Source organism: Leucoraja erinacea, chromosome 40 (genome assembly GCF_028641065.1).
Source record: "Leucoraja erinacea ecotype New England chromosome 40, Leri_hhj_1, whole genome shotgun sequence".
NCBI classification, from domain to species: Eukaryota; Metazoa; Chordata; class Chondrichthyes; order Rajiformes; family Rajidae; genus Leucoraja; species Leucoraja erinaceus.
This window is the reverse complement of record NC_073416.1, coordinates 3,830,393-3,901,588: the sequence shown is the minus strand read 5'-3', so window position 1 is coordinate 3,901,588 and position 71,196 is coordinate 3,830,393. Positions and strand designations below refer to the sequence as shown.

The window sequence follows — 71,196 nt, the reverse complement described above, 5'->3', positions numbered from 1 at the left end:
TTGAATCTGAATCTATGGGTGGAGGTGAGAAATAGAAAAGGGGATGGTCACCTTGTTGGGAGTGTACTACAGACCCCCAAATAATCAACAGGAATTGGTTCAGCAAATGTACCAGGAGATTGCAGGCAGCTGCAGGCCTCATAAAGTTGTCATAGTCGGGGATTTTAACGTTCCCAATATAGTCTGGGAATGTCATCGTGCAAAAGGCATAGACTGGGTGGAATTTGTCAAATGTGTTGAGGAATGTCCCCTCAGCCAATATGTAGAGGGCCCTACATGGGAGAGGACAAGGCTTGATCTAGTCTGAAGAAATTGGGAAGGGCGAGTGACTGAAGTGTCCATGGGCGAGTCTTTTGGGACCAGCGACCTTTCTTGTGTTAGATTTAAGATGGTTATGGTTAAAGATAGGGGGGTGATGTTAAAATTCTGAATTGGGACAAGGCCAACTTTGATAGGGTTAGACAGGAACTTGTTGTAGGTTGGAGTAGGTTGTTTTCAGGCAAATGAAAGTGCGGAAAGTGGGGTTCTTTTTAAAAGTGCGATGACAAGAGTTCAGGACATGCACGTTCCTGTTCCGATTGAAGGGCAAGGCAGGTGATGCTGAGCCGCTGAGTTACTCCAGCCTTTTGTGTCTATCTTCAGAGTGCAGGGCAAGGCAGGTTGTAGTGAGGAAGCTTGGATGATGAGAGAAATTGAGGTTGTGGGGTCAGGGAAAAGGAGGCAGTGGACAGGTATCGGCAACTGGGATCAAGTGTATCCCTGGAGGAGTTTTATGAACTGGGCATCGCTCTGCAATTGGATCCTCGACTTCCTCATCCACAGACCACAGTCTGTTCGTATTGGTGGAAATGTGTCAGCCTCGATAACAATCAGCACGGGAGCACCTCAAGGCTGCGTGCTCAGCCCCCTGCTGTACTCACTCTATACTCATGACTGCGTAGCCAGTCACAGTGCGAACTCCACCATCAAGTTCGCTGACGACACCACTGTTGTGGGACGTATCACTGATGGGGATGAGTCAGAGTACAGAAGAGAGATTGACCGTTTGACCAAATGGTGCCAGCGCAATAACCTGGCTCTCAACACCAGCAAACCCAAGGAACTGATTATGGACTTTGGAAGGGGTAGGATGGGGACCCATAGTCCCGTTTACATCAACGGAAAGGGTTAAGAGCTTCAAATTCCTGGGCGTGCATATTTCCAAAGATCTTTCCTGGTCCGAGAACACGGATGCAATTATAAAGAAAGCACAACAGCGCCTCTACTTCCTGAGAAGATTACGGAGAGTCGGTTTGTCAAAGAGGACTCTCTCGAACTTCTACAGGTGCACAGTAGAGAGCATGCTGACCGGTTGCATCGTGGCTTGGTTCGGCAACTTGAGCGCCCAGGAGCGGATAAGAATGCAGAAAGTTGTAAACACTGCCCAGTCCGTCATCGGCTCTGATCTCCCTACCATCGAGGGGATTTATCGCAGTCGTTGCCTCAAAAAGGCTGGCAGCATCATCAAGGACCCACACCATCCTGGCCACACACTCATCTCTCCGCTGCCTTCAGGTAGAAGGTACAGGAGCCTGAAATCTGCAACATCCAGGTTCAGGAATAGCTACTTCCCCACAGCCATCAGGCTATTCAACTCAATTCCAACAAAACTCTGGTCGTTAAATGGCCCATTGCACTTTATCTGTTATTTATGTGTGTGTGTGTGTATATATTGAATGGTATATGGACTCACTGATCTGTTCTGTATTTATTTATGCCTACTATATTCTGTGGTGCTGAAGCAAAGCAAGAATTTCATTGAACTATCTGGGACACATGACAATAAACTCTCTTGAATCTTGAGTGTTACAGTGAGGGGTGTATCAGAGCGTTACATAGAAACATAGAAAATAGCTGCAGGAGTAGGCCATTCAGCCCTTCGAGCCTGCACCACCATTCAACATGATCATGGCTGATCATCCCCAATCAGTACCCTGTACCTGCCTTCTCTCCATACCCCCTGGTCCCTTTAGCCACAAGGGCCACACCTAACTCCCTCTTAAATATAGCCAATTAACTGTGGCCTCAACTACCTTCTGTGGCAGAGAATTCCACAGATTTACCACTCTCTGTGTGAAATTTTTTTTTCGCATCTCAGTCCTAAAAGACTTCCCCCTTGTCCTTAAACTGTGACCCCTTGTTCTGGACTTCCCCAACATCGGGAAGAATCTGGAGAAACTCAGCGGGTGCAGCAGCATCTATGGAGCGAAGGAAAAAGGCAACGTTTCGTCCCGAAACGTTGCGTATTTCCTTCGCTCCATAGATGCTGCTGCACCCGCTGAGTTTCTCCAGCTTTTTTGTCTACCTTCGATTTTCCAGCATCTGCAGTTCCTTCTTAAACACATCGGGAAGAATCTTCCTGCATCTAGCCTGTCCAACCCCTTAAGAATGTTGTACAATACAATACAATACAATACAATACAATACAATTTATTTGTCGTTTGGACCCCGTTGAGGTCCAAACGAAATGTCGTTTCTGCAGTCATACATACAAAACGAAAAAGACCCAAGACACAACACAATTTACACAAACGTCCTTCACAGCACATCTTCTCCTCGCTGTGAAGGAAGGCAAAAAAAACATATCTCTCCCCTGCACTCCCCTACTCCCCCCCATGTCAGAGTCAAAGACAGTTGTAACAGTTACAGTGAGGGGTGTATCAGTGAGGGGAGTCTCCAGAGTGTTACAGGGAGGGCAGTATTGTATGCTCGGTTGTGTGTTGGCCAGGCTGCCTCCAGGCCCCACAGTGGAACTGCCTTTCCCCCTGGCTGGAGGTTTGCGTGCGTTGACTGGCTGTCTGCCGCCAGCAATGCAATAAATGCCTGGGCTGGCTTGGAAGCCATAATTGGTGGCGGGCCGGCTTGTGTACATCCTACACAAACACTCCTCAGCCGTCCTTGCCTTATTTTGCAGGAGTTAGGACGCTTGTTGCATCCCACCATTTAAGCAGTGAAGTGGCTACAATGTTTGCATCAGACACCTCCTCTCACAGATGACCTCATATGTTGGGAACACCCTCTCTACTTTTTTTTTTCTCTCTCTCTCGCTCTCTTTCCCCCCTCAGCTGAGTTTGCAGGGGCCGGGATTTTTTTCGCTGCTGGTCCCTACAGTCGTGCATCAAGCAAGGAGCTTTCAGCGAGAGTGGACGAGCCATGAGACTCGTGTGTGGAGCCGGCCGGGGGCCGCTCTCTCTCGGCTCTTTCTGCCGCTTGCTGTGCTTGCTGCCCTCCGCCGCTCTCGCCTTTAACCTGGACTCGCTCAGGCCGGCCGTGTACAGCGGACCCAGCCGCAGCTACTTCGGCTTCTCCGTGGAGTTCTTCAGCCCCCACCCAGAGACGTGAGTTGCCGACCCGGCTCTTTACTCTGCCCAGGCAGGCAGGCAGGAGTTCTCACTGGGAGGGAAAGTTTAGTTTGCTCCCCCCCTTCTCCGTCCCTCTCGAAACTGTGATCAGTGCGGTGCTTTGGAGAGAGAGAGGAGGAGGGGGGGGGGGGGGGGGTATTGTGAGTGGGGGGGAGAGTGAGAAGGGGGGGGGGGAGAGTGAATGAGGAAGAGGGGGGGGGAGTGAGTGAGGGGAGATTGAATGAGTGAGGGGAAGGGGGAGAGTGAATGGGGAGGGAGGTGACTGAGTGAAGGGGGGTTGGGGGAGGTGAGTGAGTGAAGGGGGGAGAGTGAATGTGAGGGGGATGGTGTGAGTGAAGGGGGGAGAGTGAATGAGGGGGAGGAGAATGGATGAGTGAGGGGGAGAGTGAGGGTGTGAGTGAAGGGGGGAGAGTGTGAGTGAAGGGGGGAGAGTGTGAGTGAAGGGGGGAGAGTGAGTGAGTGGGGGGGGAGAATGAGAGAGTGAGGGGGAGGGTGTGAGTGAAGGGGGAGAGTGAGGGGGAGAGTGAATGAGTGAGGGGGAGAGTGAATGAGGGGGGGAGGAGAATGGATGAGTGAGGGGGGAGAGTGAGAGGGGGGGGAGAATGAGGGGGGTGTGAGTGAAGGGGGGAGAGTGAATGAGGGAGAGAGTGAATGAGGGGGAGGAGAATGGATGAGTGAGGGTGTGAGTGAAGGGGGAGAGTGAATGAGTGAGGGGAGAGTGGGGGGGGGATGGGGGAGGTAGTGAGTGAAGGGGAGAGCGAGTGGGAGAGAGGGTATGAGGGAGGGGGAGACTGAGGGAGCGAGTGAGAAGATATTGAGAGGGAGTGAGAGGAGAGAGAGAGAGAGAGAGACAGTGAGTGAGGGGTTGAGGGGAGGGGGAGGTAGTGGGGTGCGTGATGGGAAAGGGGGTGAGGCGCTGGCGGGGGGGGGGGGAGTTTGCTGGCGGCGGGAAGTCCGTGTGTGTCAGTCGGTGTTTGTGGGACAGCCCCCCCCCCCCCCCTCCTCCCCCGGCCCGTGTGTCGGCCACCTCGCTTCCGTTTGTGCAAAATTAGCATTTTTTTATGATCTGTCCAAACTTTTCCCTCAGCCTGGTGAGCAAACCAGCCACCCCCCCCCCAGCCCCAGCCCCCAGCTGCGGAGAGACCCCATCCCCACCCACTCTGCCAACTCCCCCCTTCCTCTCCCCATCCCCCCCCCCCATCCACTCCCTCTATTCCCCTCCCCCCCCCATCCCCTCCCTCTATTCCCCTCCCCCCCCCCAATCCCCCCCCCCCTCTCCCCCCCCCATCCCCCTCCCTCTATTCCCCCCCCCCCCTCCCTCTATTCCCCCCCTCTATCCCCCCCCCCTCCCTCCCCCCCCCCCTCCCTCTATCCCCCCCCCCATCCCCTCCCTCTATTCCCCCCTCTATTTCCCCCCATCCCCTCCCTCTATTCCCCCCCCCCCCAATCCCCTCCCTCTATTCCCTCCCCCCCCCCATCCCTCCCTCTATTTCCCCCCCCTCCCTCTATTCCCCTCCCTCTATCCCCTCCCCCATCCCCCCCCCCCCCCTCTATTCCCCCCATCCCCTCCCTCTATTCCCATCCCCCCCCATCCCCTCCCTCTATCCCCCATCCACTCCCTCTATCCCCCCATCCCCTCCCTATATTCCCCCCATCCCCTCCCTCTATTTCCCTCACTCCTTCGTCCAGCCCCCCCCCCCTTCTTCCCCCCCCCTTCTCTCCCCCTCACCTCCCTCCTCCCCCCCCCCACCACCTCTTCGCTCCCCCCACCACCCTCCCCCCCACCCTCACCTCCCCCCCCCCCCCTCATCTCCACCCCTCATCCCCCCCCCCCCCCCCTCCCCCCCCCTCCACCCCCCCATCCCCACCCTCCCCCTCATCTCCCCTCCCCTCATCTCCCCCCCCCCTCATCTCCCCCCCCCCCCCCCCTTTCCCCAGCCCATCACCCTCCATCTACACCACACCTCTTCCACCCCCACCCCACCTCCTTCCACCACCCCCCCCCCCCCCCCCAACCCATATCTCTGTGTCTCCCTCTCCCCTGACTCTGTTTGAAGAAGGGTCTCGACCCGAAACGTCGCCCATTCCTTCTCTCCAGAGACGCTGCCTGTCCCGCTGAGTTACTCCGGCACTTTGTGTCTTATCTTCGGAGCAAACGAGGCGCCTGCAGTTTCTTCCTACACCCTCGGTGCAAAGCTGTGTGTAACACCAAGCAGCTCCCCCATCCCGCTAAAACCCCAGTGCCCCGTGTCCCGGGATACTTCCTCGCTGTGTTTGCAAAGTTGTGGGTGGACCCCAAGTGCTGTTGCCCTTTGCTGGGGAGCTGCTGTGTTGCCCTTCCCTTGTCTTGCTGCACTGATCAGTCAGCTCCCCTGGGGTGCTTTTAAACGCACCAGATGCTAAATGATGGCTCATTTTCCCCAATTGCTTGTAATGGCTCTCGAACACGCCTGTTTCCACACAGAATTCCCACTAACTCCAGATCCCAGCGGAGGGAGGTGCTTGTAATTAACTCTGCAGTGGGCAATGAAGCATAGAGAAGGTGTTGGGAGCCAGAGAGAGAGAGAAGGGGAGGAGGTAGGAGGGGGTCACCACTGCAAGTTGTGGCTGTGAGGGGGCCCCTTTTTTTGGGCAGCCGTCTTCGGAGCCCTGGCAGAGTGGGCAGGGGCGTGGGGCAGGGGCCACGGGGGCCCCCGCTTGCTCTGTGCTCAGCATGTGAAGATGTTAAAACGTGCCTGGAAAAGAGACTTGAGTGCCAAGTGGTGACATGACTTTTGCGAAAGTAATGCAAGCGCCTGTGTTCAGCCTCGGCCAAGCCCACCAGATGTTGTGTGATTTCCTCAGCGTTTACACTCGTTCCCCAGGGCAAGTCTAATGTGTGCGGCTGGTCTGACGTAATGCCGCAGGATTTCCACTCCCCTCTGCCAGGGAAGGCTAGCGGCAGTTTGCTTTAGGAAACGCTACGTCTCAGTTTAGCCCATTGTCACGTGGACCGACCGAGGTTCAGTGGGGGAAAAAAAGCTTTGAGTTTAGTTTCGAGCTGCAGCACGGAAACAAGGCCCTTCGGCCCACCGAGTCTGTGCCGACCAGCGATCCCCGCACACTGTCATGAACACTCTCTCACACGCACACTCTCTCCCACACTCGCTCTCTCTCTCTCGCACACTCTCACTCTCGCACACTCACTCTCTCTCTCTCGCACACTCACTCTCTCTCTCGCACACTCACTCTCTCTCTCGCACACTCACTCTCTCTCTCGCACACTCACTCTCTCGCACACTCTCTCTCGCACTCTCTCACACACACTCACTCTCTCTCTCGCACACTCTCTCGCACTCTCTCTCGCACACTCACTCTCTCTCGCACACACTCACACACAGAGAGAGAGAGAGATGCACACACATGCACAAACGCGCACACACACCCACACACACGCACAGACACAGAGAGACACAGAGACACTCTCTTTTACCAAGCCAATTAACCTACACACCTGTATGTCTTTGGAGTGTGGGAGGAAACCGGAGCACCCGGAGAAAACCCACGCAAATTTCCGCACAGACAGCACCCGTAGTCGGGATGGAACCCGGGTCTCTGCCGCTGTGAGGCAGCAACTCTACCCATCCACCACTCTGCTGCTCCATGTTATGTCCATAAGTGACAGGAGCAGAAGTATGCACAGTTGCTGCCTCACAGCGCCAGAGACCCGGGTTCCATCCCGACTACAGGTGCCTGTCTATACGGAGTTTGCACGTTCTCCCCGTGACCCGCGTGGGTTTCCTCCTGGATCTCGGGTTTCCTCCCACACTCCAAAGACGTGCGGGTTTGTAGGCCAATTGCCCTGGTATAAATGTAAATTGAACCTAGCGTGTAGGAGCGTGCGGGGATCGTTGGTGTGTGCAGACTCAATGCCTGTTTGCACACTGTATCTATAAACTAGACTGTGCCTGGCCCTTGTAGGACGTGCACAGGAAGAGTAGAGGAAGAGGATGTAATTGGGCCAAAGCCTGGACAATCTCTCTCTCTCTGTCAACAGCCCCACATTTTAGCTTTGGCTTTGGCACTGAGCAGCAGTCTCAGCAAGGCCGCTCGTCTGTCACGACTGTTGGCAGCGGCTGCGCCCGCAGTCTCTCGTCCGCTTCCTGCAGCCGCGCAGCTCAGCTGCTGCAGGGGAGCAAGGCGCGGAGCTCAGGGCGTGTTGGCAGATCGTGGCATAGATGTGCGTGCTGGCAGCCAGAGGCACCAAGCACCACGGCCCATCATGCAAACATGTGTGGTCGCAAGATCAGAGGTGTGTAACACTGGGGTACAGTACCGGTGGGGACGGGTCTGTCGCTGTACAACACTGTAGTTTAATTTGGTTTTCTATGCATTGTGGCCATTTGTTGGTGTTGTCAGTTTTGTCGTGGTTTTGTGTTGTGGCTGTTCTGGCTTCCAGGTTTCAGTACAGAAATGCCGCACTTGTGTGACGAGCTTGTCTTAGTTTAGAGATACAGCGTGGAAACAGGCCCACCGAGTCTGCGCCGACCAGCGATCCCCGTACACCAACACTCTCCTACACACACTATCAACCATGTTACATTTACACGCCAACCCAATTAGCCTCCAAACCCTGCACGTCTTTGGAGCGTGGGAGGAAACCGGAGCACCCGGAGAAAACCCACGGGGAGAACGTGCAAACTCCGTACAGACAGCGCCCGTAGTCCGGATCGAACCCGGGTCTCTAGCGCTGTAAGGCAGCAACTCTACCGCTGTGCCACCATGCCACCCTATCTTGTGAACTTTTCAGCTTTCCATCCGTTTGCCTTCTTGACGTTTGGCCCAACTGAGAGAATGGAGCGGCTGGGCTTGTACACTCTGGGGTTTAGAAGGATGAGAGGGATCTCATTGAGGGAATCTCGTTGCACTGACGTGCAATGACAATAAAAGATATTATTATTATTATTATATAAGATTGTTAAGGGTTTGGACACGGTAGAGGCAGGAAACATGTTCCCGATGTTGGGGGAGTCCAGAACCAGGGGCCACACACACAGTTTAAGAATAAGGGGGTAAGCCATTTAGAACGGAGACGAGGAAACACTTTTTCTCACAGAGAGTGGTGAATCTGTGGAATTCTCTGCCTCAGAGGGCGGTGGAGGCAGGTTCTCTGGATACTTTCAAGAGAGAGCTAGATAGGGCTCTTAAAGATAGCGGAGTCAGGGGATATGGGGAGAAGGCAGGAACGGGGTACCGATTGGGGATGATAAGCCATGATCACATTGAATGGCGGTGCTGGCTCGAAGGGCCGAATGGCCTACTCCTGCACCTGTTGTCTATTGTGACTGTGTGGTATGTTGTAGCTGGGAACTACAGCAAGTGGGGATGGGTGTGTGTGTGTGACACTGGGGTACAGTACCGGTGGGGATGGGTCTGTGTGTAGAACACTGGCTTGCAGTGATTCAGAAGATTACGATGTACAGGATTCACAATGACTTGGTCGTATGGATTCAGAACTGGTCTATTCATAGAAGCCAGAGGTCTGTGCCCAGTGGAGCTCCGCGGGGATCTGTGCTGGGACCTCTGCTGTGTGTGATGTATATAAATGACCCAGACGTAACTGTAGACGGCCCGGTGAGTCAGTTTGCTGACGACAGCAAATTCTGAGGAGTCGCAGACAGTGAGGCAGGCAGTCAGAAGATACAGCGAGATAGCGATCGGCTGGAGAAATAATGGGCGGAGAAAAGGCAGATGGAGTTTAACCTGAGCCAGTGTGAGGTGTTGCACTTGGAGGGGGGGGGGGGGTTTTTTAAATGTAAGGAGAGGGGATACAGTTAACAGCAAGACTCCCAACAGCATTGCTGTGCCGGGGGATCTTGGAGACCCAAGTTCATAGCTCACTCAAGGTGACAGCGCAAGTGGATAGGGCGGTAAAGAAGGACTTCATTGGTAGGAATTCATGGTGTAACTCTGTCAGGCCACATTTGGAGTCTTGCGTGCAGTTCTGGTCGCCCCCATTACAGGATGTGGAGGCTCTGGAGAGGGTGCAGAGGAGGTTTACCAGAAAGATGCCTGGATCAGAGGGTTTCAGCTACTGGGAGAGGTTGGGTAGACTTGGGATTGTTTTCCCGGGAATGCCGGAGGTACATAGGTAGGAAAGATGTCGAAGAATATACCATTCCAGGATGACTCGGTTCTATTGGGCGGTGTCTTATTTTTTAGTACTGTTGGGGACGGGTCTGTCGCTGTATAACACTGGGGTACAGTACCGGTGGGTGTGCGTGTGTGTGTGTGTGTGTGTATAACACTGGGGAGCAGGTTAGTTTTCTATGCATTGTGGCCATTTGTTGGTGTCAGTTTTGTCGTGGTTTTGTGCTGTGGCTGTTCTGGCTTCCAGGTTTCAGTACGGAAATGTCGCACTTGTGTGAAGAGCTTGTCTTAGTTTAGTTGAGAGACACGGCGTGGAAACAGGCCCTTCGGCCCACCGAGTCCTTGCCAGCCAGCGATCCCCGCACACCAACACTATCCTGCACGCACTAGGGCCAATTTTACTGCGTAATTTACAAAAGCGAATTAACCTACAAACCTGTGTGGGAGGAAACCCGAGCACCCGGAGAAAACCCACGTGGTCGCGGGGAGAACGTACAAACACTGTGTGGACAGCACCAGAGGTCAGGATCGAACCGGGGCCTCGGGTGCTGTGAGGCAGCGACCCGACCCGACCACTGACTGCCCCACCGTGCTGCAGCATTTAGTGTCAATGCTTCGATCAGGTCTCCCTGCAGTCTACGACGCTCGCTCACGAGCGTGAGGGGAGGTGGAGGGTGGAATGCAGGAGAGACAAGGTCCTGGTTGGAATCCTGGCCCCGTCTGAGCAAAGGCAGGAAATCGTCCTGGATGTTGTAGGCTGCGTGCAGAAGAGGTGGGGGGGGGGGGGGGGGGTGGGGGGGGGGGGGGGGGAGGGGAATAGCCCGAGGGGGCGAAGGATTCTGGCTAAAACCCACCACCCGATTCGACTTGAGAACAGAAGACAAAATGATTGTAACATAAACACAGTTGATGCTGAGAAAGCTTCGCACAGTGCTCCTGAAAGTAAACAATGTGAATTGTACTGGATATATTTTTTTAGTTTAGAGAAACAAACCCTTCGGCCCCACCGAGTCCGTGCCGACCAGCGATCCCCGTTCACACACTAGATTAGTTTGGAGATACAGCGCGGGCGGAAACAGGCCCTTCGGCCCACCGAGTCCGTGCCGACCAGCGATCCCCGCACACACACTAGTTTACTTTAGAGATACAGCGCGGGCGGAAACAGGCCCTTTGGCCCACCGAGTCCGCGCCGACCAGCGAGCCCCGCACACTTGCACTATCCCCACACACACACACACACACACACACACACACACACACACACACACACACACACACACACACACACACACACACACACCACACACACACACACACACACACCACACACACACCCACCAGGGGCAAGTTACACTTGCATCGAGCCAATTAAGGAGGAAAACTCACGGGGAAAACGTACAAAATGCGTACAGACAGCACCGTTAGTCAGGATTGAACCCGGGTCCCTGGCACTGTGAGGCAGCAACTCTACCGCTGCACCACTGTGCCGTCCTTATTGGATTGTAGCTCCCACAATGTTTTCTCCCGAGCTGTGAGGATGCAAGTCAAATGTCATTCTTCAGCAGCCCCATCCCCAGTTGTTTTCGACGGAATGGCTGCCACACACTGGAGTTTAGAAGGATGAGAGGGAATCCTTATTGAAACATACAAGATTGTTAAGGGATTGAACACGCTAGAGGCAGGAAACATGTTCCCTATGTTGGTGGAGTCCAGAACCAGGGGCCACACACACACACACACACACACACACACACACACACAACACACACACACACACACACACACACACACACACACACACACACACACACACACACACACACACACACACACACACACACACACACACAGTTTACGAATAAGGGGGTAGGCCATTTAGAACGGAGATGAGAAAAAGCTTTTTCACCCAGAGAGTTGTGAATCTGTGGAATTCTCTGCCTCAGAGGACGGTGGAGGCCGATTCACTGGATACTTTCAAGAGAGAGCGAGATAGGGCTCTTAAAGATAGCGGAGTCAGGGGATATGGGGGGAAGGCAGGAACGGGGTACTGATTGGGGATGATCAGCCATGATCATATTGAATGGCGGTGCTGACTCGAAGGGCTGAATGGCCTACTCCTGCACCTATTGTCCATTGTTTGTTGGCACGGAAGCACTAACTAGCTAAATTGTCATCATGTGCTGTGGGGAGAAGAATGTTTCTGAAAATCCCCACTGGGATTTGAAAATGGCGCCATTGTAGTGACTCTGAACACTGTCTGAGATGCTTATCTAAGATGTGTCAACGTGCTTCTGTATAGCGTGGAAAGGAACTGCAGGTGCTGGTTTACACCGAAGATAGGCACAGAGTGCTGGAGTAACTCAGCGGGACAGGCAGCATCTGTGGAGAGAAGGAATGGGTGACGTTTCGGATCGAGGGGGTCTGAGGAAGGGTCTCGACCCGAAACGTCACCCATTCCTCTCCAAAGATGCTGCCTGTCCCGCTGAGTTTCTCCAGCCCTTTATGTCTTATCTTCTGCTTGCGTATGGTGGTAGACACAAAATGCTGGAGTAACTCAGTGGGACAGGCAGCATCTCTGGAGAGAAGGGGTGGGCAAGGTTTCGGGTCGAGACCCTTCTGCACACATGCATGACTTAATCTCGCTGTACCTCGATACATGTGACAAGCATAGTACCATTGATCAATGCTGGGGAGGGTTAATGATGGTGGGGTGGGGGGGGGGGCAGGTAATTGAGCAGCAGATTTTACAAGCCCAGACAGGGAGGGGGAGGTGTGGGCGGGGGGGGGGGGACTGTGGATCAAAGGTTTCACGAGCAGGTTGCCGGAGCCCAGACAGGGAACAATCTCACAGCCCACAATCGGTGCCAGCACTTCAAGCTGCTGCTAATTCCACTTCATCTCCCCCTCCTCTCCCCCCTTCCCTTCCCTTCTTTATGTAGACTTGTTCCGCCTGTGTGGGTGATAGCATCGCTCTGCAGACCATTAGCCCTGGGTGTTAGCAGCCCTGCCAACATCCTGTCCAATAGACGCCCATGGCCTCCCATGAGGACGAGTGCTGGAAGACTCCTTTCCCCCTCCCCCCCCTCTTCATCTCCCCCTCTCTCCCCCCTTCATCTCCCCCTCTCTCCGCCCCCCTTCATCTCCCCCCCTCTCCCCCCCTTCATCTCCCCCTCTCTCCCCCCCCTTCATCTCCCCCTCTCTCCCCCTTCATCTCCCCCGCTCTCCCCCCTTCATCTCTCTCTCTCTCTCTCTCTCTCTCCCCTCCCCCCCCCCCCCCCCCCACACATAGAAGGCCAAGGCAGAATGCTTGCCCACGTTGGGCCTACCCACCTGCACTGGACTGCATTTTCCTCTATGGAGCTGGGGCGGGCACGGTGGCGCAGCGGGTAGAGTTGCCGCCTCACACCCGGGTTAGATCCTGACTACGGGTGCTGTCTGTACGGAGTTTGCACGTTCTCCCCGCGACCTGCCTGGGTTTTCTCCGGATGCGCCGGTTTCCTCCCACACTGCAAAGACGTGCAGGATTGTAGGTTAATTGGCTTGGTATCAATGTAAATTGTCCAGAGTATGTGCGGGGACGTGGTCGGTCGGCGTGGACTCGGTGGGCCGAAGGGCCTGTTTCCGTGCTGTAACTCTAAAGGCCAAAGGGCGAATGGCCTAATTCTGCCCTGCAGACTTCTGGTTTTACGATGGGTTCTAACATTGTTGGTTGTTGTATTTGCAGGCCGTATGTTCTTATCGGAGCTCCCAAGGCCAATACGAGCCAGCCAAACGTAACGGAGAGCGGCGCAGTTTACTCGTGCGCCTGGGGACAGAACGACACCGAATGCCAGCAGGTTCCTTTCGATCTAACAGGTGGAGTTTGTTTGAGTGGGAATGCCGTGCTTGCCATTGAATCCGAGCCTGTGCTTCCAATATCTGGGAAAATCATTGGGAGAGGATAGACATAAAAAGCTGGAGTAACTTGGGCAACCATCTCTGGAGAGAAGGAATGGGTGACGTTGAGGGTCGATTACCAACTACCTTCTTGGTAGTTTGAGTTGGGTTGATTGTCACGTGTACCGAGGTACAGTGAAAAGCTTTTGTTGCGCGCTAACCAGTCAGCGGAAAGACAATACGTGATTACAATCGAGCTGTCCACAGTGTACAGATACAGGATAAAGGGAATAACGTTTAGTGCAAGGTAAAGCCAGCAAAGTCCGATCAAGGATAGTCCGAGGGTCATCAAAAAGAGGTAGATAGTAGTTCAGCATTGCTCTCTGGTTGTGGTAGGATGATTCAGTTGCCTGATAACAGCTGGGAAGAAACTGTCTCTGAATCTGTTTGAGTTTGGTTTATGGTTACTATCATGTGCACTAAAACATGTTGAAAAGCTTTGTCTGCTATCCAGGCAGAAGAAATGGGGTTGAGAGGGAAAGATAGATCAGCCATGATTAAATGGCGGAGCAGATGGGCCGAATGGCCTAATTCTGCTCCTAACACTTATGAACTTATGCCGTACGTGAGCACCGCAGATCGTGCTGAAGAGAAAATAAACAAACAGCAGATTATCATGTTACAGCTACAGAAAAAAGTGTGGGTCAAAAAAAGTGCAAGGGCTACATCAGGGTAGGTTGGGAGATCAGGAAATCTGCAGTTTATGGTATTGGTATCTGTTTATTATTGCCACGTGTCTTGAGATACAGTGAGAAACTTTGCTTTCTATCCAGTCAAATCATACTATAGAAGGGGAAACAAAGTGCTGGAGTAACTCAGCGGGTCAGGCAGCATCTGTGGAGAACATGGATAGGTGACGTTTCACAGAGTGCTGGAGTAACTCAGCGGGTCAGGCAGCATCTGTGGAGAACATGGATAGGTGACGTTTCACAGAGTGCTGGAGTAACTCAGCGGGTCAGGCAGCATCTGTGGAGAACATGGATAGGTGACGTTTCACAGAGTGCTGGAGTAACTCAGCGGGTCAGGCAGCATCTGTGGAGAACATGGATAGGTGACGTTTCACAGAGTGCTGGAGTAACTCAGCGGGTCAGGCAGCATCTGTGGAGAACATGGATAGGTGACGTTTCACAGAGTGCTGGAGTAACTCAGCGGGTCAGGCAGCATCTGTGGAGAACATGGATAGGTGACGTTTCACAGAGTGCTGGAGTAACTCAGCGGGTCAGGCAGCATCTGTGGAGAACATGGATAGGTGACGTTTCACAGAGTGCTGGAGTAACTCAGCGGATCAGGCAGCATCTGTGGAGAACATGGATCGAGGCCCGTCTTCAGAGCCTGAAGAATTGTCTCGATCCGAAACGCGAGTCTGAAGAAGGATCCCCACCCAATATTGTACCCATCTATGTTGTCCAGAGATGCTGCCTGACCTAAATCAACAGTCAAGCCATGCACAACAGGTAGTGCAAAGAGAAAAATACCGGCATGCAGATAAAAAAGTGCAAGGGTGCAATGAGGTAGGTTGGAAGATCAGCGCTACACCCTAGCGTATGGAAGGATTGTCCAGAAGCCTGAATACAGAGGGGAAGAAGCTGTTTCTGAGTCTGGTGGTGCGCGCTTTCAAGCTTCTGTACCTTCTGCCGGACAGGAGTTGGGAGAAGAAGGAATGACCAGGGGTGAAATGGGTACTTGATGTTAACCCACTCATGCCCGGGACCTCCTCTGGGCCCTCTCCGACGCCAGCACACCCTCCTTCCCTCAGCTACGGGGCCCAAAACCGCTCTGCCACACTCCGAACGTGGATCTCAACAGGCGCTGACCGACCGGCTGAGCGTTCTGTTTCAATTTTCAGCTTTCCAAACCATCTGGTTCTGCCTTTTGTCCCGCGGAAGTTTGAGCCAGTAGCATTGAAATTCAACGTTAAAATCCAGTGCTGCCCTGCCCGCCAGCAGCGGGTAGTGCTGATGGGGAAGGGCCCGACAGGGGCTGCCGAGAATGTGAGTGAAAGCAGGCTCCATTTGGATGGCTGAGGGGAGGCCGCTCCTGTTGCTAGGCGACGAGCTGTGGTGAAGAAGTGAATGACTGTGTTCATTTTCTCTTTTTGAAAAAAAAAAACATAAGAACCGGCCTCGGGTCTCTTGTTTGGTCTCAGCTCCTTGTGGACAAACCACTGCACATTTGAATTCCCTTCAGGCTCTGAAAAAAATAAATGATTGCAACATGTGGCAGAGTGATATGGAAACCAAATGGGAATTCTCTTCTAGTGGGCCTTTGTGCTAACTCAGGAAAATATGTGGATCGGAGCCAAGACCATTGAGCACAGTAGTTGTACAGCAAAGCTTTGCCTCCCATGGATAGAGTGTTTTTTTTTTTTTTTTTTTGAGGGGTATTTGCAAGTTTAGCTGCAACTCTAATAATCGGGCGGCACTTCTTGGCGCAGCGGTAGAGTTGCCGCCTCGCAGCACCAGAGACCCGGGTTCGATCCTGACCACGGGTGCTGTCTGTACGGAGTTTGTACCTTCTCCCCGTGACCTGCGTGGGTTTTCTCCGAGTGCTCCGGTTTCCTCCCACACTCCAAATACTTGCAGGTTTGTAGGTTAATTGGCTTGGTGTATGTGTAAAATTGTCCCTGGTGTGTGGTGTGTGTGTGTGTGTAGGGTCGTGTCAATGTGCGGGGATCGCTGGTAGGTGAGGACTCGGTGGGCCGAAAGGCCTTTTTCTGCTTGGTATCTGCCGTGTAATTTGACTGTGCCTTTGGCTGTGTTTCCTGACAGAGCACATTGTTGGCTAGGCCCGGCAGTGGAGGTGTTGGTGCTGTCTTCTGCTCGGCTATCCGGGATAGCGTGCGGTCAGGCCTGGGACTGGGCCTGGGCCTGGGCCTGTGTGTATGGAAGTGTGTGTGTGTGTATTCAGCTGACACTCCTGTGTTGCCCCATTGTTCTCCCTCTCCTGTGAATGAAAGGCAGTGCAGTGCAGTGCAGCCCCACACGTACTCAGTGACCACCCCCCTCCCGACCCTCTCATCAAAAGCCTGCCGTCTGTTCCCGTGGCAGCCGGGTAGGCTCCATTCTTCAGCAAAACCCCCAGTGTGGGTGGGAGTGGGACACATTTAGGCCCGCAGCGGCCGTCCCGCCATCTGTCACGAGCACCGCTCGAAAGCTCGGCGTGTAATCCTGATCTTCCCACCTACCTCGCTGTGCTCCTTGCGCTTTTTTTTCTCTCTCTCTCTCTCTCTTTCGATTTGCAACCATCATGCTGGGACTTCGCGCGCTGGCATTTTACCCGTTGCAGTTCAGTGGGGCGGTGTGCGGCACGGTGGCGCAGCGGGTAGAGTTGCTGCCTCGCCAAGCGCCGGGGACCCGGGTTCGATCCTGACCACGGGTTCCTCTACCGCTGCGCCACCATGCTGCCCCCCTGGGTCCAAATTTATCGTTGACTCCTTTGGCACTAGATAGAAGTTGCTGGAGAAAGTCAGCGGGTGCAGCAGCATCGATGAGCGAAGGATTTAAGAAGGAACTGCAGATGCTGGAAAATCTTTGATTTTCCAGCATCTGCAGTTCCTTCTTAAACATGGTACACTAGAACCTAGACAAAAGTGCTGGAGAAACTCAGTGGGTGCAGCAGCATCTATGGAGCGAAGGAAATAGGCAACGTTTCGGGCCTGAAACCCTTCTTCAGACCTTTGCACACTAGAACTTGTTTTACAATGGCCGCCATTTTATTTGAATCCCAAACAGTGCAAAATGCATAGTTATTTAACGTTATTTAAACTTTGACAAGGCACCACAACTTTGTGTTAAACTTTTGACCCGAGGATTTGCTCGCATAGTTGTGAGGTTTTTTTTTTAAAGAAAAACACATTCTCTGCTCAAACAACTGCAGGAAATGCCTCATTTACTGCCTCTGAACTCGTGCTCTGCTGAAAGGCTTCAGCGGGGACTCTGGAGGAGCGGAGAATTTCTTGACATGGATTCGTCAACAAGAATGCAGATTTTGAGTGTTCCTTCCTGAAGGGGAAGAAGGGCCTGTTCTCGTCCCGAAACCTCGCCCAGTCCCTCTCTCCAGAGATGCCGCCTGTCCCGCCCAGTTAGTTACTCCAGCTTTATTTGTTGTTGTTGTCTATCTTTGGTGTAAACCAGCATCTGCAGTTCCTTCCGACACATCCTGTTATTATCTCCATGTCGGGGAGGGGAGGGGAGGGGAGGGGGGGGGGGGGGGGGGGTTTTTAATGTTGCGTTCCTGCGGTTCGTTATTATCATGTGTCCCATGCCACAGTGAAACTCTTTGTTTCCCGAATGTTATTCCCCCCCCAAACACAAGTACAATTCCAGATGAAGTCCATACGCTCGAGTCACTAGGTTTTGGAGTTTAGACTACAGAGATACAGTGTAGAAACGGGGCCTTCGGCCACTGAGCCCACGCCGACCAGCGCTCATCCCGCACGCTCGCATTATCTTCCACGCCAGGGACAAAATGGAGGAACAGCACCTCGTATTTTGCTTGGGTAGTTTGGCATGAATGTTGACATCGGTGTTGACATGCACCGACATCTGCAGTTCCCTCCCACACAACTTTCACCTCATCTCTCTCCTTCCATGCCCCCTCCCTCTGCCCTGCCCATCCCATAGAAACATAGAAACATAGAAATTAGGTGTAGGAGTAGGCCATTCGGCCCTTCGAGCCTGCACCGCCATTCAATATGATCATGGCTGATCATCCAACTCAGTATCCCGTACCTGCCTTCTCTCCATACCCCCTGATCCCTTTAGCCACAAGGGCCACATCTAATTCCCTCTTAAATATAGCCAATGAACTGGCCTCAACTACCCTCTGTGGCAGAGAGTTCCAGAGATTCACCACTCTCTGCGTGAAAAAAGTTTTTCTCATCTCGGTTTTAAAGGATTTCCCCTTTATCCTTAAGCTGTGACCTCTTGTCCTGGACTTCCCTAACATCGGGAACAATCTTCCTGCATCTAGCCTGTCCAACCCCTTAAGAATTTTGTAAGTTTCTATAAGATCCCCTCTCAATCTTCTAAATTCTAGAGAGTATAAACCAAGTCTATCCAGTCTTTCTTCATAAGACAGTCCTGACATCCCAGGAATCAGTCTGGTGAACCGTCTCTGCACTCCCTCTATGGCAATAATGTCCTTCCTCAGATTTGGAGACCAAAAACTGTACGCAATACTCCAGGTGTGGTCTCACCAAGACCCTGTACAACTGCAGTAGAACCTCTCTGCTCCTATACTCAAATCCTTTTGCCATCATCACTTCATGTTCATAGTTGATCGGAACAGACTGTCTGTCATATGCTGAGAGAATGGAGCAGCTGAGCTAGTACACTCTGGAGTTTAGAAGGATGAGAGGGGATCTCATTGAAACATATAAGATTGTTAAGGGTTTGGACACGCTAGAGGCAGGAAACATGTTCCCGATGTTGGGGGAGTCCAGAACCAGGGGCCACACACACACACACACACAGTTTAAGAATAAGGGGCAAGCCATTTAGAACGGAGACGAGGAAATACTTTTTCTCACAGAGAGTGGTGAATCTGTGGAATTCTCTGCCTCGGAGGGTGGTGGAGGCCAGTTCTCTGGATGATTTCAAGAGAGAGCTAGATAGGGCTCTTATAAATAGTGGAGTCAGGGGATATGGGGAGAAGGCAGGAACGGGGTACTGATTGGGGATGATCAGCCGTGATCACATTGAATGGCGGTGCTGGCTCGAAGGGCCGAATGGCCTACTCCTGCACCTATTGTCTATTGTCTAATTAGGCCATTTGGCCCACCAAGTCTACCCCGCCATTCAAACATGGCTGATCCATCTCAACCCCATTCTCCTGCCTTCTCCCCATAACCCCTGACATCTGTTGTAATCAAGAATCTATCTATCTCTGCCTTAAAAATATCCACTGACTTGGCCTCCACAGCCGTCTGTGGCAATGAATTTCCGCGGAGTTACTCCAGCATTTTGTGTCTATCTTTCTGTACTCAATACTGCCGGATGCCTTTTTGACCTGGGGATGAATGCAGGAAACCTCTCCATTAGAATGAATCGATCCCAAATGATTCCCGACCTGGTTTACACCAAAGATAGACGCAAAATGCTGGGGCAACTCAGCGGGACAGGCAGTATCTCTGGAGAGAAGGAATGGGTGACGTCTCGGGTCGAGACCCTCCTTCAGACTGAAGAGTCGGGGGGGGGGGGGGGGGAGGGGGGAAGAGAGAGAGAGAGACAAGAGATGTGGAAGGGTAAGGCATGAAAATGAGAGATCAAAGGGGGACGGGAACCGAACATCAAGGAAAATAAGTAATAGCCCTGTCCCACAGTGTGAGTTCATTCCAAGAGCTCTCCCCGAGTTCTGATTCGAACTCGGAGATTTACGGTAATGGCCCCTCGTCGGTACTCCGGGCTTTCGTGGACATTTTTCAACATGTTGAAAAATCTTCACGAGCCTTCCCGTGCTTACCTGCCGTTAGCGAGTCTTCCCGAGTACCTGCCGTTAGCGCTAAGAGACGTCCCCGAGCTCCGACGTACCCGCTGCGTTCATTCTCCGTGCTTACCACGAGTTAGATTTTTTTAAAACTCGGGAGAGCTCCTGGAATGAACTCGTACCGTGGGACAGGGTTATTTGTAAGGTTATTGGCCAAGTATTCACATACAAGGAATTTGCCTTGGTGCTCCGCCCACAAGTAACAACATGACACACAGTGACAGTTACGAATGACTCCGAAAACACTAAACATTAATAATAATAAAACATTAATGATAAAACATCATTGATCAAGCATGTGAACCAACAAAATACCAGATCAAAGGGAGGCTACAGATTTTTGGCTGTTGAGTAGAGCAACTATTTGTGGATAAAAGCTGTTTTTATGTCTGGCTGTGGCAGCTTTGACAGTCCGGAGTCGCCTTCCAGAGGGAAGTGATTCAAAGAGTTTGTGGCCAGGATGAGAGGGGTCAGAGATGATCTTGCCCGCTCGCTTCCATGTTGCACAGATCACTGTTCGCTGCGCACGCTGACAGCTCTATACTAACCCGTGGGTGTGCTTTTTGCCTGTAGGTAACCGGTTATATAACGAGACTGAAGCCATGGAGCTGAAATCGAACCAGTGGTTCGGCGCGACAATCCGATCCCACAACCACACGATCCTGGTGAGTGGCGTTTCTCTGGGAATATATTGTCCTTCCTTCCCATAATCCCAGTGGATTTGGCATCCCAGTGGATCCGTTTGCAAACTTGCGGATGGACTTCGAGCCAGATCTGACCGTGCAGCTGTGTGTGGAAACGGAGTATCTTTTTTTTTTTTTTTTTTTTAAACCAAAATTATTTCAGAATCATAATCAGACTTTATTCGGCAAGTATGTTTTGCAACATACGAGGAATAACATTGGCCAGGTCAGTCATACAATTAAAAGCAACAGATCACTTCAAGAACACATTTTAACACGAACATCCACCACAGTGACTCCTCCACATTCCTCACTGTGGTGGAAGGTGAAATAAAGTTCAAGTCCTTCCCCTTAGTTCTTCCCCGGTTGTGGGCCTTGAGCCCCCGTTGACGGGACGATCTTGACTCCCGTATCCATCAGCGTTCGGGCCCTCCGCGTCGAGGCGATCCACTCCTGCATCGTGGGGGGGGGGGGGGGATGTCAGCTCCCCCGCGCCGAGCCATCGAACCTCGCGACGTTGGAGCTCCCGACTCGGCCTCACCCGAGCCTGCGAGCCCTTGGTGTTGGTTCCACGGTGGGAGCGATTGATCCCAGGCAAGGGATCAGCTCCGATGTTAAGTCCGCGCCCCACGGTGGGGCTCACGACAGTACGAGGCGGTTTCCAGCTCCATCGATGGTAGGCCGCAGAGCGCGGAGAATGTGATCCGAAAAATGGATCACATCTCCGGGAAGGTAAGAACCTGAAAAAAAGTTTCCCCCGATCCCCTCCCCCGCTCCCCCCACATAAAAACCCTAACGCTAACCCTCCCCCCCACATAAAACAAACCGAAGAACATTAAAACAAACTTTTAACCAGCTAAAAAATAACAAAAAGAGTGAAAAGACCAACAGACTGCCGGCAGGGCAGCCATCTCCCTGGTTAATTTATTTAATTATTTACAATAATATGTACATTGCGAAAAGATTCATAACAAAGCTCACCGCCATCGTGCAAGTAAAACAAATATCCTTTACCCTTCCTTATTGAGGGTACATTCTATCCCCAGCGGTCCCAGGAATCCCCCAGGGCGCCCGTGAACAGCGCTTGTTCCCTCTCCAACACCACCCGGGCACGGACGTAACCCCGGAAAAGGGGGCGGGCAGCCGGCTCGGGCAGAGGCCTCTTGCGCTTGGATTCTCTGGAGCGCCGGAAGTTTATAAAACTATGGGAGGCATAGATAGGGTAGAGAGTCAGAACCTGCCGCTGCGTAACACTGTGCTGCATGCAGGAGTGCGTGAATGGGCGCAGTATTGACATGCACGCACGGTGGTTGTGGGCCATCTTGACAGTGTTGCCTGCGCACACGGCCGGCTGCTGGGTTTCTGCATGGAATGGATTCAATTTGCGCGCTGCAGTCACAGGCTGCAGAAGTCTTCATCTGCTTTGTATTAGCCATCGGTAACAAGAGACCCTGTCGATCTGCTCTGCACCAGTGAGTTCACTGGGCCCAGTGTTGTGAGGGAGGCTCCAGTGCTGTGACTGTCTCCCTCTGTGTCTCCCTCTGTGTCTCCCTCTGTGTCTCCCTCTGTGTCTGTGTGTGAGTCTCTATGTGAGTCTGTGTGTGTGTGTGACTCTCTCTGTGCGTCTCTCTCTGTGCATCTGTGTGTGTGTGTACGTGTGTTTGTACCCCTCTCTGCCCCCCCCCTCCCCTTCTTCAGTTCTGACCCAAAACGTCACCCATCCTTTTCCTCCACAGAGGCTGCCTGACCTGCTGAGTAACTCCAGCACTTTTTTTTTCTATCTTGCTCTAAACGTTATTCCCTCATCATTTTATCTGTACACTGTGGACGGCTCGGTTGTAATCGTGTACTGTCTTTCCGCTGACTGGTTAGCGCGCAACAAAAAGCTTTTCACTGTACCTCGGTACACGTGACAATAGACTCAATGGCACGGTGGCGCAGCGGTAGAGTTGCCGCCTCACAGCGCCAGAGACCCGGTTCGATCCTGACCACGGGAGCTGCCTGTACGGAGTTTGCACGTTTTCTCCCCGTAACCTGCGTCAGTTTTCTCCGGGAGCTCCGGTTTCCCCCCCACACTCCAAAGACGTGCGGGTTTGTAGGATAATTGGCTTGGGTGGGTGTGTGTGTGTGTAAATTGTCCCTAGAGTGTGTGTGGGATAGTGTTAGTGTGCGGGGATCGCTGGTCGGCATGGACTCATAGAAACATAGAAATTAGGTGCAGGAGTGGGCCATTCGGCCCTTTGAGCCTGCACCGCCATTCAATATGATCATGGCTGATCATCCAACTCAGTATCCCGTACCTGCCTTCTCTCCACACCCCCTGATTCCCTTTAGCCACAAGGGCCACATCTAACTCCCTCTTAAATATAGCCAATGAACTGGCCTCAACTACCCTCTGTGGCAGAGAGTTCCAGGCCGAAGGGCCTGTTTCCGCGCTGTACCTCTAAACTAGTGTGTGAACGGGCGATCGCTGGTCGGCACGGACTTGGTGGGCCGAAGGGCCTGTTTCCATGCTGTACCTCTAAACTAAAGTGGGCTGAGCGTCTCGGTAAAGTTCAGCCGTCAGCGGGCCTTGCTTGTGGCTGATTCTCCACCAGGAGGCGTTGTTGGGGGAGGGTGGGATTTCACTGCGTCCGTCCTCTGAACGGCTGTGTGTGTTTTGCAGGCCTGCGCCCCTCGCTACACGTGGAGAGAGAACATGGAGAACAACGAGCTGGTGGGGACCTGCTACCTGTCCATGGGCAACTTCAGCCACGTGGTGGAGTACGCGCCATGTCGAACGAGTAGGTGCTGCCTTGCGTCGCCATGTTTAACACGGTGGCGCAGCGGGTAGAGTTGCTGCCTCAACGCGCCAGGGACCCGGGTTATAGACAATAGACATAGACAATAGATGCAGGAGGAGGCCATTCGGCCCTTCGAGCCAGCACCATTCGCCATTCAATGTGATCATGGCTGATCATCCCCAATCAGTACCCCGTTCCTGCCTTCTCCCCATATCCCCTGACTCCGCTATCTTTAAGAGCCCCATCTAGCTCTCTCTTGAAAGTATCCAGGAGAACCGGCCTCCACCGCCCTCTGAGGCCGAGAATTCCACAGACAGCCGGGTTCCATCCCGACTACGGACGCTGTCTGTACGGAGTTTGCACGTTCTCCCCGTGACCTGCGTGGGTTTTCTCCGGTTTCCGGGCGCTCCGGTTTCCTCCCACACTTCCAAAGACTTGCGGGTTTGTCGGCTAATTGGCTTCTGTAAATTAATTGTAAATGAATTTGTCATGAAGTCTTAAGTTAATTGCAGGATGAGTCTTAAGTTAATTTTAGGTTAATTGGCTTCTGTTAATTGGTGTGTGTGTGTGTGTGTGTGTGTGTGTAGGATAGTGCTAGTGTGCGGGGATCGCTGGTCGGCACGGACTCGGTGGGCCGAAGGGCCACTGTCTCTCTAAACAAAAATGAATTGGGCTCTTCATGTTTTTGACAGATTGGCATTCTCCCTCAGGCCATGGCTTCTGCCAGGCTGGCTTCAGCGCGGACCTGACAGAGGTAAGTGAGTGTTGGCTTCTGCCAGCCGACTGGCATTGGGGCCTGTGCCACACTGTGAGGGTGAAACTGTTGTGCCGACACGTGGGCAGGGAGGTAAGGCACAAAATGGTGGAGCAACTCAGCGGGGCAGGCCGCATCTCTGGAGAGAAGGAATGGGTGACGTTTCGGTTCCCGAAACGTCACCCATTCCTTCTCTCCAGAGATGCGGCCTGCCCCGCTGAGTTGCTCCACCATTTTGTGTAAATCTGCGGTTTGAACCAGCTTCTGCAGTTCCTTCCTACACATCTGGATAGGATGAGTTCAGAGGGCATAATCATTCCAGGGCATAGGTGCTTCGGAGGAGAGAGAGAGGGGGGGGGGGGGTGGGTGTACTTGCTTTACTGATCAGATTCAGATTCAGATTCAGATTCAATTTTAATTGTCATTGTCAGTGTACAGTACAGAGACAACGAAATGCATTTAGCATCTCCCTGGAAGAGCGACATAGCAAACGATTTGAATAAATAATAATAAGTGTCCGGGGGGGGGGGGGGTGGTGGTGGTGAAGATCACGGCAGTGATCGGAGACTGTGTTACTGATGTAAGATTATTAAGGGTTTGGACACACTAGAGGCAGTATACATGCTCCCGATGTTGGGGGAGTCCAGAACCAGGGGCCACACACACACACACACAGTTTAAGAATAAGAGGTCGGCCATTTAGAACGGAGACGAGGACAAACCTTTTCACCCTGAGAATTGTGAGTCTGGAATCCTCTGCCTCAGAAGGCAGTGGAGGCCAATTCGCTGGAGAGAGAATTTCAAGAGATAAATATAGCCCTGTCCCACAGTGTGCGAATTCATTCCAAGAGTTCTCCCGAGATTGCCCCCGATTCGAACTCGGAGATTTACGGCAATGGCCACTCGTCGGTACTCGGGGCTCTCGTGGACATTTTTCAACATGTTACGAGCCGCTAAGAGACGTCCCCAAGCTCCGACGTACCCGCTACAACGTTCATTCTCCGCACTAACTACATGTTTGACTTTTTTTTTAAACTCGGGAGAGCTCTTGGAATGAACTCGTACCGTGGGACAGGGCTTTCAGATAGAGCTCTTAAAGATAAGAGAGTCAGGGGAGAAGGCAGGAACGGGGTACTGATTGGGGATGATCAGCCGTGATCACAGTGAATGGCTGGCTCAAAGGGCCGAATGGCCTACTCCTGCACCTAGTGTCTATTGGTTGCTTGCCCAGTGAGGCTGTATGGGTGGAGGTGAGATATAGAAAAGGGGATGGTCACCTTGTTGGGTGTGTACTACAGACCCCCAAATAATCAACAGGAATTGGTTCAGCAAATGTACCAGGAGATTGCAGGCAGCTGCTGGCCTCATAAAGTTGTCATAGTCGGGGATTTTAACGTTCCCAATATAGTCTGGGAATGTCATCTTGCAAAAGGTGGAATTTGTCAAATGTGTTGAGGAATGTATCCTCAGCCAATATGTAGAGGGCCCTATATGGGAGAGGACAAGGCTTGATCTAGTCTGAAGAAATTGGGAAGGGCAAGTGACTGAAGTGGCCACGGGCGAGTCTTTTGGGACCAGCGACCGTTGTTCCATTGGCTTTACGATAGTTTGAATGTCTGGGAACTATAGACCAGGGCCTGCCCCAGTCGGCGAATCTGCCGGCCTCGTATCAGTGTCGCCGAAAAGATTTTGAACATTTCAAAACCCAGCGGCAACGAAGAAAAATGTTTTGTCACTTGGAAAAGCATCGTGCGTCAATACTTCATCGCGCCGCGCCAGGCGCCGTCACCGCCGCGTCACGCCGCGTATTTCTCGGTAACCTGATCAAGTCGAGTCGAGTTTGTTTTGTCCCATACGCATACGAGATGTGCAGTGAAATGAAAAGTGGCAATTCCTGCGGAGTGTGCAAAAAAACAAAACCCACTAAACAGAATAGAACAGGATCAGTATTTATATATTGGTGAGAAAAAAACAGCAATTTTAAAAAGACACCACACAACAATAAATTGGTACAGTTGGTGAGATAAGAGTTTACAGTTCTATGGTCTCTGGGAAGAAACTCCGTCTCATCCTCTCCGTTTTCACAGCATGGCAACGGAGGCGTTTGCCTGACCGTAGCAGCTTGAACAGTCTGTTGCTGGGGGGGAAGGGGTCCCCCATAATGTTGCTGGCTACGGACACTTATACACCTCCTGGTGTATAAGTCCTGCAGGGGGGGGCGAGTGTAGTTCCTATAGTCCGTTCGGCCGAACGCACTACTCCCTGCAGAGCCTTCTTGTCCTGGGCAGAGCAGTTCCCAAACCAAATCGTGATGTTTCCGGACAAGATGCTTTCTTGATACGTCAGTCAATGATGCCGGCAGTCGTCGAAAAAAAACCGCCATGTGGGACAGGCCCCTAACATCTGTGTAGGAAGGAACTGCAGAAGGGTCTCGACCCGAAACAGCACCTGTAGTGGCCATTTAGTTGAACTCAGTGTGTTGTTATTACAACTAGTTAGCGCTATTTTATCAGCCTGTAATTATGTGGGTGGGATTTATACGTAGTCTGGGGCGTGTCTGCGGCTGGGATTCTGGCGCAGACGCCCAACGACTTTAGTTTAGTTTGATGAGTGTGAAGCTTCACTAATGGCAGCTCTGTCTCTCTGCAGAGTGGTCGCGTGGTGCTTGGTGGGCCTGGCAGTTTCTACTGGCAAGGTAAGGCCTGACCCACACACAGAGCTCCATAGTCTAGCTCTCTACCCTACGTCTGGCTGTCTGTGTCTGTGTCCGGCTGTCTGTGTCCGGCTGTCTGTGTCCGGCTGTCTGTGTCCGGCTGTCTGTGTCCGGCTGTCTGTGTCCGGCTGTCTGTGTCCGGCTGTCTGTGTCCGGCTGTCTGTGTCCGGCTGTCTGTGTCCGGCTGTCTGTGTCCGGCTGTCTGTGTCCGGCTGTCTGTGTCCGGCTGTCTGTGTCCGGCTGTCTGTGTCCGGCTGTCTGTGTCCGGCTGTCTGTGTCCGGCTGTCTGTGTCCGGCTGTCTGTGTCCGGCTGTCTGTGTCCGGCTGTCTGTGTCCGGCTGTGTGTCTCTCTGTCTGTGTGTCTCTCTGTCTGTGTGTCTCTCTGTCTGTGTGTCTCTCTGTCTGTGTGTCTCTCTGTCTGTGTGTCTCTCTGTCTGTGTGTCTCTCTGTCTGTGTGTCTCTCTGTCTGTGTGTCTCTCTGTCTGTGTGTCTCTCTGTCTGTGTGTCTCTCTGTCTGTGTGTCTCTCTGTCTGTGTGTCTCTCTGTCTGTGTGTCTCTCTGTCTGTGTGTCTCTCTGTCTGTGTGTCTCTCTGTCTGTGTGTCTCTCTCTGTCTGTGTGTGTGTCTCTCTCTCTGTGTGTCTCTCCGTCTGTCTCTCTCTCTGTCTTGTGTCTCTCTCTCTGTCTGTGTGTCTCTCTCTGTCTGTGTGTCTCTCCGTCTGTGTGTCTCTCTGTCTGTGTCCGGCTCTCTGTCTCTCTGTCTGTGTGTCTCTCTCTGTCTGTGTGTGTCTCTGTCTATGTGTGTCTCCCTCTCTGTCTCTGTGTCTGTCTCTGTCTGTGTGTCTCTCTGTCTGTGTGTCTCTCTGTCTCTCTCTCTCTGTCTGTGTCTCTCTGTCTCTGTGTCTCTCTGTCTGTGTGTCTCTCTGTCTGTGTGTCTCTCTGTCTGTGTGTCTCTCTGTCTGTGTGTCTGCGTCTCTCTGTCTGTGTGTGTCTCTCTGTCTGTGTCTCTCTCTGTCTGTGTCTCTCTGTGTGTCTCTCTGTCTGTGTGTCTCTCTGTCTGTGTGTCTCTCTGTCTGTGTGTCTCTCTGTCTGTGTGTCTCTCTGTCTGTGTGTCTCTCTGTCTGTGTGTCTCTCTGTCTGTGTGTCTCTCTGTCTGTGTGTCTCTCTGTCTGTGTGTCTCTCTGTCTGTGTGTCTCTCTGTCTGTGTGTCTGTGTGTCTCTCTGTCTGTGTGTCTCTCTGTCTGTGTGTCTCTCTGTCTGTGTGTCTCTCTGTCTGTGTGTCTCTCCGTCTGTGTGTCTCTCCGTCTGTGTGTCTCTCCGTCTGTGTGTCTCTCCGTCTGTGTGTCTCTCCGTCTGTGTCCGGCTCTCTGTCTCTCTGTCTGTGTGTCTCTCTCTGTCTGTGTGTCTCTCTGTCTGTGTCCGGCTCTCTGTCTCTCTGTCTGTGTGTCTCTCTGTCTGTGTGTCTCTCTGTCTGTGTGTCTCTCTGTCTGTGTCTCTCTGTCTGTGTGTCTCTCTGTCTGTGTGTCTCTCTGTCTGTGTGTCTCTCTGTCTGTGTGTCTCTCTGTCTGTGTGTCTCTCTGTCTGTGTGTCTCTCTGTCTGTGTGTCTCTCTGTCTGTGTGTCGCTCTGTCTGTGTGTCGCTCTGTCTGTGTGTCTCTCTGTCTGTGTGTCTCTGTCTGTGTGTCTCTCTGTCTGTGTGTCTCTCTGTCTGTGTGTCTCTCTGTCTGTGTGTCTCTCTGTCTGTGTGTCTCTCTGTCTGTGTGTCTCTCTGTCTGTGTGTCTCTCTGTCTGTGTGTCTCTCTGTGTGTGTGTGTGTGTGTCTCTCTCTCTCTCTGTGTGTCTCTCTCTCTCTGTGTCTCTCTCCCTGTGTGTCTCTGTGTGTGTGTGTGCGTTTGTCTCTGTGTGTGTGTGTGTGTGTGCGTGTGTCTGTGTCTCTCCGTGACTGAGCCTCCACCTCCCCCTCCTCTCCCCCCTCCGTCCCTCTCTCACCAGCCAGTGTGTGTGTGTCTCTCTATGTGTGTCTCTCTATGTGTGTCTCTCTATGTGTGTCTCTCTATGTGTGTCTCTCTATGTGTGTCTGTGTGTGTGTGTGTATCTGTGTCTCTCCGTGACTGAGCCTCCACCTCCCCCTCCCCTCCCCTCCGTCCCTCTCTCACCAGCCAGTGTGTGTGTGTGTGTGTGTGTTTTTCAGGCCAGTTGGTTTCTGCGTTTGTCAAGGACATTGTTCAGCCGAGTGAAGAGTTCAACTTCATCCAGTACACCACGGGGGAGGTCCACACGCCAGTGTCGCCCGGCTCCCTGGACGACAGCTACATGGGTGAGTGAGTGGTCCATGCCCCTGCTCCCGTGCCACCCCTCGCATTGCCCAGTCACACGCACAGCGGGCACCGACCTCCGGTACCTACTGGATACGGCCTACCCTAGGCGGCACGGTGGCGCAGCGGTAGAGTTGCTGCCTCGCAGTGCCAGATGACCCGGGTTCCATCCTGACCACAGGCGCTGTCTGTGTGGAGTTTGCACGTTTTCTCCGGGAGCTCCGGTTTCCTCCCGCTCTCCATAGACGTTGATCAGCCATGATCACATTGAATGGCGGTGCAGGCTCGAAGGGCCGAATGGCCTCTACTCCTGCACCTATTGTGTATTGTACAGGTTCGTATGCCAATTGGCTTCTGTAAACTGTCCCTGGTGTGTGGAGGATAGTGGAGTATGCTGGGATCGCTGGTCGGCACGGACGTGTTGGGCCGAATGGCCTAAGTCTGCTCCTATCACTGCTGAACTTGGACACTGCTGATCTGCTTTTTCTCTCTCTCCCCCCCCAAAGGTTACTCTCTGGCCGTGGGGGAGTTCAGTGGCGATTCCATTGAAGGTAAGACTTGCGTGTGCTGTGTTCGGCTCCATGCCTTGCTTCACTGATCTCATCCTGAGCCTGCATTGGGGGCAGGGAACAGGCTGGGCACTTGAGCGGGATTGAAGCAGTTTGCCGATGCATGCCGGTCCGTGCAAGAAACCTTCCCCTTGCACTGACTTGACTAGCACGGGTGTCAGTAGGACTTGATGGGCCGAATGGACCAATTCTGCTCCTAGTACGTTTGACTGCTGCAACAGTTAATGCGTTTACCTCACAGCACCAGAGGCGCGTGTGTGTGCGTGCGCGTGTGCGTGTGTGTGCGTGTGTGCGTGTGTGTGTATGTACGTGTGTGTGTCTCTCTCTCTCTCTCTCTCTGGAGTTTGCACGTTCTCCCTGTGACCCTTGATGTCTGGCACGGGCTTGGTGGGCCGAAGGGGGGGGTGGGGGGCAGGTGGGGGGTGGGAGGGGGGGGGGGGGAGGGTGATGTGGGTAGGGGGAGGGGGTGACGGTGAGATGGGGGGGGGAGGGTGAAATGTGGGTGAGTATGAGGGAGGTGAGGGGGGGATGTGAGAGAGTGAGGTGGGGGGGGTGAGGGGGGGGGGTGAGGGGAGGGGTGATGTGTGGGGGGGGGGGGGTGAGGTGGGGGGGGTGAGGGGGAGGGGTGAGGTGGGGTGATGTTGGGAGGGGGAGGGGGTGAGGTGGGGGGAGGGGTGATGGGGGTGGGGGGGTGAGTTGGCAGGGGGTGGGGGGGTGATGTTGTGGGGGGGGGTGAGTGGGTGGGGAGGGGTGAGGTGGGGTGATGTTGGGAGGGGGAGGGGGTGAGGTGGGGGGGGGGGTGAGGTGGGGGGGAGGGGGTGAAGTGCGGGGACTGACGCTGTGCTTGTCGGCAGACTATGTGACGGGAGTGCCTCGCGGGACTGAATCAGTCGGATACGTAAGCATCAAACCTCACCCTGGGGGGGGGGGGGTGCCTGCATCTTGTCCCCACCCTCCCCCCGGCGCGCCCACCGCCCTCGCTTCAGCTGCCGTGCACGGTCTCTCCACGCCGGCGCCTCTGTGACCCTCGCCGGCCCGGCCCGGCCCTTCACCACGCCCCACCCTCGGCAACGGCCTGTACCAGCGGCTCCACTGCTGCAAACATGGCGGCACGCTGGCTCAGCGGTAGAGTCGCTGCCTCGCAGCGCCAGAGATCCGCGTCCCATCCCGACCACGGGTGCTGTCTATACGGAGTTTGCACGTTCTCCCCATGGCCCGCGTGGGTTTTCTCCGGGCGCTCCGGTTTCCTCCCACACTCCCAAAGCCGTGCGGGTTTGTCGGCTAATTGGCTTCGGTAAATTAATTGTAAAGTGATTTGTAATGAAGTCTAAGTTAATTGCAGGATAAGTCTTAAGTTAATTGTAGGCTTGGTATCAATGTAAATTGTCCCTAGTGTGTGTGTAGGAGAGTGTTAGTGTGCGGGGATCGCTGGTCGGCACGGACTCGGTGGGCCGAAGAGCCTGTTTCCGCGCTGTATCTCTAAACTGAACTAAGAACCACCTCTGATCTGATCTCTCCAAACAGGTGACCATTTTAAATGGAACTAATATGAAGGCCTTGTATAACTTCTCTGGTGACCAGGTACGTTTGTCTATCCTCCGGTGGTTTCCCTCGCTGATTGCCCATCCTTTTGTGATCTTGGAGACTTCAGTCATCGGTAGTTTGGGGCTGTCAGGGATTATAGGGGGGGATGGAAGTAGGGAGGTCAGAGCCTGTGGGCTGCAGGGCCCGTTTCCCTCCAAAACATGGCCGCCCCTCTTGCATGCTGGATCCTTGGACACTCTTGGCACAATTGCGATTCGGGAATAGTTATGGCAATACACTGTTTGCAAGAAAATAAACAGTGTGATAACAAGAGGATGTTTCCACTAGTGGGAGAGTCTAGGACCAGAGGGCACAGCCTCAGAATTAAAGGATGTTCCTTTAGAAAGGAGATGAGGTGGAATTTCTTTAGTCAGAGGGTGGTGAATCTGTGAAATTCATTGCCACAGACGGCTGTGGAGGCCACAAGTCAGTGGATATTTTTAAGGCAGAGATTGATAGATTCTTGATTAGTACGGGTGTCTGGGGTTATGGGGAGAAGGCAGGAGAATGGGGTTAGGAGGGAGAGATAGATCAGCCATGATTGAATGGTGGAGTAGACTTGATGGGCCGAATGGTTTAATTCTGCTTCTGTGAACTGAAGTACACAGTAACTGAAGAAGGGCCTCGACCCGAAATGTCACCTATCCATGTTCTCCACACAGATGCTGCCTGACCCGCTGAGTTACTCCAGCACTCTGTGAAACGTCACCTATCCATGTTCTCCACAGATGCTGCCTGACCCGCTGAGTTACTCCAGCGCTCTGTGAAACGTCACCTATCCATGTTCTCCACAGATGCTGCCTGACCCGCTGAGTTACTCCAGCACTCTGTGTCTGGTCTTTGGTGAATCGGAGTGCATTCAACTGGAGCAATTTCCCCCGATCATTAGTCAAGTCGAGAGTTGGGGATCTTATAGAAACTTCTTAAGGGGTTGGACAGGCTAGATGCAGGAAGATTGTTCCCGATGTTGGGGAAGTCCAGAACAAGGGGTCACACAGTTTAAGGATAAGGGGGAAATCTTTTAAGACCGAGATGAGGAAAACATTTTTCACACAGAGAGTGGTGAATCTGTGGAATTCTCTGCCACACACATAAGGTAGTTGAGGCCACACAGTTCATTGGCTATATTTAAGAGGGAGTTAGATGTGGCCCTTGTGGCTAAAGGGATCAGGGAGTATGGAGAGAAGGCAGGTATGGGATACTGAGTTGGATGATCAGCCATGATCATATTGAATTGCGGTGCAGGCTCGAAGGGCCGAATGGCCTCTACTCCTGCACCGATTGTTTCTATGTAAAGGGTGTGCGGGAAGGGACTTTCAGACGCGGGTTTGCACCAAAGCTGGACACAGAATGGCATCACGTGTGAAGTGCTGACGAGGCGTTCCCGTCTCCTGTTTTGCAGATGGCCTCCTACTTTGGATACACAGTGGCAGTGACGGACATCAACAGCGACGGGTATGTAGGCCCGGACAGCCGAGTGGAGCCTGCCTCCCAGCTCAGCCACCTCGCCTCCCCCAGCCACGCGCCTTTTTTTGCAGGAAGCGAGTGTTGCCGCATCTGCCAACTGTGATTTCCTCTTCTAATCACTTGCGCATGTGTGTCACCCTGTTCTGGGGATTCGATCAGGAACCAAGATGCTCACAGGCCTTTTCAATTAAGGCAAAACTCCCACATTTCTCAGCCAACAAGTAGGCCCCTTGTAGTCACTGGCAGCCCTCACTCTCACTCTCTCCCCCCCTCCCTCCCCCCTCCTCTCTCTCTCTCTCTCTCTTCAATTTCAATTCAATTTAAAAAACGTTATTGGCTTGATAAAATACATCGTTATATTGCCAAAGTATAAAACATGACATACATATTTAAAATGCATAAATATAAATACAAGTATACAGTGCATGGATAGATATCTTCCTCTCATAAACTCTCTCAATAGGACTCTCTCTCCCCTTCTCTCTCTCTCTCTCTCTTTCTCTCTTTCCCCCCCCCCCCCCCCCCCCCCTTCTTTCCCCCCCCCCCGCTGCTAAATACTGCACGGGGGGGGCTGTTAAATGCGCTCCCCCCCCGGCTCCCCCTCCCTGTCTTCCTAGATGAAGCCTGGCCTGGTGCGCAGATCTTCAGCGTCCCCAGAGTCGGTTTGTTGGGCCAGCTCATCTATTCCAGCCCAGCTGGCTGTGACCTAGTCGGTGACGTTATTGGCCAGCGTCTTGAGGGTGGGGGCGGTTTGTGCTCTGGCCTCGGAGGGGAGGGGTGGTGGCCGGTGAGGGTTTGCTGTGGGGGGGGGTGGGGGGGTAGGTTAGTTTCCGAGCCACTAACTCCGTTAACTAACACTACCCCACACACACACACACACACACACACACACACACACACACACACACACACACAGCCATTACACACACACACACACACACACACACACACACACACACACACACACACACACACACACACCCACACACACACCCACACACACACACACAAACACCGTACACACACACACACGTAATTTACTGTTTTTATAAGGAGCAGCTTAACCTACAAACCCCACGTGTGAGTAGTGTGGGAGGAAACCGGAGCACCTCCCACAAAACCCACGCAGGTTTGTTGGGAATTGGTGTGTGCAAACTGTACAGACAGCACCCGTGTGTCTCTGTGTGTGTCTGTCTGTCAGCAGCTCTACCCGCTGCGCCTCTGTGTCTGTGTCTTGCGGGTGTCTATGTTCCCTCCCACATCCCAAAGTCGTACAGGTTTGTTGGTTAATTGGTGTGTGTGTGTGTGTGGCTGTCTGTGTGTGTGTGTCTCTGTGTGTGTGTGTGCGTGTGTGTGTATGTGTGTGTGTGCGTCTGTGTGTGTGTGTGTGTGTGTGTGTGTGTGTCTCTGTGTGTGTGTGTCTCTCTGTGTGTCTCTGTGTGCGCGTCTGACTGTGTGTGTGTGTCTGTGTCTCTGTGTGTGTGTGCGCACGTGCGTGTCTGGTGATGGCTGGTGGTCAGAGCGGACTCTACAGTGCTGCCCCTAAACCAAGTGCAAATGCGAGCGCCGAGTGTAGGCTGGCACAACTGCAGGATGGTCTACAGCGGGCAGCCAGCACTGCTGCTGACAGCGGACGCTATGCGGCCGGCTGGGCGTGCAAGTGCGGCTACAATGGTACGTAGCTCGCTCGCTCGGTCTACATCCACAGCACTGGTGCACGGGGACGCTGGCCCACAAATGCACCTCTTGCCCCCTCCATGCCCGCGCGGTTGCCCTCAAGGCCTACCATGCTGTAGTGCAGTGTGTTTCAGTGCCATGCTGGGTTGGCGCGCCCGATGTTCAGTGCAGCGGGAGGCATCTCGGACGTGCAGGCAGGCTGCAGGAGGTCCATAGTGGCAGAGTCTACGTACTACCTTCAGACCAGGGGGCTGAAGGGCCTGGTCCAGTGTATCAACGTCACGCAAAACTGTACCTGACCGGCAGCCACGTGTACACGTACGGACGCTATTGGAACCAACCGTCGCTGTGACAACACGATTACTGGATCAAGACGGCTACAATGGTACGTAGCCAGCTCGATCGCTAGTCCGAGGGTCACCAATGAGGTATAGTATCCAGGACCGCTCTCTATTGTGGTAGGGGTTCACCCTGGGCCACAAATGCACCTCTTTTTCCCCCTTCCCTCTTGCCCGCAGAGTTTGCCCTCAATTGTTCCTACCATGCTGTAGTGGAGCAGTGGAAAAATATAAGTTTTAGTGAGTCATGCAGTCGACGCAGGAAACAGTGTGTCCTGCAGTGTTTTAGGGAGTCCAGATGCAGGGGCTCGCATCACACAGACGTTTAGGTATAAGTGGTCGGCCATTGTAAATTGTCCATAGTGACGTAGGATAGTGCTAGTGTACTCCTGGTCAGTGCGGACTCAGTGGGCTGGAATTCCCTGTGTCCACGAGGTATCGGTGGAAGACTCAGTGGGTTGGATTCTTTACAAGTAGAGAGCTGGAGTAGGGCTCTAAAGATACGGAGTCAGGGGTACAGTGAAAAGCTTCGGGGTGCTGATTGGGATGATCGGCGGAAAGACACACTGATTATAGACAATAGGTGCACAGTGTAAGCCATTCGGCCCTTCCATCCAGTGCAAGGTAATGCCAGCAAGGGCCGATCAAAGATAGTCCTGGGTCACCAATGAGTAGATTGTCTATTGAAACTGTCTCTGGTGGACGGGACAGGCATAACAGGACAACACAGAAGGGCGGGGGATAGCCAATGGGCCTGGCGTGGTTGGCACGGTCTGACTCTGCCCTTGTGCCCACAGACGTGGCAGTGGGGGCACCGTATGCTGGCGACCTGCACCAGGGCCTGGTCTACATCTACAACGGGCGACCCGAGGGGCTGAACAGTACCCCGTCCCAAATCCTGACTGGACAGTGGGCAGCCAGTGCCAAGATGCCCGCCAGCTTTGGCTTTGCAGTGCGCGGGGCAACAGACCTCGACATGAACGGATACCCAGGTACTTTTTCTCCAAAGGGGGAGTCTGGGGAATTCTCTGCCTCAGGGGGGGGGGCATTTAAAGAGAGAGATGCCCCTTCCGGATGGGAGATGACGGGGGAATGGGGATCCCCTCAGCGGGGACAAAAGCAGCGTGATCAGCCATCACCACCAGCTGACAATAGGTCACGCCCGCACAGGAGTAAGAAATTTGGCCCTTCGGCCCCATCTGGTCCATGCTGGACCAACATGGCCCGTCCCCACTATTTCGATCCTGCCTGCATTTTGGCCGACTTTCAGAGGTCGTCCAGCACGGAAGCAGGCCCTTCGGCCCATCTCGTCCATGCTGACCGACATGCCCCGTCCACACTAGTTCAACCTGCCTGCGCTTGACCCCCATACCCCTCCGCGGGGGCAAACCTGTCCCTGGCTGAATGTCTCTCAAATGTAGTTCTAGTCCCAGCCTCAACTACCTCCTCCGGCAGCTCGTTCCATACACACACCAAAAGCAGCGTGACCTCTCACTCTTTGTGGACAAAGTTATGCTGCCCGACAGTTCCTATTAGTTCAACCTCTTTCCCCCCATACCCTCTCACCTGGCTGAATGTCTCATTCTAGCCCCAGCCTCAACTCCTCCTCCGGCAGCTCGTTTCCACACCCACCAACCTCTTTGGGCACAAGACCCTGTGTGTATTAAATGTGTGTGTGTGTGTGTGTCTGTGTGTGGCTGTGTGTGTGTGTCTGTGTGTGTGTGAGAGGGGGCGGTGGGGGGGGTGGGAGGGGGGGGGGGGGATCGGAGGGCCTGTGTGTGAGAGGGGGGTGAAGGGGGGAGGGGGGGAGGGGCGCACTGTGCCATGGTGAGGAGCAAAAGGGGGGGGGAAAGGGAATGGGGAACGGGAGTGAAGTGGAGATTGCTGCATGGTTTCCATGTTCAGCCTGTTTCCTGGAATGGTGCAGACTGGCTCCCGAGGGGACCATGGAATGACACTCGGCACTGAGCGCCGGAACCGGCCATGTGGGCCCATGTTTAACAGCTGGCCTTCCTTAAAGACACATCCTCGTATTCATTCTTCCCTGCCAAGCATTGTTCCAGACTTCCCATTCACATTTCTGCATCCTTCATCCCACCCCCCCCCCCCCCCCCCCCCCCTCTTGCTTCCCAAACCCCCCTCCCATGTGGGCCTGACTCAACTTGGTAGGCCGAGAATTTTGCCTGCCATTCCTCATTCTATTTATTACTGGCAACGTTTGTTTAGTTTCGCGATACAGCGCGGAAACAGGCGCTCCGCGCAGACCAGCGCCCCCCCCTCCCCCCCCCCCCCCCCCCCCCCCCCCCCCCCCCTGCACACTAACACTACCCTACACACGCCAAGGGCCGAATTACAATCTTTACCGAAGCCAATTAACCCACAAACCCGCACGTCTTTGGAGCATGGAAGGAAACACAGAAAATAGGTGCAGGAGGAGGCCATTCAGCCCTTCGAGCCAGCACCGCCATTCATTGTGATCATGGCTGATCATCCCCTATCAATAACCCGTGCCTGCCTTCTCCCCATATCCCTTGATTCCACTAGCCCCTAGAGCTCTATCTAACTCTCTCTATAATCCATCCAGTGATTTGACCTCCACTGCCCTCTGTGGCGAGGATTTCCACAAATTCACAACTCTCTACGTGAAAACGTTTTTTCTCACCTCGGTCTTAAATGGCCTCCCCCCTTTATTCTAAGACTGTGTGTGGCCCCCTGGTTCTGGACTCGCCCAACATTGGGAACATTTTTCCTGCATCTAGCTTTTATATTTTTATATGTTTCTATAAGATTCCGACCCCTAATCCTTCTAAACTCCAGTGAATACAAGCCTAGTCTTTTCAGCACCCGGAGAAAACCCACGCAGGTCACGGGGAGAACGTACGAACTCCGTACAGACAGCACCCGTGGTCAGGATGGAACCCGGGACCCTGGCGCTGTGAGGCAGCAACTCTACCCGCTGCCCCACCGCGCAGCCCTGAGTTTTCAACGTCCTTACAAAGGAATACCTCACAAAGTCCCCCAATGAGGGCAGCCTTATCTAGCCCCCCTTACTCTCCCCATTTTAAGTTTAGATTCGGTTTCAGTTGAGTTTATTGTCACGTGTACCGAGGTACAGTGAAAAGCTTCTGTTGCGTGCTAACCAGTCAGCGGAAAGACAACACATGATTACAATCGAGCCGTCCACAGTGTACAGATACGTGATTTGGGAATTGGAGATTTCAGAGTGCGGAACGATTGTGATATGTGATTTTCGATCTGCTTCTCTGGGCGGCACGCAATGAGTCGCCTGGGCTGGCCGCCATCTTGAAAGGCGCCATTTTCCACGACTGCTTGCTCGCGTATTCCTGGTGGAGGTGACTCCAGTTCGGGGGAATATTTTGGCGCCTTCTCCACTCTTGCCCACTTTCAGAGAGTTGTACGCCACGGAAACTGGCCCTTCGGCCCAACTCGTCCATGCTGACCAACACGCCCCATCGACACTAGCCCCACCTGCCCCGCGCTTGGCCCACATCCCTCGAAACCTGTCCTATCCATGTCCCTGTCTAAGTAACTTTAAAATGTTGGGGTAGTCCCAGCTCGTTCCATACACCCACCACCTATAGTGTGCCAAAATTTGCCCCAGTCGGGACCTGCCCCGATCTTTCAGAGCTGTGGGCCATGACATGCTCTCCCATCTGTCCACCCCCGTCCTAGGCTCTCCGCGGAACCTCAGCAGTGAATTCCTGATTCCACTTATTATTAAGTGATGTTCGTTGATTTGCGCGTGGAGATGCAGCGCGGAAACAGGCCCTTCGGCCCTTCCCGACCTGGCCTTGCTCAGTCCCCGTTCTGTTTTTCAGATGTCGTTGTGGGTGCGTTTGGCGTGGATCGTGCTGTGGTTTACAGGTACGACGCACGTGCGGGTGGTCCGGCCGACTTTATACGCTACCTCTGCCCTGGGCTCGCCTGGTGCCAGTCTCCGCGGGTGCCCGCTGCTGCCGTGCCCCCCCCCCCACCCGATCATCTCTCCAAGTACCGGGCACGGTGGCACAGCGGTGGAGTCGCTGCCTCACGGCGCCACACACCCGGGTTCCATCCTGATCACGGGAGCTGTCTGTACAGAGTTTGCACGTTTTCTCCCCGTGACCTGCGTGGGTTTTCTCCGAGATCTCCCGTTTCCTCCCACACTCCAAAGACGTGCGGGTTTGTAGGTCAATTGGCTTCAGTAAAATTGTAAATTGTCCCCAGTGTGTGTGTGTGTGTAGGACAGTGTTAGTGTGCGGGGGTCAGCACGAACTCGGTGGGCTGAAGGGCCTGTTTCTGCGCTGTACCTCTAAACTAAACTCTGCCAGCTGTAAGCCGCTAACAGGCGCCCTCATCAACTAGTCCGACACAAAATGGAGAGATATGGACAATGATGTGGATATTTCATTCATTGTTCTATCTATTTGTGTCTATCTTTGGATTAAACCAGCATCTGCAGTTCCTTCTTATGAAGTAAATGCTAACCCCCCCCTCTGGGCGTTGATAGAGGGGGGCTGGGGGGGGGGGATAAAGTTCACATCCTGACCTGCCCGAGTCCTCCCCCAACATGGAGATGGGACTTTGACTTATGATTAGCGCTCGGGTTGACTGCGGGATGGAGCTCGTGAACCAGCGCGCGTGGGCCCCTCGTTGCCATGGCGATTGCCTCAGTAACCTCCACTTTGCCCCTCGATCCAGGGCCAGGCCTATTGTGCGGGCAAGCGCCACGCTGAAGGTGACCCCCTCGGTCTTCAACCCTGAAGAAAGGGGCTGCACGGTGAACAACACTGACGTTGCGTGGTACGTATGAGGGGGGGCGAGGCGGGGCGGCGCAGCGGTAGAGTTGCCACGTCACAGCGACGGAGACCCGGGTTCCATCCCGACCACGGGCGCTGTCTGTACGGAGTTTGTACGTTGACCCGCGTGGGTTTTCTCCGGGTGCTCCGGTTTCCTCCCACAGTCCAAAGACGTGCGGGTTTGTAGGTTAATTGGCTTTGGTGAATTGTAAATTGTCCCTTGTGTGTGCGGGGATCGCTGGTCTGGGACATGTGACAGTGAAACACTTTGACTCTTGCCTTCCTTTCTCTCTCACACAGCATCAATGTCAGCTTCTGCCTGAGCGCTGCCGGGAACCACGTGCCGGACTCCATCGGTGAGTGCGAGGGGCTCGTCGCGCTGAGATACCAAGATGGCCGCCGACGAGCAGGCCAGCTGGGGGGGAGGGGGCGGTCGTGGGCAGCAAAGAACCCAGCGGGTCAGGCAGCATCTCTGGTGAACCCAGATAGAAACATAGGCAGTAGGTGCAGGAGTAGACCATTCGGCCCTTCGAGCTAGCACCGCCATTCAATATGATCATGGCTGATCATCCCCAATCAGTACCCCGTTCCTGCCTTCTCCCCACATCCCTTGATTCCTTTAGCCCCAAGAGCTAAATGTAACTCTCCTTTGAAAACATCCAGTGAATAGGCCTCCACTGCCTTCTGTGGCAGAGAATTCCACAGATTCACAACTCTCTGGGTGAAAACGTTTTTCCTCATCTCAGTCCAAAATGTGCATTTAAACTGTGTGACCCTTGGTTCTGGACTCCCCGAGGGGATTTAGATAGGTTACTAAAAATGACACAAAGCGCTGGAGTAACTTAGCGGGTCAGGGAGGTCCTCCCAAGGCCGATGAGGTCCTCCCAAGGCGGGTGAGGTCCTCCCAAGGCGGGTGAGGTCCTCCCAAGGCGGGTGAGGTCCTCCCAAGGCGGGTGAGGTCTTCCCAAGGCGGGTGCGGTCCTCCCAAGGTCGGGTCAGCGGGTGACGGGTGCTGCCGCTGGGCTGCACGGCAGGGAATTTGTTGCAACATCCATCAGCATGCAGCGGGGCGAGGCTGCTGACTCAGAGGCAGGGTGGTCTGACTGAGGTCCCGTGGAAGTCGCTGACTCACTGGCGTCCGAGCGTGTCTAAAAATAGAACCAACTGCAGATGGGAGCGTGGAACAATCACTGCCTGTTCCTTCACAAGGCCACCGGGAAACAGGGGTGGGGGGGGGGGGGGGGGGAGGCCACTCGACCCCTCTAGCCTGTACTATCCACTGTCATCATGGCTGATCTACTCTGGCCTCAACAACTTTACACTTTAGAGATACAGAGCGGAAACAGGCCCTTCGGCCCACCGGGTCCTGCCGACCCGCGATCCCCGCACGTGAACACTATCCTACACACCCCGACTAACCCGCACATCTTCGGACTGTGGGAGGAAACCGGAGCACCCGGAGAAAACCCACGCCGGCCTGTTTCAGTGCTGTGTCCCTGAAGTCCAAAGAATAAAGTCCGAGCCAGCCCAACCTCTCCCTGTAGCTCAGGCCCCTTGAAATCTGGCAACTTCTTCTCTGCACCCTTTCTGATGAAGAGGAATTTCTTTAGTCAGAAGGTGGTGAATCTGTGGAATTCATTGCCACAGACGGCTGTGGAGGCCAAGTCAGTGGATATTTTTACGGCAGAGATTGACAGATTCTTGATTAGGTGTCTGGGAGAAGGCAGGAGAATGGGGTTAGGAGGGAGAAATAGATGAGCCATGATTAAATGGCAGAGTAGACTTAATGGGCCGAATGGCCTCATTCTACTCCTCTATCACATGAACTTTTGGACATCCTCCATTTCACTTCCACACTTACCTTGACCTCTGTTGACCACTGATTGTGCTCCTCTCCTGTGGTTTTGATCCCGTGGCGGTTACCCACAAACAACGTCTGAAACTCTCTCGTCCTGTGGCCGCTGCTTCCTCGCAGTTTTTCGACCACAACCTCTGCCATTTATCCGTTCTTGTCACCAATGACCCAACCTAGAGTGGCCTGCTCTTGTAGATTGTGTGATACGTTGGTCGTAAACTCAATCCCTGCCTCCCTGTGCAAGTTCTTCTCCTACGATACAGACTGCCATCTTGGTGTTACCTGCAAACTTGCATCTCCAGTCTGGATATTGTGCTTCCTCTGTCTTAACTTTCAACTTTGAACTGATCATTGATCTGAACTTGACGTAACTCTGAACTTGACGTAACTCTGAACTTGACGTAACTCTGAACTTGACGTAACTCTGAACTTGACGTAACTCTGAACTGGACGTAACTCTGAACTGGACGTAACTCTGAACTGGACGTAACTCTGAACTGGACGTAACTCTGAACTTGACGTAACTCTGAACTTGACGTAACTCTGAACTTGACGTAACTCTGAACTTGACGTAACTCTGAACTTCGCGTAACTCTGTAACTCTGAACTTGACGTAACTCTGAACTTGACGTAACTCTGAACTTGACGTAACTCTGAACTTGACGTAACTCTGAACTTGACGTAACTCTGAACTTGACGTAACTCTGAACTTGACGTAACTCTGAACCGAACGTCAAGTCACATTTATTTCTATAGCGCATTTAAAAAACAACTCTCGTTGGCCAAAGTGCTTTACATTTGTTATAAGAATAGTATAAACAAACAAACTACATACATATATACATATAGCCCTCGCTCAGTGGACGTCAGGAAAGGCTTGGGAGTAGAGATGAGTGTTTAGTCTTGACTTAAAGGAGTCGATGGAGGGGGCAGTTCTGATGGGAAGGGGGATGCTGTTCCACAGTCTAGGAGCTGCAACCGCAAAGGCACGGTCGCCCCTGAGCTTATGCCTAGACCGCGGGATATTCAGCAGCCCTAAGTCGGCCGATCTGAGGGACCTGGAGGTGGAGTGGTGGGTGAGAAGACTTTTAATGTAGGAGGGGGCAAGCCCAATGAGGGCTTTGTAGACATAGAGGAGGGTCTTGAAATGTATACGGAGCCGCACAGGGAGCCAGTGGAGAGAGTTTTGCCAGGATCGGGGTGATGTGGTCCCTTTTTCGGTTGCCCGTCAGGAGTCTCGCTGCGGCGTTTTGGACCAGTTGCAGGCGGGACAGGGAAGATTGGCTGATGCCAGTGTAAAGGGAGTTGCAGTAATCTAGGCGGGAGGAGATAAATGTGTGGATGATCTTTTCGAGGTCACCAAACTGGAGGAACGTAACGTTGACCCGAACATAACGTTGAACTGAACTGATTTTCTCTCTTGAAGGTTTCAAGGTGGAGATACACCTGGACAAACTGAAGCAGAAGGGTGCAATTAAGCGCATGCTATTCCTGCACTCTCAGGAGCCTTTGTATCAGGATAACGTCACCATTACGAATGGGCAAGGAGGGTTATGTCGAGAGCTGAAGATCTATCTCCTCGTAAGTGTTGCTCTCTGCTGTCTCAGTGGGCTGAAGGGCCTGTCTCTACATTGGATGCCTCTGAGTAGCAATGTTACAAAATTTTGAGATTTAAAAAATCAAGTCTGCAATTTATCCCATCAGATAAAGCATAACAATAAGTTTAATTTGACACCTAAATCACTTTCATATCTCAAGTAATAAAAAAGTTATGGCCATTTTCATACTAACAAAAAAGCTGTGATCATGGACAGTCAAAAGCCCATACATAACCTTCTTAAAAATTAAGAAAACTGAATGAAATTTTCAGTTATCGTAGATTGAACCATTCTGAAACAAATATAAAATAATGTTACTTGGATGACCTGAAATTAAAGCATATAATTAGTTAGTTACCCAATTGTAGCTAATTTCAAACTTCAATTACTAGATCTAAACATCTATCCATTTCTTAATAAATGATTAACATTTTTTCAATAGCCTAAGTGTCCAAATAATATTCACAAATAATTCACAATAAAACATGATTTTTAAATCTCATTTACATTAATTTATAGGCCAAATGGAAGGAATTTAGTGTTCAATTGCTGTAAATTAAAGTCCATTTTAAATCAGCTTTTTAGTGGGATCCTGTGATCGCGCTGGTTTAGAACGTTCACATTGCGCTGGATTTTTGCCCCCAAATGCCCAGAAAAATACTGCGGGATATAAAGAGCCCAAAATGAACTACTCGCGATAGTAAACTTTGTATAAAGGGGTCTTAAGAAGCCCCTTTTAATGTAAAAATAAGGTACATACCTTTAATTGTTTGCTTTATAAAACCCTGGGGCTGCGAGAGGTCGCGGGTTGAGAGAGTGATTTTAAAACTATTATAACTATTATTCGAGGCCTATAAAACTAACAATACCTTTTGCGACGGGGTCTTTCAGTGATTTTTCGTTAATGATTTACTAGGCTGAACATCTTCGATTGGAACAGCCTAGTAAAAATCGCGTTTTAAACCCGCCCCCTCTAAACAGCGCCAAAATCGCGCACACAGGGTGGGGCAGATTCTCAGCGACGATTCAGGTAGGTTTTGCAACATACCTACTCTGAGAGTCGATGGTTATAATGTTTGTGTATTATGCATGCCACGGTGAAGCTCTTTAGCACAACCACTAAACACACTCCACTATTTTGGGACCGGGTTTAAAAATAGGAATTTTTTTTTTAAAATGAAAGCACAACCAGTCCAAAGTGCAAAGTGCAGTCCAGATGTGGACGTGGTGGAGAGCCCCCACGGGTCCATGTAACCCCGACCCAGTGACCCTCTCCTCTGCCGATGGGCACCTCCTGCAGCCCACCTCGGTAACAGCCGGCCCCTGTACTACCGAGCCCCTCTCCTTGCGTCCGTCGCCACCGCCAGCGGCCCCCTCCTCCTCGACTCGCTGGTCTTGGGATCTCCGAGCTCCCCCCCCCCCCTTCCTCATGGGTCCTCGTTCTCAGCGGCTGACGGATCTGTCCTTGTCCTCGGTGGTCTGTGTCCGTCCCTCACTCTGGGGGGTCCGTGTCTATGTCCGTCGTTCTCGGTGGTAAACTCCGCCCAGCCGTGCCACGGTTCGCGGTGGCTGCTTTGGCCGCTTGGCCAGCTCCCGCTTGTCCCGGTGGCCGGCCCCCCCCTCCACCACGATGGCGCAACCCTCGCCGCGGGGTGTGGGGGGGGGGCAGCTCCCCCTCTCCACCAGCGCAGCAGCGGCGGTCACCGGCTGGCGGTTGTGGTATGGAATCCCGCCGATTTAAAAAACCTCCGCCTTGTTCGCCCCCTGCAGGAGGAGCAGAAGTTTCGTGACAAACTGTCGCTGATCCACATTGCGTTGAACTTCAGCTTGGACCCCGGCAGCCCCAGTGACGACCACGGCCTGCAGCCCATGCTCAGCTACTCCACCAGCGACTACCTGGTGCAGAAGGTGCGTCCCATATCCTGTCTGTCTGCCTGTATGTTGCCTGACCCGCTGAGTTACCCCAGCACTCTGTGAAACGTCACCTATCCATGTTCTCCACAGATGCTGCCTGACCCGCTGAGTTACTCCAGCACTCTGTGAAACGTCACCTATCCATGTTCTCCACAGATGCTGCCTGACCCGCTGAGTTACTCCAGCACTCTGTGAAACGTCACCTATCCATGTTCTCCACAGATGCTGCCTGACCACCAATACCTCCACTTAGAAAGCTTAAGATGTTCGGCATGTCCCCAACGACTCTCCCCAACTTCTACAGATGCGCCGTAGACAGCATTTGATCGGGATGCATCACTATACTCCCAAGCCCGTCACACTAACCAACCTCCCTTCCATTAACTCCGTCTACACCTCACGCTGCCTCGGCAAGGCCAGCAGCATCATCATGGACCAGTCTCACTCCCGGTCACTCCCTCTTCTCCCCTCCCCAAGAGGTACAGAAGTGTGAAAACAAATGCACACCTCCAGATTTAGGGACAGTTTCTTCCCAGATGATATCAGGCAACTGAACCATCCTACCACAACCAGAGAGCGGTCCTGAACTACTATCTACCTCATTGGTGACCCTTGGACTATCCTTGATCAGACTTGACCTTGCACTAAACGTTATTCCTTTATCCTGTATCTGTACACTGTGCACGGATCGATTGTAATCGTGTATTGTCTTTCCACTGACTGGTTAGCACGCAACAAAAGCTTTTCACTGTACCTCGGTACACGTGACATTAATCTAAACTCAACTACTCCAGCCTGTTGTGTCGAATGATTTCTGTTTTGTGGATTTATATCAGGCCCAGATCCAGCTCGACTGTGGAGATGACAACATCTGTGTCCCAGACCTACACCTCACTGTTCAAGGGTAAGCCATCTTGCGCGGGGGGGAACACGTTTAAGGGCCTGTCCTACTGCGCCGACCTTATCCGCGAGTACTGGCGAGTTTCCCCACGACTCATACTCGCAGCACCAGGTCGTAGGAGGTCTTGGCAACTCTCCTTCGTGCTCGAGAGTGGTCTCCGCGTACTCGCGGCCTCAGCTAGGTCGCGGCGTTTATTTCAACTTGTTATAAAAAATGCCCGCGTGTAAACAAAAAAAGGTCGCCATTGAAAAAAATCGATACTTTTTTTTTACTCGTAGGTTTAGTCGTAGTAGGTTGTCATGTTAGTCGTAGGTAATGGAGGGTAGTCGTGGCTAGTCGAAGCTTGTTTTCAACATCGTCGAAGGAGGTGAAAGGAGGTCTTCAACATAGTTGAAGGAGGTCTTCAACATAGTTGAAGGAGGTCTTCAACATGACATTTTTTTTTTCAACCTCTTCTAAACGTGCCAATTAGGTCGCCCAAGTGGGACAGGACCTGTGGACTCATGGAATCTTACAGCCTGGATACAGGCCCATCTTGCCCACACGCACCAACCCGCCCCATCTTACACTAGCGCCACCTGCCTGCACTTGGTCCATATCCCTCCAGACCTGTCCTATCCATGTACCTGTCCAACTGTTTCTTAAACGATGGGGACAGTCCCAGCCTCAACTACCTCCTCCGGCAGCTCGTTCCATACACCCACCGCCTTTGGTGTGGAAAAAAGTTACACCTCAGATTCCTTTTGAAATCTATTCCCCCTTCACCTGAATTCCTCGATTCACCTACTCTGGGCAAGAGACTGATCTATTGTCCACCTGATCTATTCCTCGATTCCCGATTAGTACGGGTATCAGGGGTTTTGGGGAGAAGGCAGGAGAATGGGGTTGAGAGGGAGAGATAGATCAGCCCTGATTGAATGGCGGGGTAGACTTGATGGGGCCGAATGGCCAAATTCTGCTTCTCAAGCGCACTGAGTCAGCGCCAACCAACACCTGTACATAGAAACATAGAAAACAGGTGCAGGAGTAGGCCATTCGGCCCTTCGAGCCTGCACTTCAATATGATCATGGCTGATCATCCAACTCGGTATCCTGTACCTGCCTTCTCTCCATACCCCCTGATCCCTTTAGCCACAAGGGCCACATCTAACTCCCTCTTAAATCTAGCCAATGAACTGTGGCCTCAACTACCTTCTGTGGCAGAGAATTCCACAGATTCACCACTCTCTGTGTGAAAAATGTTTTCCTCATCTCGGTCCTAAATGATTTCCCCCTTATCCTTAAACTGTGACCCCTTGTTCTGGACATTAGTGTTTAAGGAGGAACTGCAGATGCTGGAAAATCGAAGGTAGACAAAAGTGCTGGAGGAACTCAGCGGGTGCAGCAGCATCTATGGAGCGAAGGAAATAGGCAACGTTTCGGGACGAAACCCTGAAGGAAATAGACAACGTTTCGGGCCGAAACCCGGAAGGAAATAGACAACGTTTCGGGCCGAAACCCGGAAGGAAATAGACAACGTTTCGGGCCGAAACCCGGAAGGGTTTCGTCCCGAAACGTTGCCTATTTCCTTCGCTCCATAGATGCTGCTGCACCCGCTGAGTTTCTCCAGCACTTTTGTCTACCTTGTCCACTAGTCCCATCCCACACACCAGTGAGAATTTACGATTCGCGTGCAAAGCCTCTGTAAAGTCTTTTTGGAGCGTGGGAGGAAACCGGAGCGCCCGGAGAAAACCCCACGCGGTCACGGGGAGAGAACGTGCAAACTCCGCGCAGACAGTGCACCGGGCAGTCACGACACTAACGTCAAACTCCTTGCAGGGATCGCAACACGGTGTACCTGGGCGACGAGAACCGCCTGGCGCTGAACTTCGAGGCGAAGAACCAGGGCGAGGGCGGGGCGTACGAGGCAGAGCTGTACGTCTTCCTTCCCCCGGAGGCCCACTTCAGCGGGATCGTGCGGGACGAGGTAACTATCCGACGGGATCCAGTTATAACAAGAGGAGTCGAGTATACGAGGAAAGAGGTCCTTCTGCAGTTGTACAGGGCCCTAGTGAGACCACACCTGGAGTATTGTTGGATATTTATATGGACGAGAAAGGAATGGAGGGTTATGGTCTGAGCGCAGGTGTATGGGACTAGGGGAGAATACGTGTTCGGCACGGGCTAGAAGGGTCGAGATGGTCTGTTTCCGTGCTGTAATTGTTATATGGTTATATGTTATATAGTATTGTGTGCAGTTTTGGTCCCCTAATTTGAGGAAGGACATTCTTGCTATGGAGGGAGCCCAGCGTAGGTTTACCAGGTTAATTCCCGGGATGGTGGGACTGTCATATGCTGAGAGAATGGAGCAGCTGGGCTTGTACACTCTGGAGTTTAGAAGGATGAGAGGGGATCTCATTGAAACATATAAGATTGTTAAGGGCTTGGACACACACTAGAGGCAGAAAACATGTTCCTGATGTTGGGGGAGTCCAGAACCAGGGGCCACACACACACAGTTTAAGAATAAGGAGTAAGCCATTTGGAACGGACACGAGGAAACACTTTTTCCTCACAGGGAGTGGTGAGTCTGTGGAATTCTCTGCCTCAGAGGGCGGTGGAGGCCGGTTCTTTGGATGCTCTATTGTCAGAGATAGATACTCTTAAAGATAGCGGAGTCAGGGGATATGGGGAGAAGGCAGGAACGAGGTACTGATTGGGGATGACAGGAACAGAAGTGTGAAGTCGAATGCACACCTCCAGATTTAGGGACAGTTTCTTCCTGGCTGTTATCAGGCAACTGAACCACCCTACCACCAACTAGAGAGCAGTCCTGACCTCCCAGCCACCTCATTGGAGACCCTCGGACTATCTTTAATTGGTCTTTACCTTGCACCAAGCATTATTCCATTGATCTTGTGTTAGACAATAGACAATAGGTGCAGGAGTAGGCCATTTGGCCCTTTGAACAGAGACGAGGAAACGCTTTTTATCACAGCGAGTGGTGAGTCTGTGGAATTCTCTGCCTCAGAGGGCGGTGGAGGCCGGTTCTCTGGATGCTTTCAAGAGAGAGCTGGATAGGGCTCTTAAAGATAGCGGAGTCAGGGGATATGGGGAGAAGGCAGGGACGGGGTACTGATTGGGGATGATCAGCCATGAGCGCATTGAATGGCGGTGCTGGCTAGAAGGGCCGAAGGGCCTCTCCTCCTGCACCTATTGTCTATTGAGCCAACACCGCCATTCAATGCACCACGAGAGGCCCTGGCACCGTCTCACCTTGCCCTCCCCCCCCCATCCTATCTGATTGCAGGGCCTGGCAATGCTGAGCTGTACCTGTGACAACCAAACCGTGGTCTGCATCCTGGGCAACCCCATGAAGCCGGGCACCAACGTAAGTTGCGGGGCAGGGGTTGGGCAAAGGAGCGGTGGGCAGGAGGCCTGCATCTGTTGTCTGCGCTGCGATGCTGGTGGGGAAGGAGGGGGCGGGGGGGAAGGGTGTGTACACAGGGTCGGACCAATGGTGCTGGATACCAGGGCTCGGGATCAGGGGCAAGCGGGAAGGGGGAGATAAAGGGGCATTGGTCTCGGCAGTTCTGTGCACGTCTGCTATTCGGGCAGTCAGCTGGCATTGGCATCTTCTGGGCACGACCTTACCATGCTCTCTCTGTGGGTGGTTAACTGAAAGGGAGGGGCAGTGGGAGGGAAGAGGGGGTGTTCCAGTCTAACGTGCACCCCTCTCTCTCCCTCCCCCCGCTCTCCCCCCCACAGCTATCCGGCGGCCTCCGCTTCACGGCCCACCAACTGCGCGATGACAAGAAGTTCATTGAGTTTGAGCTCCAGATACGCAGGTACGTACGTTCCTGTCCTGGGAACGTGGTCAGCGGTTGAGAGGAAAAGATGGCGGCGTTGCCGGACGCGGCGCTCCGACCCGACAGTCCCCTCGACCCGAGTGGCAGCCGTCAAATACGGGACGAGGGGCGTTCCCGTACGGGGGGGGGGGGGGGGACAAACCAATTTAGCCCAAAATACACGGGATGTCCCGGCTAATACGGGACAGTTGGTGACCTTACGCCCCCTCGCGCGGCCGGGGTTCATCAGCGTCCCGCGGCAAGTCGGGGCTGTCCACTGCTGCACGGTGGGGGGGAGGGAGGCCACCCTTCGCTGATGGCTGTATTTTGTGTGTGTGCCCCCCCTCCCACTCACAGCAAGAACCTGAACAACTCAAGGAGCGAGGTTGTCCCCTACAGGCTGAACATGGAGGTCCGGGCGCAAGTCAGCATTCGCGGGTAAGCGTAGGCCCACTCCCGCCACGACCGGCCTGGAGCTTGGACGGGATGGGGGGGGGGGGGGGGGGGGGGGGGGGGGTTGGAGGTTCGAGGTGGGGTGTTGGGAGTTTGAGGGGGGTGAGTGTACGTGCTCCAGGCCTCAGGGGGCCGCTCCTTGTATTGTATTGTATTATATTCAAATTTATTGTCATTGTCTCCATTTGAGACAACGAAATGAATTTCCCTTACAGGCAGTATCATAAAAAAAAAAAAAAAAAAAAAAAAAAAACAAAAAAAAAATAAATAAATAAATAAATAAAAAATAAATAATAAAACATATTAAAGATAAAATTGAAATTGAATTTAAAAAAAGCACAAACACAGAAAGTCCACGACACAACAACACAGTGGCACCAAGGTGAGGATGGCACCATAGTCCAGCCAGCCTCCCCTCCATGTTCATCCGTGGTCGGGGCCTTCCGAGCACCTGCAGTCTCCTCGGCCAGCCTTCCCCTCTATGACCAGGGGACATAAGTTTAAGGGGGGGGGGGGGGGGGGGAAGATTTAATAGGAACCTGGGGGGGGGGGGGGGGGGGGGGGGGGGGGGGGGGCAACCTTTTCCCTACACAGAGTGTGGTGGGGTGTGTGGAACGAGCTGACAGAGGAGTTAGTTGAGGCTGGGACTAGAACAACATTGAAGACATTAAAGGGCCTGTCCCACTTGGCCGTCATTTACGTGTCATCATTTACGCGTCACGGCGCACGTGATGTGCGCATGGTGCGCGGTGACATCGGGCGTGACACGCAAATGTTGCACAAGTGGGACAGGCCTTTTGGACAGGTACATGGATAGGGCGGGTTTGGAGGGATATGGACCAAACGCGGGCAGGTGGGACTAGTGTCGCTGGCTGGCGTGGGCAAGTTGGGCTGGTGGGCCTGTTTCCGTGCTGGATGACTCTCTGACTGTAATAACTGCTCCCCCCCCCCTCCTGTTTCTCCCCTCGGACAGGGTGTCTATCCAGGACAAGATCCTCTTCCCCATCCCAAACTGGAAGCCCAGCCGGAAGCCGCTGAGTGAAATGGACATCGGGCCGTCGGTCAAGCACGTGTTTGAGGTTCGTGGGCTGGGCGGGAGCGGCTGGAGTAACTGGGCGAGGCGGGCAGCATCCCCGGAGAGAAAGAATGGCTGACGTTTCCTGGTCGCGGGCATTGCCCACCCAGTTTCCCACACGTCATCCTGAGGTGGCACACGCTGGCGCAGCGGGTAGAGTTGCCGCCTCACTGTGTCAGAGACCCGGGTTCCATCCCGACCACGGGCGCTGTCTGCGCGGACGGAGTTCTACGTTTTTCCCCGTGACCTGCGTGGGTTTTCTCCAGGTGCTCCGGTTTCCTCCCACACTCCAAAGACGTGCGGGTTTGTAGGTGAATTGGCGTTGATAAAATTGTAAATTGTCCCCATTGTGTGTAGGGTAGTGTTAGTGTGCGGGGATCGCTGGCCGGCGTGGACTCGGTGGGCCGAAGGGCCTGTTTCCGCGCTGTATCTCTTAAGCCTAAAGCCTGTCGTATCCCCCACCCAACCCAACCAATCTTAGAAACAAAGAACTGCAGATGCTGGTTTACGCCAAAGATAGGCACAAAGTGCTGGAGTAACTCGGTGGGTCAGGCAGCATCTGTGGAGAAAAACGATGGGACGTTTCGGGTTTGGACCCTTCTTCAGTCTGGTGAAGTCCCGATCTGAAGAGTCACCCATGCCTTTTCATAAGATTTCTTTCCTAAGTGATAGGAGTAGAATTAGGCCATTCGGCCCTTCAAGTCTACTCCACCATTCAATCACGGCTGATCTATCTCTCCCTCCCAACCCCATTCTCCTGCCTTATCCCCATAACCCCTGACACCCGTACCGATCAAGAATTATCTATCACTGCCTTAAAAATATCCACTGACTTGTGGCCTCCACAGCCGTCTGTGGCAAAGAATTCCACAGATTCACCACCCTCTGGCTAAACAAATTCCTCCTCATCTCCTTCCTAAAAGAATGCTGAATCCTTTAATTCTGAGGCTGTGCCCTCTGGTCCTAGGTTCTCCCACGAGTGGAAACATCCTCTCCACATCCACTCTATCCAGGCCAGATGCTATCCATGTTTCTATAGAAAAAGGGAGGTTCACTCTGTGTCTGCGCCTGGCAGTGTATGCGGGGGGGGCTTCACTATGTGTATGTTTGAAAGGATGCCAGTGTCTGCGCTTCAGCGTGAGGGTGGTGGTGGTGGAGGGGGGTGGGACACATGCCCCCTGCTGTTGTAACTCTGCGCCTCCCCTGCAGCTCTCCAACATGGGCCCCAGCTCCATCAGCTCCAGCGTGCTGCAGGTCAGCTGCCCCGTCGCGCTGCAGACCGACGGCCTGCTCTACATCACCGGCTACGAGAGCACGGGGGCCCTGCTCAACTGCTCCGCCAGCTCGCCGCTCAACCCGCTGCAGCTCAAGGTAAGGCCCCTCATCTTGGACAACCCCCTGTGCATCGGGGAGAGGGTAGGGGTGAAGATGTCCTGGTCGGGTTGCTCCTGGGCCTGGCTACGCTGGCCATCGGCGAGTCATGGCGCCAGGCGGAACAGGGCTCTGCCCGCCCCCCTTCCTGGGGTTACGTCCGCGCCCAGCTGGCACTAGCGAGGGAACACGCGCTGTCCACGGGCGCCCTGGGGTTTCTTAGAAAGATAGAAAACAGGTGCAGGAAGAGGCCATTCGGCCCTTCGAGCCAGCACCGCCAGAGCTCTAGGGGATAGTGGATTCAAGGGATATGGGGAGAAGGCAGGCACGGATGTTATATTAAAAAAAAAGTGTTCGGCACGGACTAGAAGGGCCGAGATGGCCTGTTTCCGTGCTGTAATTGGTTATATGGTTATTGATTGGGGACGATCAGCCATGATCAGAATGAATGGCGGTGCTGGCTCGAAGGGCCGAATGGCCTCCTCCTGCACCTATTTTCTATAAAGAGAATAACGTTTAGTGCATGGCAAAGTCCGATCAAGGATAGTCTGAGTGTCCCTGATGAGGTAGATAGTCGTTCTGGGTGCGGTAGAATGATTCAGTCGCGGTGTAGGCTAGTTCCCCTTCACTGTTTATTAACGCTGTCAGATGAGCTATTTTGAAAGAGTTTCTCTGAATCAATATTTATTTAAAGCTGGCAGTGTCGAGTGGATGTTGCAACTGTGACTCACTGAGACGAGCTGTATGTTGGCTCCAAGCTCAATCAGTTCAGCCATGACTCTGGTGAATGAATCGTTCCGTTTACAAGTTCACTCGGTCATTAGGGTATAAAGAGTCCCAAGAATCTTAAGAGTTTAAGATTCCCAAATTTTGTGCCTCCGGTCTAACGATCCCCCGCGTGCGTCTCTCCGCAGCTGCACAGTCCCCCGGGAGAGCCAGCGCTGGTGCTGAGCGCCGCTACGCAGAGGCTGCAGCGCTCCGCGGGCCATCGAGATGCTGCATGGGACGAACTGAAGGAGCCCGAGAACCTGGTGAGTGGCTGCAGGGGTGAAGCTTGCCTTTATATCCTCTCTCCTCGCCTCCCTTACACAGTGCAGAAACAGGCCCACCGAGTCTGCACCGACCATTCACACACACACGCACACACGCACACGCACGCACACACACACGCACACACACACACACACGCACACACGCACACACACACACACACACACACACACACACACACGGGACAAATTATACAAAGCAAATTAACCTACAAACACGCATGTCTTTGCTGTGTGGACAAAAACCGGAGCACCCGGAGCAAACCCACACGCAGGTCACGGGTAGAACGTGCAAACTCCGCACAGACAGCACCCGTAGTCAGGATTGAACCCGGGTCTCTGGCGCTGTGAGGCAGCAGCTCTACCCGCTGCGCCACCGTGTTCAAAACCTTAGTAGCACACAGGCAGCAGTTTGGAAAAGGGAGGTGTTCTTAGCACAGATGCACGGGCCCTTTGGCCCACCGCGCCCGTGCCGACCAGCGATCCCCGCACACCAGCACTATCCTACACACACTGCAGTCCAAAGTCGACCATCTCGCGTGTTTTCCCGACAAAATGTCCATATTTCCAACGGGAGCACATGGCCTCTGGCCGGAAATAGGCACAAAGTGCCGGAGTAACTCAGCGGGACAGGCGGCATCTCTGGAGAGAAGGAATGGGTGACGTTTCGGGCCGAGACCCTTCTTCAGACGGAGAGGGAGAGGACTCTAAAGTTGCTGCCCGACCCTTGTCACCTTTTAGACTTTAGAGATACAGCATGGAAACAGGCCCTTCGGCCCACCGGGTCCATACTGACCAGTGATCACCCATGATCTTCAGACTGCGGGTTTGGGGAGAAGCAACATTAATGAACATTGACTGTCCTATGTTCCTATCTCTCTCCCCTGAGTCTCAGCGGCCTCACCGCCCCAGAGACCTGGGTGCGATCCTGACTACGGGTGCTGCCTGCACGGAGTTTGCACGTTCTCCCCGTGACCCGAGTGGGTTTTCTCCAAAATCTCCGGTTTCCTCCCACACTCCAAAAGATACACGGGTTTATAGGTTCATTGCCTTGGTGTGAATTTAAAATTTCCCTCGTGTGTGTGTGTGTGCGCGCACAGGGATCGCTGGCCGGCGCGGACTCGGTGGGCCGAAGCGCCCGTTTTCGCGCTGCATCTCTAAACTAAGCTAAGCCTGTCCCGTTGAGTTACAGCCCTGTCCCACGGTACGAGTTCATTCCAAGAGCTCCCCCGAGTTTTAAAAAACAAAAAAAACAAACTCGTGGTAAGCACGGAGAATAAACGTAGCGGGTACGTCGGAGCTCGGGGACGTCTCTTCGCGGCTCGTAACGCTAACGGCAGGTACTCGGGAAGACTCGCTAACGGCAGGTAAGCACGGGAAGACTGGTGAAGATTTTTCAACATGTTGAAAAATGTCCACGAGAGCCCCGAGTACCGACGAGTGGCCATTACCGTAAATCTCCGAGTTCGAATCAGGGCAATCTCGGGGAGAACTCTTGGAATGAACTCGTACAGTGGGACGGGCTTGACTCCAACGTGTAAACCAGCATCTGCAGTTCCTTCCCACACATTTTGTTATCTCCCCCCCCCCCCCCATGAGGTTTGGTGTCGAGGCAGCCCCAGAGAAGCGGAGACTAAAGACCGAGACGGGACAGAGCTCCGGAATTGTTGTTGTGTATAAACGGTCTCATTGTTGGCTCAACAGAAATGTTAGCTTGCAGGGCGACAAGGAGGAGGTGGCGGTGGAGGAGAGAGGAGCAGTGATGAGGACCTCTCGGCTGCAGAGTGGGGCACTGGGACTGGACGGCCAGTCAGCACCAAGTAAGCAGCAACTAACCAAATGCAGCGGCACTAGCAGCGGCAGCAGCAGCAGCAACCAATAGCAGGCAACCATGCAGCAGCAGCAGCAACAACCAATAGCAGGCAACCACGCAGCAGCAGCAACCAATATCATTGAAACCTGTAGCAGCCAACCAATCATGGCCGGCGCACAGTCGGAAGCTAACCCAATGGCAGGCAGCCAAGCAGCAGCCAGCCAATCGGCTCTCTCCATCTCTCGGGACAATGGCGCAAGTCGACCAATAGCCGTGGGCCTCTAAGCTGCCAGCCGACCAATCATGGCCAGCCCGCAGCGGGAAGCCAACCAATGGCAGGCGACCAGGCGGCAGCGAGCCAATCGATTCTCTCCAACCAGTTGTGCGAGTCGACCAATAGCGGTGAAACCTGTAGCGGGCCAGCCAATGGTGGCCGGCGAACCACAGGAAGCTCACCCAATAGCAGGCAACCAAGCAGCAACCCGACCAATCGCAGGCTACGTGTAGAAGCAAGCCAGCCGATAGCAGGCAACCAAGCAGCCAGAGCAACCAATAGCAGACAACCAAGCAGCCAGAGCAACCAATAGCGGGCAACCAAGCAGCCAGAGCAACCAATAGCAGACAACCAAGCAGCCAGAGCAACCAATAGGAGGCAACGAAGCAGCAAGAGCAAGCCAATGGGAGAGGGATTTGAAGGCTGATGGCCCGCGGAGTTCATGGTGGTCTTGGTGAAGCTGTGGCGAGATAGAGAAACGTACTGTAAATGCCGGCCCCCTGCCCCCTGCTGCTGCTGCTAGCGCCCCGGGGCATGCTCAACACCGCCCCCTGCCAACCCCGACCCTGGCCACGCTGGCAGTGCAGCGGGCCAAGGGGCAGGAGAGGACCCGGCATTTCCAGTGCGTTTCTCCAGCGCGGAGTGCACCCGCGCTCTCTCGCCAGTGAAGACCCTCGACCCGTCGTCACATTCAAAATCCTGCGTCGGATGCATGGTGTGAGGATTGCGAGGCTGCGGGGCCCTACCTACCTCTGCAGCCAGGCATGAACCTTGCCTTCACTATTCCCTGCAGACTACAGACTGGGTCTTACTGTCAATCCTTCCACCGCCTCTGCTCAGAGTTTTTCACCAGTTTGGAGAAGCAGGCCCTTCAGCCCATCGAGTCCGTGCCGACCAGCGATCACCTCGCACACACTGTTTACAATTTGTACCAAAGCCAATTCGCCTCCAAACCTGTACGTCTTTGGAGCGTGGGAGGAAACGGGAGCTCCCGGAGAAAATCCACGGGGAGAACGTGCAAACTCCGTACAGACAGCAGCCATTGTCGGGATGGAACCCGGGTCTCTGGCGCCGCGAGGCGGCAACTCTACCGCTGCACCACCGTGCCGCAGTGTAGCCCGTGTGCCGTGTGGTACCTTGTTGGATCATCATCCCACAGCTGTGTCTGTTTCCAGGCTCTCTCTTTGAGAGAGTGAGTCTGCGTCACGACCTGCTTAATATTGATGCACATTAAACAGCATTTGCCAGCGGTTGGCCCAACTAACGCAACGTCTTGAAGCCCACAGTGCCTTTGCAAAGTTGCTGACGTCGTTCTGAAGTTCAATGCTTCTGTTTGTATCGCTTGGACATCATCTACACATGTTGAGATATTATATTTTAAGCTCGTTTTCCAGATACAGGGTGGGAGAGTGGAAACCGGAGCATCCGGAGAAAAGCCACGCAGGCCACGGGGAGAATGTGCAAAACTCCGTACAGACAGTGGCCGTGGTCCGGGTCTCTGGCGCTGTGCCACCGCGCCACCCTCTATTCTGCCACCTGGAGCACAGTGTGTACATCGGCCCAACTGCGTTTGGTCCCAGAACCACTGCCCCCCCCCCCCCCCCCCCCCCTAGCCCCCCCCCCCCCCCCACCCCCCCCCCCCCCCCCCCCCCCCCCCCCCCTGTAACCCACCTCCACGCTGTAACCGGTTTGCGTGTAACCCTACACCGCGCTCTCCCGTGCCCCGTATTGGCGCGTGCCAATTGTTTTGGCAACCTGGGGTGGTCCGTGTGTGCCAGCACCTCCCCATCCCCCTGGGGAACGAGGGCAGGGGGCACCCTGTTGAGGATACAGACTGACGTGACTGGTACCCGGGCATCCATTCGGCTTCAAGCACCCACTGATGGCGCAAGCTGGCACTCGATGGGAATCGAAACGGGTGGGTGGCAAGCTGGGCGGAGGCACGAGCTGGCATGAGACGGGGTGGGCCGTTTGGATGCGGCGCGGCGGGTAAGTATTTGCCGGGTGTACCCGCACCCCTACCCGTGCCTGCGGGAAGCGGCGGGCAAGCACGCGCGTTGGGCGCTAACGGGGGCCACCCCCGGCTGACTCAGCATGTGGAACTTTCCTGTCTCGACAGAACTGCCAGCAGGTGGAGTGTCTGAACCTGGTGTGTACCGTGGGCCTGGTGCCGCAAGGGGGCAACGTGGTACTGATGGTCCGCTCTCGTGTGTGGGCACGCACCTTCCTACAGGTACCCTGCCAGCCCGCCCGCCTGCCCATGCTCCTGTGTTGTGCATGTTGCATGTCACGCGTGTTCCTGTGTCAGTGCATGCCCCTGTGTGCGTTCCCGTGTGCGTGCATGTTCTCGTGTTCATTTCTGTGCCGCCACGTGTCCCTGCGTCAATGGTGCGCGTTGCCATGCCTGCGCATGTTCCGCTGCCACGCATGTTCCCGTGTCGCGCGTGTTCCTGTATCCGTTGTGTGATCCTGTGTCCTTGCCCGCGTACTGTTCCGGCGCCCGTGCATGCGTGCGTGGGACCTGCGCGGGTGCAGTTCACCCTGAGTCGCATGCTTTGCCGTTGTGTCTTACAGTGGGAAAACCGCCCGTACACGCTGCACTGTAATGCATCGTTCCAGGTGCATTCCATGCCGTATCGCATCCTCCCCGCCGACTATCCCAGAGGCTCCATCCAGGTAAGATGCCACCCAGTCCGTCCCTTCACCCCCCCCCCCCAGTCCCAACCTTCCCTCAAACACTCTAGTCCTGGCAACATCCTCGTAAATCCTCTCCGCGCCCTTTCCAGCTTGACGACATCCCTCTCATAACAGGGTGACCAAAACAGGCCCACACCGACCAGAACCAGGGGCCACACACACACAGTTTAAGAATAAGGGGTAAGCCATTTAGAACGGAGACAAGGAAACACTTTTTCTCACAGAGAGTTGTGAGTCTGTGGAATTCTCTGCCTCAGAGGGCGGTGGAGGCCGGTTCTCTGGATGGTTTCAAGAGAGAGCTAGATAGGGCTCTTAAAGATAGCGGAGTCAGGGGATAGGGGGAGAAGGCAGGAACGGGGTACTGATTGGGGATGATCAGCCATGATCACAATGAATGGCGGTGCTGGTGCTGGCTCGAAGGGCCGAATGGCCTCTGCTCCTGCACCTATTGTCTATTGTCTAATATAGAGTCACACAGTGTGGAAAGAGGCCCAACTTGCCCACACCGACCAACACGCCCCATCCCCACTACCCACGTTTGGCCCATGTCCTTCCAAACCCGTCCTATCCGTGTAGTGTGGGGGTGGTGTGCGTGGCGTTGGGCAAAGGGCGTGATGCTTGGTGTAATGGCGTGCTGTCTACATCTGCCAGGTGTCGACCTCGGTGGTGTGGGCCAAGTCGGAGAGCTCGTCTGCTGCTCCTCTCTGGATCATCATCCTGGCCGTGCTCATCGGCCTGCTCCTGCTCGCTCTTCTCATCTTCATCTTGTACAAAGTAAGTCCTGTTTGTCTTCACACAGTGTGTTGAGTTTCGAGACGCAGCACGGAAACTTGCCTCGTATCCCTCGTAGAGTGACACAGCGCGGAAACAGGCCCTTCGGCCCAACTTGCCCACACCGGCCAACATGCCCCATCTACCCTAGTCCCTCCTGCCCGCGTTTGGCCCATATCCCTCCAAACCTGTCATAGAAACATAGAAATTAGGTGCAGGAGTAGGCCATTCGGCCCTTCGAGCCTGCACCGCCATTCAATATGATCATGGCTGATCATCCAACTCAGTATCCCGTACCTGCCTTCTCTCCATACCCCCTGATCCCCTTAGCCACAAGGGCCACATCTAACTCCCTCTTAAATATAGCCAATGAACTGGCCTCAACTACCCTCTGTGGCAGAGAGTTCCAGAGATTCACCACTCTCTGTGTGAAAAAAGTTCTTCTCATCTCGGTTTTAAAAGATTTCCCCCTGATCCTTAAGCTGTGACCCCTTGTCCTGGACTTCGCTAACATCGGGAACAATCTTCCTGCATCTAGCCTGTCCAACCCCTTAAGAATTTTGTAAGTTTCTATAAGATCCCCTCTCAATCTTCTAAATTCTAGAGAGTATAAACCAAGTCTATCCAGTCTTTCTTCATAAGACAGTCCTGACATCCCAGGAATCAGTCTGGTGAACCGTCTCTGCACTCCCTCTATGGCAATAATGTCCTTCCATGTACCTGTCTAACTGTTTCTTGAACATTGATAAGATCCCAGCCTCAACTACCTCCTGTGGCAGCTCGTTCCACACACCCACCACCCTGTGTGTGTAAAAAAAAAAAAAAAAAGTTACCCCTCTGGTTCCTATTCATTGCTCTAAACCTTTCCTATCCATGTATTTGTCCAGATATCTTTTAAAGTTATAGTTTTAGTTTAAATTAGAGATACAGCGTGGAAAGAGGCCCTTCGGCCCACCGAGTCCGCGCCGACCAGCGATCCCCGCACACTAACACACTCCTACACACACTAAGAGACAATTTACATTTATACCCAAGCCAATTAGCCTACAAACCTGTACGTCTTTGGAGTGTGGGAGGAAACCGGAGCACCCGGAGAAAACCTGCGCAGGTCACGGGGAGAACGTACAAACTCCGTACAGACAGCGCCCGTGGTCAGGATCGAACCGGGGATTCTGGCGCTGTGAGGCAGCAACTCTACCGCCCTCGAGGTGTTCCAGTCCCTGCCTCAACTACCAGCTCGTTCCATACACCCACCACACCACGTGGCCTCAGGCCCCCAGAGTCATTGCTCAGTCACGGCGGCACAGCGGTAGAGTTGCTGCCTCACAGCGCCAGAGACCCGGGTTCCATCCTGACTACGGGTGCTGTCTGTACGGAGTTTGCACGTGTTCTCCGTGACCTTGTGGGTTGTCTCTGGGTGCTCTGGTTTCCTCCCACACTCCAAAGACGTGCAAGTTTTCAGGTTAATTGGCTCGGTGTACTCCCGACTTTTCCCCTTGGTTCGAACTCGGAGAATTACGGTCATAGCCGTTCGTAGGTACTCGGGGGGTTTTTTTTTTGACTCGGGGACATTTTCCAACATGTTGAAAAAACGTCCCGACTTACCTGATGCCCCGAGTTCCTACGGCTGGCAATACGAGCCGCTACGAAACATCTATGGACTCCCACGAGCTCGCTGCCGACATTCCGCGAGTTCGAATCAAGGGGAAAACTCGGAAGAGTTCGTGAGTAACTCGGGGAAAGTGGGACGGGGCCTATAATTGTCCCTAGTGTTTGTGTGTGTGTAGTGTATGTGTGTGTGCTTGGGCCTGTTGGTCGGCGTGGGTACAACTGCGCGACTCTCTCCGGTAAACGTCTGTGAGATTCCCCCCTCTCATCCGCCGCTTGTCCGTGTGTGTCTTACAGCTCGACTTCTTCAAGCGGTCCAAGTTGCCGTACGGGACGGCCATGGAGAAGGCCCAGCTGAAACCACAGGCCGCGTCAGAGGCGTAGCGCCGGGCCTGGCGTTGGCGGGACACTAGACGCGGGTAGAGGTGCCAGGCCGGCACTCCCGCTGCACTGCTCCATCTCAGAACCGGGGGGGGGGGGGGGGGGAGGGGCGCGGCACCCGGCGCTCCGGCTCCTCCGTGCTCCAGTGCAGCGACGGAGCGGGCCGGGAAGCTGCGGGGGGGGGGGTGCACGGGGGCAGCGGCCGGGCTTCTGCAAGACAAACGTTATTTAAGGAAATTTATTCAGAAGCACTGATTGTGACTATTTTAATGTTATATTTTTAACTGTTGGTTGGTTCGAGCTCCGTCTGTGCCGACATCGAGACGCCATCGGTCTGGGTGTACAGTTTTACAAACTTCACGAGAGTGCAATATATTTTATATTTTCCGGTGATCTACAGAAACCAGCGTTGGTCGGGGGTCGAATCTTGGAGGGGAGGGTCAACTGGGGGGGGAGCAGGAGGGGGGTGGTCACCGTGCCAGCTTTGCCCGCTGCCCTCTCCCTGGCACAGAGATGGGGGGCTCCGCAGGGGGTCTGGGCTGAGGGGGGGGTATTTCTTCCCCCCCTCCTTATTTTTCTTGGTGCTCGTGTGCTCAGGAGACCAAGGCTCGGCTCCACATCCCACACCATGGTGCTAATCTACGTGTACAAGCACAACACAACCCCCCCTCCCCAGCTCCTTCCCCCCCCCCCCCCCCTCCCCCCTCCCCCATCAAATCCCCCACTGTCCCCGGAAGGAGCCCCCCGCGCGTCCCACCCACGTGACTGACCGCGCGTTTCCACTGACTGTTCCGCGCGGTTTCCACTGCTTTTCCTCCCCCTCTTTCCCCACCCCCCCCACCCCCCACCACCCCCCCCCCCCCCCCCAAAGACATGGCCCTTCTTGAAACTGCCCCTTGTGCGCAGGGAGAGGGTGAGAAGGTGGGATGGGTGAAAAACAGGTGATCGCTGGACGAAACGACTCCGCGGGCCGAAGGGCCTGTTTTCGTGCTGTATCTCTGAACGGAACTCCCCAAACCCTGGGAACAATTTTGGAGGGGGGGGGGGAGGGTTTGGGAGAGGGGAGTTGTCAGTGTGGGAGGGTCACCTGGCTGGGAGGTAGTCTTGAGCAAACCCGGGGGAGGGGGGGGGGGGGGGGGGGGGGTTCGGTGAGGAGTGAAGCAACTTCTGGAGGCAGTTTTGAGGGGATGTTAAAGGGGGCGCGGACTCTAATTGGGTCGGGCCCCACACACACACACACACACACACACACACACACACACACACACACACACACACACACACACACACACACACACACACACACACACACACACACACACACACACACACACACACACACACACACACACACACACACACCACACACACCCCACTAGCTAGGGAGCTGCACTCCCCTTTAATCCCATCCCACCAGCGGCCATCTTGCCCCGACCCCCTCCCCTCGCTCCCTGCTAGACACTAAAAGCCTCACAAATGTCCACCCCACACACACACTCTCTGCGTTTCACCGCGCGCGCGTGTGCTCTGATTTTTACCTTTTTTAAAAATCTTTGATTTTTTTTTTTTTTGCTAATGTTGTAAATGAATTAAAGTTGAATGATAATATACCTTTGTAAAACACGGCCCACTGTGTCTTCTCTCTGCCTTGAATTCCACCCGCTTCCTGCCGCCCATTGTAAGGAGAGTCCAAACAGTCGGAGTCGGCTCAGCATCTGTCATATGCTGAGAGCATGGAGCGGCTGGGCTTGTACACTCTGGAGTTTAGAAGGATGAGAGGGCATCTCATTGAAACATATAAGATTGTTAAGGGCTTGGACACGCTAGAGGCAGGAAACATGTTCCCGATGTTGGGGGAGTCCAGAACCAGGGGCCACACAGTTTAAGAATAAGGTGTAAGCCATTTAGAACGGAGACGAGGAAACACTTTTTCTCACAGAGAGTTGTGAGAATTCTCTGCCTCGGAGGGCGGTGGAGGCAGGTTCTCTGGATGCTTTCAAGAGAGAGCTAGATAGGGCTCTTAAAGATAGCGGAGTCAGGGGACATGGGGAGAAGGCAGGAACGGGGTACTGATTGGGGATGATCACATTGAAAGGGCTCGAAGGGCCGAATGGCCTACTCCTGCACCTATTGTCTATTGTCCTACTGTACGAGTTCTCCCGAATTTTCCCCTGATCCGAACTCGGGAGAATGTCCATAGCAGGTCCGCAGGAGTTCGTGGATGTCTCGTAGCGGCTCGTACGAGGTACTTGCGGCATCCCGTAAACTCGTGAAGTTTTTTCACCCCTGCAAAAAAAAGTCGACGAGTCGAAAAAATATTTGTGATGGAAAAAAAAGGTTACTTTTTTATACCGACCGTTAGCGTTACGAGCCGCTACGAGACATCCACGAGTTCCTGCGGACCCGCTACGGGCAATCTCCGAGTTCGGATAGCGGAAAACTTGGGAGAACCCTTGAATTACCTCGTACAGTGGGACAGGGGCTTTACGGAGTCTGGGGATATGGGGAGAAAGCAGGAACGGGGTACTGATTCTGGATGAGCAGCCACACTGGCTCGAAGGGCCAAATGGCCGACTCCTGCACCTATGTTTCTATGTTCAATGGTCACGCACGCCCGCAACTGAACGACGGTGAAATTCTTACTTGGTTGGTTTTTTTTTTTTTTAGCTTCTCAGTTGAGTTTATTGTCACGTGTACCGAGGTACAGTGAAAAGCTTTTGTTGCGTGCTAACCAGTCAGCAGAAAGACAACACATGATTACAATTGAGCCATCCACTGTAGTAGAGCCCCCCTCTCGGTCATGACTGACCATGGGTGATGCATCCTGGTGGTCGGATGCAATGTTGAAGAAGGAACCACAGATGCTGGAAAATCGAAGGTCGACAAAAATGCTGGAGAAACTCAGCGGGTGAGGCAGCATCTATGGAGCGAAGGAAATAGGCAACGTTTCGGGACGAAACGTTGCCTATTTCCTTCGCTCCATAGATGCTGCCTCACCCGCTGAGTTTCTCCAGCATTTTTGTCTACTCTGGTTGCCGATGCATGTGGAGGACAGGGCGGTGTCATGTGGAGGACAGGCTGTTGCCCATGCACTTTGGCACCAGCGCCGTCGCAGGAGCTGCCAGAGCGAGGTTGTACTCCACGAGCCTTTTCCACGACTGGATGCGGCCACAAGGCAGTGGAGGTTTTAAATCAGAGTTTCCCCCTCTCCGAGATGGACCGCCTACCCAGGCTGACGAGCCCCATCTGCACGAGACTGGTGGAGGCCGGGAGCGTCTACCTTCCCGTGCAGGCCTACAGCACCCGCCCACTGCCCAGATCTGTGTACAGATACAGCTAATGATATTTAGTGCAAGGTAAAGCCAACTTTGATAGTATTAAGACTATATTAGTGTACACAATCATGAGAGGAATAGATCGGGCAGATGCACAGAGTCTCTTGCCCAGAGTTGGGGAATCGAGGACCAGAGGACGCAGGTTCAAGATAGAAACATGATCATCCAACTCGGTATCCTGTACCTGCCTTCTCTCCATACCCCCTGATCCCTTTAGCCACAAGGGCCACATCTAACTCCCTCTTAAATATAGCCAATGAACTGTGGCCTCAACTACCTTCTGTGGCAGGGAATTCCACAGATTCACCACTCTCTGTGTAAAAGGGGAAGGGGGAAAGGATTTAATAGGAATCTTTAGAGGGGTAACTTTTTTCACACACAGGGTGTGGATCTCTCGTTCCACTCTCAGTCTGAAGAAGGGTCTCGACCCAAAACGTCACCTGTCCCTTTTCACCCGAGATGTTGCCTGACCCGCTGAGTTACTGCGGCGTTTTGTGCCTCGTCAGTATTCACACCGCTGGGGGTGTAAGCTGCCCAAGCAATAAATATGAGGTGCTGTTCCTCCAATTTGTGTTGTGTGTGGCCTCACTCTGACAGCGGAGGAGGCCCAGGACAGAGAGGTCAGTGTGGGGATGGGGAGGGGAGTTACCTTTGCTATTTAACGCAAGCCTGATCTGACCTGACCTGCGTTCTGCATGGACTGTGGAGTCCAATGAATCTCAGTCATCAATGGGGAACTGTTTGGTGAATCCCACCTACACTGTAGCTCGGTGAAGGAGCCAAAACCAGGCAAGAAACATAGAGGCACATTGTTCCTGTAAACTCACCACAAAAACCACTCTCCCTTGAGGGATTAAAACTACACCCAGTGAGACCGAGATCCAGAGGGTTAAAAAAGACCGGACGTATTCACAGAACAGAAATAGACACAAAATGCTGGAGTAGCTCAGTGGGACGGGCAGCATCTCTGGAGAGAAGTTTTGGGCCGAGACCCTTCTTCACACTTGAGATTCGTATCTCACAGCCTGAGGATGGGGCCTTGACCCGAAACGTCACCCATGCCTTCTCTCCAGCGATGCTGCCTGTCCCCCCGCTGAGTTACTCCAGCATTTTGTGTCGACAGTCTAAACCAGCATCTGCACTTCCTTCCTGCACAGATTCACAGATCAAGTCTGCTGCAGCAGTAAACAAACAGAGGAAGCTACTCATTCAATGCTGGGCTCAATCCCATCTCCAGCCAGTCAAGCCGGGATCAAAGGAGAGGAATGAAACCCTCCTTCAACTTCCCAGCACCACATTCCAGAAATGATTCCTCGTGGCAGTTCCCAATTCCGGGCGTTCCCTCTGGGAGAGATAGTGATGCCGGCTCGCAAATTAAGATTTGTTTCAAGGCTCAAGGGAAAGTTAAACAGTTTTGCCACAGAAAGTAGTTAAAAATATATCCTGTAGATGCGTGCAAGAACTCCGGGCACATTAATACAGGGCCCTGGGGAGAGAGCGAGGCCGCGGGCCAAATGTCACCCATGCATTATAGACAGTAGGCCATTCAGCCCTTCGAACCAGCACTGCTATTCAATGTGATCATATGGCTGATCATCCCTAATCAGTACCCCGTTCCTGCCTTCTCCCCATATCCCCTGACTCCGCTATCTTTAAGAGCCCTATCTAGCTCTCTCTCGAAAGTATCCAGAGAACCTGCCTCCACCGCCTTCTGAGGCAGAGAATTCCACAGACTCACCACTCTCTGTGAGAAAAAGTGTTTCCTCATCTCCATTCTAATCCAGAACCAGGGGCCACACTTTACACAGTTTAAGAATAAGGGGTAAGCCATTTAGAACGATGGAGATGAGGAAACACTTTTTCTCACAGAGAGTGGTGAATCTGTGGAATTCTCTGCCTCAGAGGGCAGTGGAGGCAGGTTCTCTGGATGCTTTCAAGAGAGAGCTAGATAGTGCTCTTAAAAATAGCGGAGTCAGGGGATATGGGGTGAAGGCAGGAACGGGATACTGATTGGGGATGATCAGCCATGATCGCATTGAATGGCGGTACTGGCTCGAAGGGCCGAATGGCCTTCTCCTGCACCTATTGTCTATTGGCTTGCCCCTTATCCTTAAACTGTGCCCCCTGGTTCTGGACTCCCCAAACATCGGGAACATGTTTCCTGCCTCTAGCGTGTCCAAATCCTTAACAATCATATATGCTTCAATGAGATTCCCTCTCATCCTTCTAAACTCCAGAGTGCACAAGCCCAGCTGCTCCATTCTCTCAGCCTATGACAGTCCCGCTGTCCCAGGAATCAACCTTGTAAACCTACGCTGGGCTCCCTCAATAGCAAGAATGTCCTTCCTCAAATTAGGGGACCAAAACTGCACACAATACTCCAGGTGTGGTCTCACTAGGGCTCTGTACAACTGCAGAAGGGCCCACTAGTCCAGCCCTACACACCAGGGACAATTTACCAGTTAACCTGTGAACCTGCACGTCTTTGGGATGCGAGTCCAGAACAAGGGGCCACACAGTTTAAGGATAAGGGGGACGTCTTTTAGGACCGAGATGAGAAAATCATTTTTTACACAGAGTGGTGAATCTGTGGAATTCTCTGCCACAGAAGGTAGTTGAGGCCACAGTTCATTGGCTATATTTAAGAGGGAGTTAGATGTGGCCCTTGTGGCTGAAGGGATCGGGGGGTATGGAGAGAAGGCAGGGATGGGATACTGAGTTGGATGATCAGCCATGATCATATCGAATGGCGGTGCTGGCTCGAAGGGCCGAATGGCCTACTCCTACACCTATTCTCTATGTTTCTATGTGAGACGGAACGATGGCTGGAACAGACAGCTGGAAGGCAGAGAGCAGTTGGAGGTTTGGATGGGAAATGCCCCTTTCCATGCACGTATACTTGACTTGGACTTGTGCCAACAAGTCTATGATGAACCCATCATGAGTCTGATTCACTTTCCTGTGCTTGAGTCATTGCTGGGGATCTCTTGCATAGCTGCATAGCATCTGGTGACTGGGTGCGTTGACCTCTCATTCCTCGTCCCTTCCACACTCCACAGCTTGCTGGCACACAGCCACACATGACTACATTATTCTTGCTATTGAGGGAGCCCAGCGTAGGTTCACAAGGTTGATTCCTGGGATGGCGGGACTGTCGTATGCTGAGAGAATGGAGTAGCTGGGCTTGTACACTCTGGAGTTTAGAAGGATGAGAGGGATATCTTATTGAAACATCTAAGATTATTAAGGGTTTGGACACGCTAGAGGCAGGAAACATGTTCCCGGTGTTGGGGGAGTCCAGAACCAGGGGCCACACACAGTTTAAGAATAAGGGGTAAGCCATTTAGAACGGAGACGAGGAAACACTTTTTCTCACAGAAAGTTGTGAGTCTGTGGAATTCTCGGCCTCAGAGGGTGGTGGAGGCCGGTTCTCTAGATACTTTCAAGAGAGAGTTAGATTTAGTCCAAAAATACAGCTCTTAGGGCTAATGGAATCGGGAGATATGGGGAGAAGGCAGGAACAGGGTACTGATTGTGGATGATCAGCCATGATCACGTTGAATGGCGGTGCTGGCTCGAAGGGCCGAATGGTCTACTGCTGCACCTATTGTCTATTGTTTAGTTTAGAGATGCCGCCTACCGTGCAAACTCCGTACAGACAGCACCCGTGGTCGGGATGGAACCCGGGTCTCTGGCTCATAATCACATAATCCAGAAACGGGTCCTTCAGATACACCCTAGAGACCCATCAACACTTGGGTGGCCCAGCGGTAGAGTTGCTGCCTCACAGCGCCAGAGACCCGGGTTTGATCCGGACTTGACTGGTGCTTGTCTGTACCTTCTCCCCGTGACCGCGTGGGTTTTCTCCGGGTGCTCTGGTTTCCTCCCACACTCTAAAGACGGACAGGTTTGGTATAATTGTAAATTGTCTTGTGTGTGTGTGTGTCTGCGCGTGCGTGTGAGTGTGTGTGTGCGTGTGAGTGTGTGTGGGATACAGTTAGTGCACGGGGATCGCTGGTCGGCACGGACTCAGTGGGCCAAAGGGCCTTTTTTTCTAGACTCTATCTATGCTGGTCGGTCAGGCCTGTTTCTGCACTGTATCTCTAAACTAAACTAAACTGTGTAGGAAGGAACTACAGATGCTGGTTTACACTGAAGATAGACACAAAATGCTGGGGCAACTCAGCGGGACAGGCAACATCTCTGGAGAGAAGGAATGGGCGACGTTTTGGGTCGAGACCCTTCTTCAACTAAACTAATCTGCTTACTTGGCCCACTACCGTCTCTGCCTTGGTGATTCAAGAGCTTGTCTAGACACCTACTCAATACAGTCAGCGTCTCTGTCTCCACCTCCCCGCCCCCCCCGTCAGGCAGTATGCTCCAGATTCCAGTGCTCAGATCCCACTGAACCGCCTGCCACCTCACCCTGAACCCTGGTAGCAGACACCCCCGTTCTGGCCAAACGCTTTTCACTATCCCGGTCACTCCCTCTTCTCCCCTCTCCCATCGTATAGTGATGCATCTCGATCAAATGCTGTCTACGGCGCATCTGTAGAAGTTGGGGAGAGTCGTTGGGGACGTGCCGAACATCTTAAGCTTTCTAAGTGGAGGTATTGGTGGTCAGGCAGCATCTGTGGAGAACATGGATAGGTGACGTTTCACAGAGTGCTGGAGTAACTCAGCGGGTCAGGCAGCATCTGTGGAGAACATGGATAGGTGACGTTTCACAGAATGCTGGAGTAACTCAGCGGGTCAGGCAGCATCTATGGAGCTAAGGAAATAGGCAACGTTTCGGGCTGAAACCCGTAAGGGTTTCGGCCCGAAACGTTGCCTATTTCCAGAAGGATTTCGGCCCGAAACGTTGCCTATTTCCTTAGCTCCATAGATGCTGCTGCACCATAACTGAGTGGGTCAGGCAGCATCTGTGGAGAACATGGATAGGTGACGTTTCACAGAGTGCTGGAGTAACTCAGCGGGTCAGGCAGCATCTGTGGAGAACATGGATAGGTGACGTTTCACAGGGACCCTTCTTCATGCTGGAGTAAACTCAAAAAGTCGCCTATGCTTGTCAGGCAGCATCTAGGAAGGAACATGGATAGGTGCTTTATACAGAGAAATGTGTTGGAGTAACTCAGCGGGACAGGCAGCATCTCTGGGGAGAATATGGTTTCGGGTAGGTTCAGATTGAAAGTCGGGGTCAGGGACCCTTCAAATCAGGGCTGCATGGGTAACGGGTCCAACTCAAAACGTCACCCATGCTTGTCTAGGAAGGAACTGCCTGACCCTGCTGAGTTACTCCAGCAGGTAAAACGTCACCTAATGTTCTGGACAGATCAGCCTGACCCACTGAGCACTCTCTGGGGAACAAGTGAAACGATCACGTTTCGGGTTCTCCACAGATGCTGCCTGACCTGCTGAGTTACTCCAGCACTCTGTGAAACGTCACCTATCCATGTTCTCCACAGATGGAGTCTGAAGAAGGGTCGCATGCCGAAACGTCACCCACTCCTTCTTCTCCACAGATGCTGCCTGACCCGCTGAGTTACTCCAGCACTCTGTGTCTCTCTTTGGTATGAGCCAGCATCGGCAGTTCTTTGTTTTGCACCTTAACCTGTACTGCTGTGTCAATGCAGGCCAGCATCTTGCATGCTTGATTCACCACTTCATCTGTCTGTGCTGCCACCTTCAGGAATGCTTGGACTCGTACAACAAGATGCCTTTGATCTTTGTAGGAAGGAACTGCAGAGGCTTGTTTAAACCGAAGAGAGACACAAAATGCTGTGGTAACTGTGTTTCCCATTCCTTCTCTCCAGAGATGCTGCCTGTCCCGCTGACTTACTCCAGCACTTTGTGTCTATCTCCCTTTGATCTTTAGTGTCCACAACATCCACAGCTTCTGCAAAAATGCGTCACCTCACCTTTTGAGGATTAAATTTCATCTGCAAGATGTATAAGATGTTTGGTGAGGCCACATTTAGAGCATGGTGGTCAGTTTTGGTCACTCTGTGATAGGCAAGATGTTGTCAAGCAGGAAAGGGGACAGAGGATGTATCCAGGACTAGAGGGGCTGAGCTGTAAGCAGAGGTTGAGCAGGCTGGGACTATTCCCTGGAGCGCAGGAGGATGAGGGGTGATCTTATAGAGCTGTACAAAATCATGAGAGGAATAGATCGGGTAGATGCCCAGAGTCTCTTGCCCAGAGTAGGGGAATCGAGGACCAGAGGACATAGGTTTAAGATGAGGGGGGAAAAGGCAACTCTTTCACACAGAGTTTGGAGTGGCAGTGACCCGGGTGCTGTCTCTGTCTGTGTGGAGTTTGCACCTTCTCCCTGTGACCGTGCGGGGGTTTCCTCCGGCTTCACAAGCTCCTAAGTTCCAGGAGCAGAATGAGGCCATTCGGCCCGTCAGGAATTAGGCCATTCGGCCCATTCGGGGGGGGGGGGGGGGGGATCTTATAGAAACATATAAAATAATAAAAGGACTGGACAAGCTAGATGCAGGAAAAATGTTCCCAATGTTGGGCGAGTCCAGAACCAGGGGCCACACACAGTCTTAGAATAAAGGGGGGAGGCCATTTAAGACTGAGGTGAGAAAAAATCTTTTTCACCCAGAGAGTTGTGAATTTGTGGAATTCCCTGCCACAG

General features: G+C 53.3%; 1 protein-coding gene across 1 annotated transcript; it reads left to right on the top strand.

Moving 5' to 3' along the window:
* Nucleotides 1-13,219: 13,219 nt before the first annotated feature.
* itga5 (integrin, alpha 5 (fibronectin receptor, alpha polypeptide)) lies at nt 13,220-61,666 on the top strand. The gene is given in 31 exon segments (XM_055664640.1): nt 13,220-13,385; nt 20,526-20,617; nt 23,301-23,418; nt 24,111-24,172; nt 26,822-26,867; nt 29,074-29,199; nt 29,704-29,748; nt 30,621-30,664; nt 31,291-31,347; nt 32,753-32,813; nt 34,019-34,046; nt 34,666-34,831; nt 34,834-34,879; nt 35,630-35,824; nt 38,672-38,717; nt 39,534-39,635; nt 39,932-39,987; nt 42,913-43,067; nt 44,855-44,992; nt 45,835-45,902; nt 47,718-47,865; nt 49,189-49,269; nt 49,647-49,726; nt 50,084-50,164; nt 51,153-51,258; nt 52,464-52,625; nt 53,540-53,656; nt 57,881-57,994; nt 58,336-58,437; nt 59,110-59,232; nt 61,135-61,666. Coding segments are annotated over 31 exon segments (3,018 nt in total). The 3' UTR covers nt 61,222-61,666.
* Nucleotides 61,667-71,196: the final 9,530 nt, after the last annotated feature.